The sequence below is a fragment of the Oncorhynchus masou genome, chromosome 4 (assembly GCF_036934945.1).
Source record: "Oncorhynchus masou masou isolate Uvic2021 chromosome 4, UVic_Omas_1.1, whole genome shotgun sequence".
NCBI classification, from domain to species: Eukaryota; Metazoa; Chordata; class Actinopteri; order Salmoniformes; family Salmonidae; genus Oncorhynchus; species Oncorhynchus masou.
In genome coordinates this window covers 4,625,885-4,696,660 of record NC_088215.1, presented here as the reverse complement: position 1 = coordinate 4,696,660, position 70,776 = coordinate 4,625,885, and the positions used below count along the sequence as shown (strand labels likewise).

The window sequence follows — 70,776 nt, the reverse complement described above, 5'->3', positions numbered from 1 at the left end:
GGTCATTATGGCCAAACAGTTCTATTTTTGTTTCATCAGACCAGAAGATATTTCTCCAAAATGTACAATCTTTGTCCCCATGTGCAGTTGAAAACCTTACTCTGGCTTTTTTATGGCTGTTTTGGAGCAGTGGCTTCTTCCTTGCTGAGCCGCCTTTCAGATTATGTCTATAGGACTTGTTTTACTGTGGATATAGATACTTTTGTACCTGTTTCCTCCGGCATCTTCACAAGGTCCTTTGCTGTTGTTCTGGGATTGATTTGCACTTTTTGTACCAAAGTATGTTCATCTCTAGGAGACAGAACGCGTCTCCCTCCTGAGCGGTATGACGGCTGCTTGGTCCCATGGTGTTTATATTTGCGTTCTATTGTTTGTACAATGTGGTACCTTCAGGCGTTTGGAAATTGCTCCCAAGGATGAACCAGACCAGACTACAATTTTTTTGTCTGAGGTCTTGGCTGATTTCTTAAGATTTCCCCATGATGTCAAGCAAAGAGGCACTGAGTTTGAAGGTAGGCCTTGAAATACATCCACAGGTACACCCCATTTGACTCAAATGATGTCAATTAGCTTATCAGAAGCTACTAAAGCCATGACATAATTTTCTGGACTTTTCCAAGCTGTTTAAAGGCACAGTCAACTTAGTGTAAACTTCTGACCCACTGGAATTGTGATACAGTGAATTATAAGTGAAATAATCTGTCTGTAAACAATTGTTGGAACAATTACAAAGTAGATGTCCTAACTGACTTGCCAAAACTATAATTTGTTAACAAGACATTTGTGGAGTTGTTGAAAAACGAGTTTTAATGACTCCAACCTAAGTGTATGTAAACTTCAACTGTATTTTCAAGACGATTTAAGTCAAAACTGTAACTACTCTCGTAAGCAACTTACCTGTGCTTAGCTCTCTGTTTATTTGTATCCTAAAAAAACTCCATAGTCCTTGCCAAAGACAAGCATACCCATAACATGATGCAACCCCCAACAAGGTCTAAATCATGTTTAATGCACTCTGTAAGTAAACATTTTTGCAGTACTGTTTAAACTAGATGATAGGAACACTGTGGCCATTTTTCAGCAAGTTGCAACCTTGAAATACAGAAATAAACACTTTTCTGTAAACAAGGTCTAAATCATGTTTGATGCACTCTGTATAAGCATTTTTTTTTGCAGGACTGTTTAAACAAGTAGGAACACTGTGCACAATTTTCAGCAAGTTCCTTCTGTGAAATACAAAAATAAATACTTTCAATAAACGTGGTCTAAATTATATTTGATGCACTCTGTAAGTAAACCTTTGAAGTACTGTTTTAAACTAGATGATAGGAACACTGGACAATTTTTAGTAAATTGCAAAGTTGAAATACAGACCTAAACACTTTTCCATCAACAAAGTCTAAATCACGTTTGAAGCACTCGCTAAGCATTTTTTTTTTTTTTTTTTTGCAGTACTGTTTAAACTAGATGATAGCAACACTGGGCAATTTTTAGCAAGTTGTAGTATTGAAATACAGAAATAACCACTTTTCCATGAACAAGCTCTAAATTATGTTTGATGCACTCTGTAAGTACATTTTTGAAGTAATGTTTTAAACTAGATGATAGGAGCACTGTGGACAATGTTCAGCAAGTTGCAACCTTGAAATACAGAAATAACCACTTTTCCATAAACAAGTTTTTTTTTTTAAATAAGCTCTAAATCATGTTTGATGCACTCTGGATGTAAAAAAAAATGTTCTGCTTATTCGAGATGTTATGAACACTGTGGACAATTTTCAGCAAGTTCCTACTGTGAAATACAAAAATAAATACTTTTCAATAAACATGGGCGAAATCATGTAAGTAAAACATTCTGAAGTACTGTTTTAAACTAGATGATAGGAACACTTGTGGACAATTTTTAGCAAGTTGCAGCGTTGAAATACAGAAATAACCACTTTTCCATGAACAAGCTCTAAATTATGTTTGATGCACTCTGTAAGTAAAACATTTTGAAGTACTGTTTTAAACTAGATTATAGGAACAATTTGGACAATTTTTAGCAATTTGCAACCTTGAAATACAGAAATAAACACTTTTCCATGAACAAGGTCTAAATCATATTTGATGCACTCTGCAATCAATTTTTTTGCAGGACTGTTGTTCCAATTCTATAAAATTATTTTGTATTTTTGCATGTTGAGAGCTCTAAATCCGGCGGAGAATATCACAGCGAGATTAAACTACGATTGCTGCATGCATCTGATGGACTCTCCCGTAGTACCCAGGACAGCTGTGAGTTTCACAGGCATGGGAAATAGTTCCTTTGACACGTCACACCCTATGTAAATCTTTGTCTGAAACCTGACACTTCAAGTCATTTCCGCTGAGAGAGTGAGAGTGGAGAGCAGAGGCATGGGGCTTCTTTGGCACTATAAGGCACTGCACCCTACAACATTCACAGAGCGCCAAAATGTCAGTCGGAACCAGTCCAGAAACTCCCAAATAAGGGACTTAACGTCTAAGAGAAAAACACTCAATCAATGACCAAAGACAATACTTAATTTTTCCACCTATGGCAGGTATGTAGTTGCCAGAGACACTAATAATGGGTTATTATTAAATGTAAATGTAAATGTGTTGCTGATATTGCACTCCACAAATACATTAATGACAAACAACAACAGGCCTCACACAGCTATAGAAAGCTATAGGAATCACAAATAAGACATTTAAGTAATTTAGATAGTTAGTTCCTGACTATTTAAGTGTCAAGCACATTTAAAGGTAAAGTCAGCTATATGACGTAGATGCAGAAGGTAAACAGTATAGTTGGTCAATTTCCACAACAACTAGGAGGAGCGTTAAAACGCGAAGCTCAACTTCTCTGTTTTTATCCTGTGGTCTAAATTACTTAAGTAAAAATACATTAAAGTACTACTTAAAGATACACTCCGGGATCTTAAGCACAACAAATTCTCACACATTGGATTTGTAACATATCACACTAATTGCAAAATTCATATGATATGTCATACGTAATTGGAAAATTCATATGATGTTATACAAATTGCAAAATTCTTAACATATCACGAAATGGATGATGTCGGACACAATTGGATGACATAGTACACAGAAAACGGGGACCAGTTTTGGCTTGTGAACACCACTTTCAAAACTACTGGCTGAAATTATACAAAAGTTCATCTTTAAGTTGTTTTTTTGAGGGTATCTGTATTTTACTATTTTATTTATTTATATTTTACTTCAGTCATTTTCTATTAAGTTATCTTGAGTACTTTTTCCACCACTGCCCATGTGGCCACCACATTGTAAAAGTGTAAAGAGAACCCGTGCACATGTGCAGATACTGTGTGTAACCATGTGGGAGCGAAGTCTTGCATCTTGCTCATAGCAATATCTGCTGGTTTCCTGGACACAGATAAACACAAATACGGGTCTAAAAAGCAGTGGAGATTCTCCTTTGAAACTCCAGGACTAAACTCTGTATACTGTAAATCTGAGCATAGACCTTATTGTCACTGGCCCCCCTAGCTGTATAATACTTTAAAAACAAATGTTTCTCGGAAGTCTGTAGCTTTGATGTCGCGTGTAGATTCTCATCTCCGTAACCAAAGATCCCATTTTCACATGAAAGAGACCTTATGAGCCATGACTGCCTGATGTATTTTCCCCTTCTTTCTGTTGATTTAACTGTAATACTTTCTATGGTGAAGATATACATTATTTTATAGTTTTTTTTCTAAATGTCCTTTGATTTCTCATCTAGTAGAAAATGAAACTTTTAGAACAGGTTTTATAATCTGAATCATACAACTGAATCATATTAAAATGGTCTAATTCACTACATGTACAGTGCCTTGCGAAAGTATTCGGCCCCCTTGAACTTTGCGACCTTTTGCCACATTTCAGGCTTCAAACATAAAGATATAAAACTGTATTTTTTTTTGTGAAGAATCAACAAGTGGGACACAATCATGAAGTGGAACGACATTTATTGGATATTTCAAACTTTTTTAACAAATCAAAAACGGAAAAATTGGGCGTGCCCCTTTACTTTCAGTGCAACAAACTCTCTCCAGAAGTTCAGTGAGGATCTCTGAATGATCCAATGTTGACCTAAATGACTAATGATGATAAATACAATCCACCTGTGTGTAATCAAGTCTCCGTATACATGCACCTGCACTGTGATAGTCTCAGAGGTCCGTTAAAAGCACAGAGAGCATCATGAAGAACAAGGAACACACCAGGCAGGTCCGAGATACTGTTGTGAAGAAGTTTAAAGCCGGATTTGGATACAAAAAGATTTCCCAAGCTTTAAACATCCCAAGGAGCACTGTGCAAGCGATAATATTGAAATGGAAGGAGTATCAGACCACTGCAAATCTACCAAGACCTGGCCGTCCCTCTAAACTTTCAGCTCATACAAGGAGAAGACTGATCAGAGATGCAGCCATGATCACTCTGGATGAACTGCAGAGATCTACAGCTGAGGTGGGAGACTCTGTCCACAGGACAACAATCAGTCGTATATTGCACAAATCTGGCCTTTATGGAAGAGTGGCAAGAAGAAAGCCATTTCTTAAAGATATTCATAAAAAGTGTCATTTAAAGTTTGCCACAAGCCACCTGGGAGACACACCAAACATGTGGAAGAAGGTGCTCTGGTCAGATGAAACCAAAATTGAACTTTTTGGCAACAATGCAAAACGTTATGTTTGGCGTAAAAGCAACACAGCTCATCACTCTGAACACACCATACCCTCTGTCAAACATGGTGGTGGCAGCATCATGGTTTGGACCTGCTTTTCTTCAGCAGAGACAGGGAATATGGTTAAAATTTATGGGAAGATGGATGGAGCCAAATATAGGACCATTCTGGAAGAAAACCTGATGGAGTCTGCAAAAGACCTGAGACTGGGACGGAGATTTGTCTTCCAACAAGACAATGATCCAAAACATAAAGCAAAATCTACAATGGAATGGTTAAAAAATAAACATATCCAGGTGTTAGAAAGGCCAAGTCAAAGTCCAGACCTGAATCCAATCGAGAATCTGTGGAAAGAACTGAAAACTGCTGTTCACAAATGCTCTCCATCCAACCTCACTGAGCTTGAGCTGTTTTGCAAGGAGGAATGTGAAAATAATTCAGTCTCTCGATGTGCAAAACTGATAGAGACATACCCCAAGCGACTTACAGCTGTAATCGCAGCAAAAGGTGGCGCTACAAAGTATTAACTTAAGGGGGCTGAATAATTTTGCACGCCCAATTTTTCAGTTTTTGATTTGTTAAAAAAGTTTGAAATATCCAATAAATGTCGTTCCACTTCATGATTGTGTCCCACTTGTTGTTGATTCTTCACAAAAAAATACAGTTTTATATCTTTATGTTTGAAGCCTGAAATGTGGCAAAAGGTCGCAAAGTTCAAGGGGGCCGAATACTTTCGCAAGGCACTGTATAAAAAACTGACCCTAGCCCCCCGACACATAAACTACTGCAGCATAAATACTGGAGGCTGAGACAGGAGGGGTCAGGAGACACTGTGGCCCCATCCGATGACACCCCCGGACAGGGCCAAACAGGAAGGATATTACCCTACCCACTTTGCCAAAGCACAGCCCCCCCACCACTAGAGGGATATCTTCAACCAACTTACCATCCTGAGACAAGGCCGAGTATATCCCACAAAGATCTATGCCACGGCACAACCCAAGGGGGGGCTAAGTCACTGGCTTACTGGTGCTCTTCCATGCCGTCCCTAGGAGGGGTACATCACTTGATTTGGTTGAGTCACAGACGTGATCTTCCTGTCTGTGTTGACGTCCCCCCTTGGGTTGTGCCGTGGCGAAGATTTGTCAGCATTTATAAAATTGTACCTAAACTTCCTGTTTCCATTACAGCTGTCTGATTTTTTTTATACGTTATGACTTTACTTGCATAAAAACTGTAGATGGAAATGTGGTTAATTCCATTTTATTTGTATTTTTTATTAATCTTTTAACTACAAAAACCTCAAATAAAATAAAATTGATAAACAAAAAGCCTGGCCTACTTCTACAACCTTTGATTTGTATAAAAAGTTAGTTGTTGATTTGATAGAAATAATCAAGTCCTATAAAATTACATTTAAATCTCTTATCAGCAATAACCTTTTCATGGATTGGTCAGAAACATCAAAGTAAATTTCAAATTATTCAAATTCAAACCAGACCCTCAACAGAACTGCAGCACGTAATCACTGCCTTAAGTGCCCTTATAGCGATTGCACTTTCACTTCTTTTTTTTTAAATGCCCGGTCCCTATCAGAAAACTTTGGCTCGTGAAAGATCCTTTGTAGTAATCAGAGAGGAATGGAAATTGTTGTCAACATTTAAATAGGTTAACGGCAAATTTCAGTTGAATGTCTGGTCTGTTGAATGTCTGAAACAAAACCTACTTTACCTCGGTGGGTTACCTCTGTGAGAAGCAAATGCTGTTGTGGCTATATTACCAACCTGGTCTCAGAGCATTTCATATTATTCTGTATGTAAATCCGGGGCTCTCCATTATAGTATGATATGTTTTGTATTGTATGTAATCATTTGTGGATGTCCATTGCCCATATAATACGAATTACAATTCGTAATATATGTTACGAAATTGCAAAACGTACAATATGTTACGAATTTGCAAAACGTATGATATATAACGAATTCTAGCTAGGTGGATAACGTTAGCTATCTGATTAAGGTTAGCTAGGCGAAGGGTTAGGGTTAAGTTTAGGAGTTAGGTTTAGGTCTAGGTTAGGGGAAGGGTTAGCTAAAAGGGTTAAGGTTGGGGATGGGTTAGCGAACATGTAAATTGCAAAAAAGTCATAGGTAGTTGAAAAGTTGCTAAAATGCTGAAGTTGTCCTTGATGAGATTCGAACTCACAAACTTTGAGTTATACGCCTAACCCTCAACCCCGACCAACCACCCTACTTTTGTTTTATCTTATGTAACCATACCTAACAAATCATACTAATTTAAGTGTCCCGGATTTGCTTTTACTACGTTAAGTCTATGAGACCAGGCTGACATTACATTACTTTAATCTGTCACAGAAACCTGAATCTGGTATACTCAATTACATGAGAAAATATGTTAAGATGCTCGTCATGACTGGCTTGACGATAAATTAGCTCCTTACATTTTGATCAGGACATCAAATTAAGTCACTTCTTAGCAATACTTTGACTGAGAAAAGAGTGGGCTTAAAGTTGTTGAAGGAAAATGCCTACTCATAAAGATACACACACACACACAACAACAACAACAACCACACCCCTCATAGAGCAGTCTGTGTTATGAAAACACCGTTGTGTGCATGTGCATGGATTCATGTGCGCAAGTATGTGTGCGCGCTTGTGCATGTACATACTGTATGACTCAGTCTGGGGCAGAGTGTGGGAACTGCAGGAGTTGGAGAGAGGAGAGACGCATGATGACAACTCTCCCTCTGGCTGGAACTCACCCAGAAAGAGAGGGAAGTAGAAAGAGAGGAGAGAGAAAGAGATCGAGGGAGTCATAAGTAACAGACAATGACCATCCTCGGTGCCAACGACTGCTTTCAAAGCATCATTTTTTTCAACAATCAGATAAACAGCTGATTTCACCAAAACACCTCCTGAATATTGCCCCACGGTGTTGTTGAATGGTAATACATATTGTAATTAAGATAAATAATTATAAACTGGGTGGTTTGAGCCCTGAATGCTGATTGGCTGACAGCCGTGGTATATCAGACCGTATACCATGGGTATGACGAAACATTTATTTTAAATTTTCTAATTACGTTGGTAACCAGTTTATAATAGCAATAAGGTACCTCTGGGGTTTGTGATATATGGCCAATAAACCATGACTAAGGGCTGTGTCCAGGCACTCCGCGTTGTGCATAAGAACAGCCCTTAGCCATTGTATATTGGCCATATACCACACACCCTCTTGTCTTATTGCTTAAATAAACCTCTTTCATGTAGAAGTCTCAAGGTATTGCTCGCCTGAGGTAGAGTACCTTATGATAAGCTGTAAACCACACTATCTACCAAGAGGGTTCTCATCTATATTATTCATAGCCATCTATTTACCACCACAGACCGATACTGGCATTAAGAGCGCACTCAACTAACTCTATAAAGCCAAAAAGCAAACAAGAAAATGCTAACCCAGAAGTGTCCTGGTAATCCATCTGGCACTGCTTTGTGAATGTTAATCACATTGGCTAGAGAGAGTGTTATCACACTGTCATCCAGAACAACTGGTGCTCTTGTGCATGTTTAAGTGTTGCTTGCCTCAAAGCAAGCATAAAAGGCATTTAGCTCGTCTGGTAGACTTGGTCACTGGGCAGCTCGCATCTGGGTTTCCCTTTGTAGTCCGTAATAGTTTTCAAGCCCTGCCACATCCGATGCGCATCAGAGCAGGTGTAGTAGGATTCAATCTTAATCCTGTAGTTGCCGGGGACTCTAAAGCCTCTTAAGGCTGCATCCCTTGTTCTCAATTTCTGCCTGAAGACACCCTAATCTAACTGCCTATAGCTCAGACCCAGAGGCAAGGATATGCATATTCTTGGTATCATTTGAATGGAAACATTCTGCAGTTTGTGGAAATGTTAATTGAATGTAGGAGAATATAACACAGTAGATCTGGTGGAAGAAAAGAGAAAGAAAGAGCATACATTTTCTGCATGAAGTCACCCAGGTGTCCCACACAAGTTGCCCAAATGTACCCAAGTGACCGAATTGATGAAATGACCTATCACTATATACAACAGTGCAAATAACTATATACAACATATCAAAAAGCAATTCTAACACACAAAAAAATATATATATTTTTTTAAATATAAGAAAACAAATATTTAAAAAAAAACAGTAGACCCTTTGGAAGTCCTCTACACAATATTTTGCTGCCTGTGCCATGTCCCATAGCAATCTATTTCTGATGTAAAGCAGAGGCAAACTGAACAAGTGGTGCAGGTCATGCAACACAGAACACAACGACGCCTCCATGCTGTGCCCTTTTGGCCCTGAGGCACAGTCTTGCCTGCAGTAATGAACTGTGGCATATGAACACCACTGGAGGCAGGAGTAGAGGGGGCAGAGGTAGAGCGGGCAGCTTGGCACCGGGGGCTCCCAGTCGGAGTCGCTATCACTGTGAAAGAAAACATGTAAAAAAATATTTGTATTGTATGAGCCTTTTATCATCACATAAAATAAACAGATATGTATTGTATAGAGCAGAGGGAACAGTTACTAAGGTGAAGTGCTGTTCCATTCAATTCCGGCCATTGTTGTGGACCTGCCCTCCCCCGAAAAGCACCCAATGGCTATTTCATATGGAAATGGTGAGGAGTAGCAGGCGCAGTGGCCATGTGTGTGTTTGCTGTTCTACTCCATTCCATTTGAATAAAAAAATGGAAAATATATATATCTGACATAAAACATATATATATATATATATATGCATACATATATACATATGTACACACACACACCAAAACAAAACAACAAACACACACACAAACAAGCCACACATTTCATCACACATTAAATTGCAAATTATTTTTTTTTGCAAAAAAATAAATATATATTTATATTTCATAAAACGGCATTAGCACTTACTTACTTTCGCCATGATGTCTTCAATGAAATGGTTGAAAATACTACTTTCCAAAATACTGCTGTGTGTAACAAGCATCACTGCAACTCCTCTGATAGTCAAGGCGAGAATGGAGTGCGTTACACGTGCGTTTACAAACAAAGAATGGTGGTCCAATCCATAACCATCACATACTGGCGTTTACCTCAGCTCATTGGCTATCTACCCAGCTATATTTCAAGAAGATCAGTGGTCATTGGGCAGAAATACAGTCAATCAACGAAGCTTCGCTAAAATAATTGGTGCGCAATGAAGTCATTGCTCGTTGTCTTCAAATCAGTTCACTTAGGTCAATACTCCCCGCAAAAAAAACAATCAAGTTTGGCTGTGTTGCAAACATTCAGAGGAATACACTGAAACCAACCATGACTAGATAAACGATTGTCTACTGTGTGTAATTATGTCGAATGCTTCGTAAAAAGAGATGGAATTCACGGCACAAACGGTTTACAAAATGTTTCGAGTTAGGCTATAAAAATGGATTTTATCAAGGAAAACGGCACTTCATTTGATCACTGGGACCCTCAGGAAGAGATATAAGAGAAAGACATCAGAATGTAAGTCATAATTTTACCTTCAGATGTGAATGTGTAAAAACTGTCATGGCGGAAAATGTTTTTGTTGTTGATTGCTCTTCTCAAACAAAAGCATGGTATTTGTTCTCTGTAATAGCTATTTTAAATCGGAAAACGTAGTTTAATTACCAAGATTCTAATCTTTTGAAGGATGTAAGACACTTGTATTTTCAAGAATGTTTAATGTTACGACGTTGTATTTTTAGTTGTCTCTCTGAAATGTCCCCTGATGTTGATCCCTGTACGGGGATCGCAGCCATAAGAGGTCAATGCAGGCAAACTTAAATCAGTTTGACCAAATATATACAGTATATATTTTTTGTCACATGTGCAACTAGAGGATTTTCTTTTTTAAAACTCTAGACCACCTTTACTCCACACACACAGAGATGCATACAAAGCTCTCTCCCGCCCTCCATTTGGCAAATCCGGCCATATTTCTATCCTTCTGATTCCGGCTTACAAGCAAAAACCAAAGCAGGAAGTACCAGTGACTCTCTCAATACGAAAGTGGTCAGATGGCGTGGATGCTACGCTACAGAACTGTTTTTCTAGCACAGACTGGAATATGTACCGGGATTCATCAAATGGCATTGAGGAGTATATCACCTCAGTCATCAGCTTCATCAATAAGTGCATCAACGATGTCAGGGATGACACTGTGGGGACACAGTGACCGTTCGTACATATCCCAACCAGAAGCCATGGATTACAGGCAACATCGGCATCGAGCTAAAGGCTAGAGCTGTCGCTTTTAAGGAGCAGGACACTAATCCGGACGCCTATAAGAAATCCCTGTTACGGATACAAGTATCCTGTGTGTGTATCCTGTGTGTGTGTTTCTTTTCTCTCCTTCTCCCCTCACAGGTGAAAATCATCACTCCCCAATCAGTCACCAATCATCAATCAGAAGACACACCTCCTCCTGTTTCCTACCCAATCACCGTTCCTTTCTCTTTGTTTAAAAACCCTGTCAGTTGTTTGCTGTGGAGCTCAATCTCTCTGTAAATGCCATGTCTGTAGGTCTCTCTGTTTCACTCTCTCTTTATGTATTGACCTCTCTTTTGTTTGAGCACCTCCATATCACTTTGTCCTCACCAAACAAGACAAGTCGCCCATGGGCATACACTACCCGTAGGTAAACTTTGTTAAATACACTAGTTAGAACTGGGCGGACCACCCACTGTATTTTTTGGTTAGTTAGTTAGCTGTTGTTGAAATAGGCAAGTCTAGCTTAGGTGTGTTTTTGAATACTTATTATTTCTTTCCTTGGGTCCAGCTCAGCCCCTTTTCCTGCTCCCCCCCCCCATTACCGTGTGTTTTCCAATAAACCCCAAGTTTGACGGTAGATTTCAGTTGTTGTGGTTTTTCCTTCTCACTTTTACTTTGTCATTATTATAATTTGCATGAGTTATGTTACGGGTCTCATTACCATCCCCCCCTAGACTGTCGGGCCAAAAGGGATTCGTAACATAAGTGGGGGCTCATCCGGGATATGTCTTTACTGACACCCATGCCGCTCATGCAGATTGTTGTAGTGGTATAGTTCAGTGTTGAACGTTATAGCTGAGGTAGCATTAGTGTTTGCTATTTCCGTTGGCTCTTGTGAAGTAGTTTAAGATGGCTACTTTTGAGTTGAAGTCCTTTTTGGATAACCCTTCGTGGGAGGTTTTTGATAAATGTCGTAGAGTTGATTTAATGACCTTGGCTGACCATTATTCAATATCGATTCTGCAGAGTTTAGTTAAGGCGGAGGTTAAAAAGCTGGTGTTAAATGTATTGTTGGAAGAGCAGGTGCTTGTGTTACCGCTGCCTGAGCCTACTACCCCCGCAGGGGATGTTGCTGCTCCTGTAAGCCCATTGGTGTCTGAGAATGAGGGCGAGGCTAAAGCGCCAGCCACATTGCCCCGTTTCGATCCACTCTCCCCACTGTCAACCGGTGATGCCAGGAGGGATGTCCGTTCAACACAGTTACAACTGGAGGCGGAAGGGAGAGCCCAAATTAGGCGAGAGACTCTCCAGTTGGAGATGTGTAAAATTGAGGCAGAAAGAGAACAACGGCATTTGGAGTTGTGTAAAATTGAGGCAGATAAAGAACAGCGGCAGATGACGTTTAAAATGCGCCAGAAGGAACTGGAGGCAGAGACAGCGAGGCTAGCCTCTGGTCCTGCTGTCACTGTTAGTGAGTCGTCCTCACCTGCTGTGTCCTCAAACACGTTTGACATTAGTAGGCAGATTGCCTTAGTACCTTTGTTCAGAGAGTCGGAGGTTGACTCCTATTTTTGTGTATTTGAACGAATAGCTGTTGCATTGAAATGGCCTGATGGTGCCTATTGTTTCAGTGTAAATTAACTGGTAAAGCCCAAGAGGTTTTGTCGGCGCTACCTCTGCAGGACAGTTTGAATTATGAAGTGGTCAAAGCTACTGTTCTTCGTGCCTATGAGCTTGTGCCTGAGGCATACCAACAGAGATTTAGGTCTCATAGAAAGTCTTCTAGTAATTTGCTAGAGACAAGGGAAATCTGTTTGATAAATGGCATGCTGCTAGTAAGGTAATTGATTTCAACTCTCTCCGGGAGTTAATCTTGTTGGAAGAGTTAAAAAATTGCTTACCCGAACGTATTGTAGTTTACCTAAACGAAAAGAAAGTATCCTCTCTGTCAGAAGCATCTGTGTTGGCAGGCGAGTTTGTGTTGACGCACAAGAGTGTATTTTCGGCTCAAACTGAGAGTAGAGCCACAGAGTTGCCTACTTTTAGCCCTAGTCGGCCAGCAATAGTATATCAAGCACGCCAGAAGAATGAGCGTTCCTGTTTCTATTGTCATAAAGTGGGACATATGATTAATGATTGCTTTCTGCTTAAACGCAAACAAGGGATGCCTCTTCGTGCCAAGCCGCCAACAGGTGTTGCTCTAATTCGTACGGTTGTGAGGTCTGCAACTAAACAGGTGCCTCAGGGTAACTGTAGTTTGAAAGTCTCAGTCCCCGACCGCAGTTATGAACCATTCATTTTTGAGGGGTTTGTGTCCCTAACGAATGACGACGCGTCTCAGCGTCTGGTTAAAATCCTTAGAGATACTGGTGCGGCGCAGTCGTTTATATTGTCTGATGTGTTTCCCTTATCTGACGATACATACTGTGGTTCCAGTGTGTTAGTGCAGGGTATTGAAATGGGTTTTGTCCCAGTGCCATTGCACTTTGTGAAAGTACACTCTGAGTTAATCAGTGGAATATTCAGAGTTGGGGTACGTCCTATGCTGCCAGTGAAAGGTGTGACCTTTATAATGGGTAACGATATTACCGGAGGAAAGGTAGTACCCATATTGGAAGTATTGGATAAAAGTGACCACTCTCTCTCGAATGAGCTGGCACAGAGTTATCCACATGTGTTCCCCGCTTGTGCTGTCACTCGTGCTCAGGCACGACAAGAGGGTGATGAGAGAGATTTGTCGCACACTGTTCTGTTCAAAGAGGATGATCAAGAGGATGGATTGTGTGATACCTCTGAGAAGCTGATAACCTCTGACAAACAGCTCAGGAAAGAATCAAAGAACGTTGAACTTCTTGCTGATGCAATACAGTTACCAGTCACTCGTGAGCAGCTGATTGCTAACCAAAAGGTTGACAACAAGCTTGCTAAATGTTTTTCTAGTGTTGTCTCATTGGAAGATGTGAAGAAGAAGAACGTGGCTTACTTCATTGATGGTAATCTCCTCATGCGGAAATGGAAATCCCATGTTGACGCGTGTGGAGATTGGAATGCTGTTTATCAAATAGTGATTCCTACAGCCTTTCGAAAAAAAATGTGTTATCCCTTGCTCATGATCACCAGTGGTCTGGTCATTTAGGAATCACAAAGACTTATGATCGGATCCTTCGGCATTTCTTTTAGCTGGGTTTAAAATAAGATGTGGCTCAGTTCGGTCGGACATGCCACACATGTCAGATAACAGGAAAACCAAATCAGGTTATTCCTCCCGCTCCTCTTTGTCCCATACCTGTCATAGGTGTACCATTTGAGCATGTGGTGGTTGATTGTTTCGGACCGTTACCGAAGACAAAATCGGGTAACCAGTTTGTGTTAACGATTATGTGTATGGCTACCAGATACTCCGAGGCCATTCCTCTGCGAAGGATTACAGCCCCGGTAGTGAGTAAAGCCTTAATAAAATGTTTCACAACATTTGGGTTACCTAAGGTGGTACAAAGCGATCAATGTACCAATTTCCTATCCAAGCTCTTCAAGCAGGTGTTAAAATCCTTGTCAATTACGCACCGTGTGTCAAGCGCCTATCACCCAGAGTCTCAGGGTGCGCTTGAAAGATGGCATCAGATACTGAAGTCTATGCTACGTAAATATTGTTTGGAATCTGAGAAAGATTGGGATGAGGGAGTTCCTCTAGTTTTGTTTGCTGCTCGTGAAACTGTGCAGGAGTCCCTAGGTTTCAGCCCGGCTGATCTAGTGTTTGGTCACACAGTGAGAGGACCAATGAAAGTCCTTAAAGAACAGTTCTTGTCCCAAGAGTTGTGTACAGGAGACGAGAATGTGTTGGACTACGTTAGTCGCTTTTGTGAGCGCCTACACCAAGCTTGCGCTCTCGCAAAGGAAGCTCTGTCTTCCTCGCAGAGGAGCATGAAAAGACACTATGATAAAGAGGCTGTTTCTCATCCACTACAGCCAGGTGACCAAGTACTGGTGTTATTACCTGTTCCAGGATCTTCACTGTCAGCTCGTTTCTCTGGTCCTTATTTAATTAAAAAGAAAATAAGTGAAACTGACTATGCGCTTCAAACTCCTGATAGACAACGCCAATCTCGTGTGTGTCACATTAACATGTTGAAAGCTTACCACACCCGACCCATCACACAGTTAGATAGTTCAAAAACAGAGTAAGGTACTGCTGTCTCCTCTGCTACTACTAGTAGTGGACTGATAGTGGACTGTCGTATTGATGATGTTGATGGATTGGAGTTGCGCAATACTCAACAGCAGTGTGTTAGATTGCCCAACTCAGAAATGCTGCTGTCTATCCAGTCAGGTCTGGTTCATTTAACGGATGGACAGGCCAATGATATTGTGAGGCTACTACGCCGTTTTCCATGTCTCTTTAATGACGTTCCTACTCGCACAAACGTGTTGGAAAATGACATTAATGTTGGAAATGCTACACCTATCAAGCAACACCCATACCGTATCAACGCTTCCAAGAGGAAGATAATGAGGGATGAGGTGAAATATTTGTTGGAGAATGACCTGGCTACGCCAAGTTCCAGCCTTTGGAGTTCTTCTTGCATTCTGGTTCCTAAACCTGATGGTACTTCCAGATTATGTACGGATTATCGAAAGGTAAATTCTGTCACAATGCCAAATTCGTTCCCGTTACCCTGACTGGACGACTGTATCGACACTATTGGTGCTGCTAAGTATGTAACTAAGTTGGACCTCTTAAAAGGTTACTGGCAGGTTCCGTTAACTTCACGTGCTTCTGAGATTTCTGCCTTTGTGACCCCAGACAACTTCCTACAGTTTTGGATGCGAAATGCACCAGACACTTTCCAACGACTGGTTAACTCCGTATTAGCTGGCATTCCTAATTGTAGTGCATAACTTGATGACCTAGTGATTTATTCGTCTGAGTGGTCAGATCATGCTGACTCTCTAAGGGTAGTATGTGAATGGTTGGCAGCTGCTTCTCTAACCCTGAACTTGGCAAAGTGCGAGTTTGGGAAGGATACTGTTACCTACAGTGCCTTGCGAAAATATTCGGCCCCCTTGAACTTTGCGACCTTTTGCCACATTTCAGGCTTCAAACATAAAGATATAAAACTGTATTTTTTTGTGAAGAATCAACAACAAGTGGGACACAATCATGAAGTGGAACGACATTTATTGGATATTTCAAACTTTTTTAACAAATCAAAAAATGAAAAATTGGGCGTGCAAAATTATTCAGCCCCCTTAAATTAATACTTTGTAGCGCCACCTTTTGCTGCGATTACAGCTGTAAGTCGCTTGGGGTATGTCTCTATCAGTTTTGCACATCGAGAGACTTTAGTGCACTAAATAAGGAATATGGTGCCATTTGGGACATAACTTGAGAGTTGGGAACAATGATCTCTGCATTTTTGCATCCCAAAATAATAAAAACAGGGGAGGCGAGGCCGCAATCCCAAAAAGACGACTAAACTCCCAAATCCTCTGATTATACCTCAATCACTAGATCATGAAGACTTTCACTACTACTTTTACATGAGAAGTAGGCTATCCTTCTCCTCCCAATGACAAAGTTTGTGTAATTTGTATAATTGCAATAAACTTGGTGGTTCAAAGCCCTGAATGCCGATTGGCTGTCAGCCGTGGTATCAGACCGTATACTACGGGTATGACAAAACAATTTTATAATAGTAATAAGGCACCTCTGGGTTTTTGGTATATGGCCAATGGCTGTATCCAGGCACTCTGCGTTGCTCATATGAACTTGGCCATATACCACACCCCTTTGTGCCTAAATCACACAAATGCTCGTCATTGTTCAAAACTCAACAGCAAATCCACCATGTCGTCTAGTCTACACCCGCCAACTTACGCCACCAGGCAGACCATTTGCCCCAGAAAGCAATGGAGAAAAAAGACTAAGCTGTTTTTGTACAAAATATTTTAATAAATATTACTTTCCAAAACAAAACAAAGACTTGCCAGGAACAACCTCCCCCCAAAAATACTTTAATTCTCAAGTTCTTAACACACTAAAGTGAAATGTACACATACTTATATCATGATTTTCAGGGCAAACAAAAAATAAATATGTTTACAGCCTTGTGGTCTCCGTCCGATCCAGAAAGGCTGTGTGTCACATGACAGTTCTACAGTGTTCTTATTGGATCTCCTCGTTTCAAGTATCTCAATGGTCGAGTTAGTTTTGCATGGCCCGGTGACGCGAATTTGCTCATTGAAGACCATTCCATTGGTCCTTAAGTGAAATCTCCACCCACCTGGGGCACCATGCCATTCAAAACAAATTCCACCATTTATTAGAGTTCATTACCATATATGCAAAGTAATCAGATACATCGAAAGTTTTTTTTTTTTTTTTTTACAAAGGATCTAAGGACATTTTTTCCTGTTCTTGACACTTGTTATGCTGTACATTCAAACATCAGGCTACAAAAAAAAAAAAAAGTTCCCTTAAAAGTATTTAATTGGCAAGCAATGTGTCTGCCACATTGCGTTGTTTCAAATGACCCGTGTTATTTTATCCTTTCCCCTGCCATTCCATTTACATTTAAGTACTTACAAAAGAGTCCTGGCAAATAAACCATAGAAATGGTATCAAACAGACATCGTACAAAAACATTTTTTTGTGTGTGTGTGGACAAAAATGACCATCTAATTGTTCAAAAATAAACTACTCTTTCAAGAACACTTTTGGCATTTATGAAACAAAGTGAGGTTCAAAAGTATTTGGACAGTGAAACATTGTTGTTTTGTTTCTGTAATCCAGCACTTTAGATTTGAAATTATACAATGACTGAAGTTAAATTGTTGACTGTCAGCTTTAATTTGAGGGTATTTTCATTGATTCATGTGGTGGCTAACATGATTACAGAAAAACATGAATAATTATGTGTGAGAAAGTTGAGGCATATCTCACACCCTCCACAAAATATGCTTTGCTCACTTTATTGGTAAGGGTGAGAGGTTAACATGTTCTTGGTATAATCTTTGTGCTTCCAACATTCTCACTCGTCATTCACAATTATATGTAATCATGGTAGCATCCACATTAATGTAGAAGTGTTCAGAAATATTATATTCATATTTACAATAAGTGACTCAAATGACAATATTTAGTTCACTTAGCAGACGCTATTAATCAGAGCGATTTACAGTAGTGAGTGCATACATTTTGTACTGGTTCATACTGCCCCCCCCCCCCCCCCGTGGGAATCAAAACCACAACCCTGGCGTTGCAAGCGCCATACACATGGGACATTATTTACCATTCCATTGGGCAGCAAATAATCTGAAACAATAAACAGAAACAGCATCCAACAAGTTTGTAGAGTCACAAGCTTGATGTAGTCATTGCGTGCCAGGAATATGGGACTAAATACTAAACTTAAAACAAACAGTGAATTTGTCCAAATGCTTTTGGTTCCTTGAAATGGGTAGACCATGCAGAAAAAGTTCATAAAAAAAAAAAAGTTTTCACGATATGGATGAAAATACCCTCAAAGTAAAGTTGACCATCTGCACTTTAACCTCAGTCATTGTATCATTTCTAATCCTAATTACTGTAGTACAGAGCCAAAACAACAAGAAATGGTCAATGTCTGTATATATTGAAACGATATTTTCAAAAATAAGGAAGTTGTAAGCTTACAAAGCTGTCAAACCTTCAAATCTAAACAATGCATATAAATAAAAGGAATGATATTAAGGCTCTTGATTATTAAGTTAATAAATCAAATATACACAATGATTAATAAAAAAAAATATTTACAGATCTATACATCATTCTACAATGACAATTCTTCATATCGACAGCAACTGCTGACAGACTCAACCTGCCCCAAACAAAAATAAATAATATATGTTTTGAAAGTTGCTGTGGTATGGTGCTGCGGAAGCGCGTACAAATACAAAACCAGTTAGGACGCCAAACCCACATTAATATTAAATTGTACAATTCGTATGACTACCGGGTAAAAGCCTGTAAAAAGCCTTTGACAGCAGCTTACCAAACAACGTAGAGATGTTCTTACACGTACATTGAAAATTTCCATTTACAGAAGTGCCGCCTCGAAGTTAACTGGTTTTTCAAAAAAAAAACAAAAAAAAAATGCAAACGCAGCACCAGGAAATCCAGCCAAACCACAGCCAACCGTTATTGCCAGTGTGAGCCAGCTTGTCGAAACATAAATTAAACACATGGAAATTTGTCTTCTTTGTGAAGGGTAAATCACAACTTTTTGATTCAAAAATATGACAACAGCATCAACAACTTTGGAGCGCCCCTCAGCTGACCTTCCAACGATGAGACACCAGTTGAAGTGGTCAGGCCAAGGTCACCAAGCTGTGCGCTATACAATGAATTCCATTCGGTTTAAGCTCTGCGCCGACTCCAAGTCTCTGTTGTCCTGTTTGTTAATCCAGTTGGAGTGTTTGCCGGCCGTGCGGAGCGGCTGTGGGCTCCGCTCCTCCCGGTCCACTAACGTATATGGCGTATGCCTTGGGAACCTAGCCTTCTGAAACCTCTTCTCAGACTCCTCGTCATCCGAATGGTGGCTACCCACGTCGGAGTTGTTTGTTCTAATTTTGGCGTTGATAAGAGAGTTCTTGTCCTCATAGTGATAGTGGTGGTGGTTGGGGTGTTCTTTAACTGGGGGTAGGCCATTGGTCAGACCGTGTTTATCGATGGGGTTCTTGATCTGGTTGAGCTGCTCGCGCACGTTGTTGACTGCATTGTTTGTGTCTTCGGCTGTCGTCGCTGGGGACGACGACTGGGTGTTGACACCCGTGTGGGTGCTGGGCTTTAGGCGCCGCTTGAGGCACCAGATAAAAGCAGAGACCACAGCCAGGAGCCAGATGACGATGACTACGGACACCAGCAGGGGGACCAGGTAGTCTGCTGGAAGGAGAAAGGGAGGGAAGGCGTTAGTTATCGAAGACTAGAACAAAGGAGGGAGACTCCGATATCAAAAACTATAGTTTAAGCAGAAGTTGACCGCAGCAGAAATATGATCTTCCCCCTCTTCCAATTAAAAAATTTGAACTGCAAAATACTTCAACCAGGATTTCTGGAAAACATGGGAAATGCTCAGGAATTTTTCAAACCTAGGTACATAAAACCATCCCACTACTAGTGAAGGTCCTTGCAGAAAAAAAATGGCTGCCTGTGCGCTCACCATTGGGGTTGTGGCTCTGCCTCCTCTGGACGCGGACCTCGATGACGGCTGTGGTGATAGTGCTGTTGCCGTTTCGCTTGCTGACCAGGTCTATGAACTTGTCCGTGATTTCCTTGATAGGGGCCTTGCCTCTTCTGGGGTCCTCTGTCGACTAAAAAAAAAAAAAAAAAAAAAAAAAACTAAGAGTTAAGTCTTCGTACAAGAAACTTGTAACTTCCATATATCGCATTTGAAAGAATATTGCGTATATTGTGAGAAACAGGATAAATGAATCCTTATGCGAATGTAGTTATTCTTAGGATAAGACTGTCTGCTAAATGACTAATGTATGTTTCAAAATGGTCATTTGCTTATTCTTGACAATCATGGAATTGAGGGCTACATTTTTACCAAGCGGTACTTACGATGGCTACATGGATCTCGTTGTTGGCTGTGGCCGATGGCTCGCATGTCATGGACACCGAGTACTCTGACGAGAGGTTCCTCACCACATACAGACTCCTTAGCTCGCTGCAGATGTTCTCAACAGTCAAGCCCTACCACACACAGAGGTCAAAAGGTTCAATGTATAAGTTCACAAGTATTAAAGTATCGGCGTCACAGTTAATTAAAAACTGCAAACTGCTACTAGTCTTACAAAGGAATATGAAATGCTGCCAAACTGGATGTGACAATGGTTTTGCCATTGGTTAAATTGACTTCCGAGTTTAAGTTTGAACAAATGGTTTTTATGATGTGGCTTGCACCAACTCACCTGTGGCATGGTGTCCTTGTTGAAGGTGAAGGTGACGTTGGCACAGTGGCTCTCGGGGTGGCACTTTGCATGGGGCTTGGGACTGTGGGAGGCCGACCAGCACTCGCCCTGGCTGGGGCATGGCTTGACAAAACAGCACTCGTCCCGGACGGGCACACACATCTGACCGACCGGGCACTCGCCACCGCTGTGGCTTTTACTGTGGACCCGGCAGGATTTGGGACCGCACCAGATCTGGAGGGGGACAGGAATGTGGTCAGTGGTGGTGATAATTTGTGGTCATTCAATGCATAGCTAGCTCACATCACTATGGGGATTGAATATAGTACAAACAAAACAAAAAAAAAAACAGATTGTCGGAAAACCTGTGGTTTCATACCATTGTACAGGTGACCTTCCCATTGTGGCACTGGCAGGTGTTGCAATCGTCGTCCCATTTGGTCCCGTCCACGGCCACCAGACCGCTGACAACACAGGGTCTCCCAGCAACTGCAAAGCGGGACAATTTTAGTCTCATCAAGATTGAACATTTGCTATAGATGCTGAAAATCCTAGATGTACTGTGTTTTATTCAGGTTGACTGTTTACACCAACAGTGACTCTTGTTAAGACTTAGGTTCTTGTGATGTTAATAAAGCTATTGTACCGTACACTTATACATTGTTAATCTGATGTCCTGTTTATAGTTTGGTAAAGACCACCTAAAGAGCTACAGCACAAGGAACAAACATTCAGACTAAGTTCCCAACTAAAATACAGTCCATTGTCATGTAATTATCCCTGTTGAATTTTGCCACTGCTGCTCATGATGGAAAATGTATTTATTGAAGCCAGTATGAGCCACCAAAGAAACACATGGAGGGGTATAGGTCTTACCTTCTTGGCATCTGAGGCCGGCCATCCCTGGTGGACACAGGCAGCGGTAGCCATTGATCTCGTCTACGCAGGTGGAGCCGAACGCACAAGGCGACGACTGGCACTCGTTGATGTCTGAGGGGACCAGATTGGTAACTGTTAGGGTACTACTCCATTTCTGTCACTTCATCAATCTATATGCATCAGTCCATCTAGCCTACTGACTAACAGACAGTGACTACAAGTCAGACTTCCAAATTAAACACGATACGTCTTGGAACCATTTTCCTTAGACTGATATTTTTCCCAGAGCCACAGACCAAACTGTGCTAATTACAAAGTAGTATAACTTCGTAACAAAAAAAAACATTTGAAGATCAAATACTTTCAAACTCTACCCTAGTTTCATTCCTAGTTAACAGTTGGACTAACTCTGGGTGGTCAAGTTATCATTGGGAATGAGTGCAGGTGATCAACTTCTCCATCTGAGCACTCTTTAACTGGATCAAAGGGTTAACAGCAGCGTGAACTTTTCTAGCCATCTCATAAGACTCGTCCTCCATTGTGTTGTCCTACAAGCACCACCAAATCCAAAAGACAAACCTGATTTAGCCCCGACTTAACTGACATTTGTCACAGCTTAAGAATAGTAAGTGGGGTGGGGGGAGAGGAACGCAAAGGGTTAACACTCACTAATCCTGCAGTCTGGTCCTGCGAATCCTGCGGCACACTCACACCGGTACCAGTTATCTCCGTCCACACAGGTTCCACTGTTATAGCTGCAGAGAACAGGAGAGAGACAGGTCAGGGGGTCATAGCTCTTAACCAATAAGAATTTACTAAACGGGTTGGAAATATAATTCCATGTTTTAGGAAGTATCTAAATAAGCATCACTCAAGAATTCCCTCTGCATTAAATGATTTCACCATAAAAACAGTTCAACAGATACATTTATATTATTCTTAAAAATGGCGTTGGGTCGAAGAGGAAGCGGATCAAGGTACAATGTCTGATTGTGAAGGCTTGAGCAAACAGGGTTACGTGAGTTGTTTGTGGCTCTTTGTTGACGATGAGTGTTATCAGCAACAGGACATTCCTGAGGGCAGATATGTTTACTGGGTCTAACTTGGCTTGGGATTGACTTACCAAGGGTGGGGATTGCAGTCGTTGGAATCTGTAAAATGAGAAAATTGTGTTAGACACAGTAGAGTTTGACTGATTTAAAAAAAAAAAAAAAATTAAAAAAAAAATATATATATAAAAAAAAAAAAAAAATGGGCCAATTAATTAGGGACGATTTCAAGTTCATATAACAAATCGGTAATCGGCCCGTTTGGACATTGCAATCCTCGAGGAGAATGGGTGGCAGGCTGACCAAATGTTACGGAAGTACAGCATCAAAAGGACCTTGTGGCTGCAAGGAGCCAAGGTAAGTTGCTCGCTAGCTTTAAACTTACCTTTTTTCTATCAAGCTTCACATACTCACCAGTTAACTACACATGGATGATATTACTAGGTTAACTAACTTGTTTTGCGGTGCCTGTTAAAATCATTGAATCACAGCCTACGTCAACTTTCCCAAAACAGGTGATGATGTAACGAAAGCACATTCGCGGAAAAAGCACAATCGTTGCACTAATGTACCTAACCATAAACATCAATGCCTTTCTTAAAATCAATACACAAGTATATTATGTTTTTACCTGTATATGTAGTTAAGAAATTAATGTTAGCAGGCAATATTAACTAGGGAACTTTGTAACTTTAGACCGTCCCCTCACCCATATCCGGGCACGAACCAGGGACCCTCTGCGCACATCGACAACAGTCACCCACGAAGGATCGTTACCCATCGCTCCACAAAAGCCACGGCCCTTGCAGAGCAAGGGGAACCACTACTTCAAGGTCTCAGAGCAAGTGATGCCACCGATTGAAACGCTATTTAGCTCGCACCACCGCTAACTAGCTAGTTATTTCACATCCGTTACACCAGCAGCTCTTAGCAATGCTTGAGACACAGAAATGTTTATGACTTCAAGCCAACAACTCCCGAGATAAGGCTGACAATACTAAAAAGGTATAAGGTACAAATGGTATAGAGAGAAATATTATGTTACTAACTACAACCTAAACTTGAAGACTCATGTTAAAAGGAACCAACAACTTTCATATATTCTCATGTTCTGAGCAATGAACTTAAAATGTTGGCTTTTTTACATGGTACATATTGCACTTTTACTTCTCCAACACTGTATTTTGCATTATTTAAACCAAATTGAACATGTTTCATTATTTATGTATTATATTAAATTCAAATAAGTGTTCATTGTTCATTCAGTATTGTTGCAGTTGTAATTGTCATTATTACAAATAAACTGCTCAAAAAAATAAAGGGAACACTTAAACACCACAATGTAACTCCAGGTCAATCACACTTCTGTGAAATCAAACTGTCCACTTCGGAAGCAACACTGATTGAATTTCACATGCTGTTGTGCAAATGAAATAGACAACAGGTGGAAATTATAGGCAATTAGCAAGACACCCCCAATAAAGGAGTGATTCTGCAGGTGATAACCACAGACCACTTCTCAGTTACTATGCTTCCTGGCTGATGTTTTGGTCACTTTTGAATGCTGGCGGTGCTTTCACTCTAGTGGTAGGATGAGACGGAGTCTACAACCCACACAAGTGGCTCAGGTAGTGCAGCTCATCCAGGATAACACATCAATGCGAGCTGTGGCAAGAAAGTTTGCTGTGTCTGTCAGCGTAGTGTCCAGAGCATGGAGGCACTACCAGGAGACAGGCCAGTACATCAGGAGACGTGGAGGAGGCTGTAGGAGGGCAACAACCCAGCAGCAGTACCGCTACCTCAGTCTTTGTGCAAGGAGGAGCAGGAGGAACACTGCCAGATCCCTGCAAAATGACCTCCAGCAGGCCACAAATGTGCATGTGTCTGTTTCTGACCGTTTGAGCAGACTCCATGAGGGTGGTATGAGGGCCCGACGTCCACAGGTGGGGGGTTGTGCTTACAGCCCAACACCGTGCAGGATGTTTGGCATTTGCCAGAGAACACCAAGATTGGCAAATTTGCCACTGGCGCACTGTGCTCTTCACAGATGAAAGGAGGTTCACACTGAGCACATGTGACAGACGTGACAGTCTGGAGACACCGTGGAGAACGTTCTGCTGCCTGCAACATCCTCCAGCATGACCGGTTTGGCGGTGGGTCAGTCATGGTGTGGGGTGGCATTTCTTTGGGGGGCCGCATAGCCCTCCATGTCCTCGCCAGAGGTAGCCTGACTGCCATTAGGTACCGAGATGAGATCCTCAGAGCCCTTGTGAGACCATATGCTGGTGCGGTTGGCCCTGGGTTCCTCCTAATGCAAGACAATGCAAGACCTCATGTGGCTGAAGTGTGTCAGCAGTAACTGCAAGAGGAAGGCATTGATGCCATGGACTGGCCCGCCCGTTCCCCAGACCTGAATCCAATTGAGCACATCATGTCCCGCTGACTTATGCACTACAGACTGTCCAGGAGTTGGCAGATGCTTTAGTCCAGGTCTGGGAGGATATCCCTCAGGAGACCATCCGCCACCTCATCAGGAGCATGCCCAGGCGTTGTAGGGAGGTCATACAGGCACGTGGAGGCCACACATACTACTGCGCCTAATTTTGACTTGTTTTAAGGACATTACATCAAAGTTGGATCAGCCTGTAGTGTGGTTTTCCACCTTAATTTTGAGTGTGACTCCAAATCCAGACCTCCATGGGTTGATAAATTTGATTTCCATTGATAATTTGTGTGATTTTGTTGTTAGCACATTCAACTATGTTAAGAAAAAAGTATTTAAGAATATTTAATTCATTCAGATCTAGGATATGTTATTTTAGTGTTCCCTTTATTTTTGAGCAGTATGTGTATATGTGATATATATGTGATATATATATCACATATATATATATCACATATATATCATATATATATATATATATACATGTGATATATATATATATATATATATATATGATATATACATATATATATATATATATATCATATATATATGATACATGTGATATATATATGATACATGTGATATATATATATATATATATATATATGATATGATATATATATGATATATGTGATATATATATGTGATATGATATATATGATATATATATGATATGATGTGATATATGATACATGTGATATATGATGATATGTGATATATGTGATATATGATGATATATATGATATATGTGATATATATATATGATATATATATGTGATATATGATATATATATCACATATGATCATGTGATATATATGTACATGTGATATATATATATATATATATACATGTGATATATATATGATACATGTGATATATGTATATATATATATCATATATATACATGTGATATATATATATATGTGATATATATATGATATGTGATATATGTATATATATATATGTGATATATATATATATGTGATATATGTATATATGATATGTGATATATATATGATATATGATATATATATGATATATATATATATGATATATGTGATATATATATATATGTGATATATATATGATACATGTGATATATATATGATACATGTGATATATATATGATATATGTGATATATATATCACATATATCATATATATATATATATCACATATATATATCACATATATCATATATGTGATATATATATATATGATATATGTGATATATATATATATGATATATATATATATATATATGATATATGTGATATATGTGATACATGATACATGTGATATATATGATATGTGATATGTGATATATATATGATACATGTGATATATATATGATGTGATATATATATGATATGTGATATATATATGATATATGTGATATATATATGATATATGTGATATATGTGATATATGTGATATATGTGATATATGTATATATATATTATTATATATATTATTTAAAAAATAAAAATAGTCAGATTAACCGACAGTCTTTTTTTAGTCCTCCAATAATCAGTATCGAAAAATGATAATCGCTCGACCTCTAACACAGTGAATGTTTGAATATTAACTCAAGATGTGTGTGGCTAGCTGAGGTCACATACCATTAATCTAAGAAATAAAATAAAAAGTATATAAAACGTTTCCTATTGTTAAGATTTAGCTAGATACATTTTTTACATAATGGACAAAGGCCAGACTGTACTCATCTACTATGGCAGATTAAAATGTAGTGCAACTGAATATTACACTATCAAGTTGTTATGAACTAATAGTGCAAAAAAAAAAAAAAAAAAAAAACTACAATTTTCTACTAAACAAGGGAGGACACACTCTGGGATCACTCACTTTGGTTGCAGGTCAGGCCCTCCCAGCCCTCTTTGCAGACACAGGTGAAAGAGTCTCCACTGACCACACAGGTGCCTCCGTTCTCACAAGGGCTAGGCAGACAGCTGCTGTTCTTAGCTGGAGAAGCAAACACAACCTTTAGCCAACATGCCAGCTATCTGGAAAATGCTACAGAGCTAGCTGCAATAATTTAGCACTGCTGGCTATGCTACATACCTATATTACAGGTGGAACCCTCCCATCCGGCAGCACACATGCATTTGAAGGTGTCCCCTTCATCGTAGCACGTTCCGCCATTGTTGCATGTCGCCTCGTCACACTGGCTCTCCCCTGGAAGCAAAAAAAGACGTTAGCAACCGTTCATAGTCAATGTCAGGAAACCATTAGGCCCCAACACATACCTGCATATATAGGTTTAATTTAGGCACAAACACACCCTTTCGAACACGTACAAGCATGCACACATGCTTACATCAAAACACACGGCCGCCCCAGGGCGGGAAAAAAATGTGCGATACTGTAGTAAGGGGGGGCTTACTTGAGTGACATGTCTTGCCCTTCCATCCGTTCTTACACTCACAGTAGAAGTCATTCACCAGGTCCCGGCACGTGCCACGGTTACGACAGGGGTTGGTGTTGCAGTCGTCAATGTCTGAGGAGACAAGAGAGACAAACATGAAATGCCAAAACTAAAAAAAACTGCCTGTTCGGCTTTCACGGAGAAAGAAAAAGATGGAGATTTTTCTGCCATTTTAATCCTTGTCGGGCTGCCTAAACTCTTTTTTTCCCCCCAGGTCGCATAAGTCAAATTTTCAGAATGGAAAAACACTAAGTGTAAAATTCAATGACAACATCTGGTTTTCAAGTATGTATAAAAGATAAATGGACCTATATAGTTTTTTCATACCGTTATCTTTGTTAGTTCTCAAATCACCAAAATAAAAGCTAGAGTGTCAGGGAGAATAGAACATTATTTTGGGAATTAACTCAGCAGTATTTCTTTTGTTATTATGTTTGAGCAAAAGAACACCGCATTATCCATGGCAAAATGCATAGAATTGCAGGAAACTAGCTTTAAAAGTGAAACATTTTCTCGCAACTGTATGGCAAAAAAATGTTATAATTCCAAGAAATTAGCTTTAAAAACGGCAACAAAAAAAAGAATCTCAGCTCCATGGAGAAATGTGTAGAATTGCAGCAAATTGTAGAGGCATTTTAGAATTTAAGCCAATTTTCTCTAAAATGTAGCTGCGCCGACAGCTGACGTCGCCACCCAACACCTAATCCTTTTTTTAAACCAGAAAAGTTTCAACATGGGCCTAATGATCATCCATATCCCCTGTCACTTGAAGGCTTGAAACAAGCAGGATTATTTGGTAGCACATTGGGTGTTGCCTATGCATTAGGAATGCAATATGGAAGTGTTATGTTTAGCCTACCAGACGTTATAATGCTGATAACAAGTCTTCAATATTAAGAGGCATGTCAATGCACTGTTCCACCTGCATGTAATGCATAAGCACATGTATAGACTTGTGTACCACTGTATGAATACCTTTGTAATAATACAAACAAAAGAACCATGAGCTTTTACGAACACTTGTACTACGTTGTGGGGTGACTGTAGGCAACTTGTATATAACTTCAATGTATTATCCACCGGTGGGTCAAAGAAAGTGAAATCCATTAATTCATATAAACAAATATGACTACATAACAGTGTGGAGAGAGGAAAATTAACTTACTATTGTCGCAGTTGGGTCCCTCCCAACCCTCGGCACAGATGCACTGGTACAGGCTGACTTTGTCAATACACGTTCCCCCGTTCTGGCACGGGCCGCTTTCACAGTCATTTATATCTGAGAGTGTGTGAAAGAAAGAGGAAACATGAGCAAAAGACTGCATATTCCTCACAATATCAAGCCACGCAATCAAGACGTGCACCATGAAATCCCTTCAAGGACTTATTTACCATTTCCGTTTTTAATACAGCTTCTTAGAACACATGAACAATTCACATTGTTTCCACATTACACATCCAACGGAGGCTTTGCCGTTTCCCTAGTGCCCCATTTATTTTAGCTGTCGTCTCCGGTCAAGTAACCTCCCACCAAAACCCCATTCCCAAAACTCCCTCTTCTGTCACCCAAAACCACAACAGAGAGCTTGGTGTTGGGTGTGTGAGTGCGTGGGAGAGACAAGGCCAGGCAAGAACAGGCAGACTTCCTGGCTTAAGAAAATGAGAGTTAGGGGTGGGGAGGCATGGAACCCCCCTCATTTAACAACTTCCCCACCCCTTGACAGGCTAGCGAAGGCTGGACAGGGTCATTAATCAAGGACTGTGTCTGAAAGACAGAATAGGCCTCATCTGGGGCCTCCAGTCCTCCATTAGAGCTGATAACCCAGTGACTGGCAGGGCCAGGTCTAGCCCGCCTGACCTCTCTGGGCTAGGGAGCTGGCAGCTAAAACGGCCATCCATCAAACAGGGAGCTAATAATTATTGTCAAGGGGGGGGGGGGGGTCACCACTCTCCCCTGAAAGAAGTGTTGGTGAGAACAAAGTCGCCAGGTTTGGCAGGAGTGAGAGCACGCTTTGTACCCAAGGATGTGTGTGTATTGACAGAGAGAGAGATCTTGACAAGCGCCAGGAACAATCGTTATAACGGGGAGGAAGATTCTTGTGGTCGGAACGAAGCAGGGTTTTTAAAGAAGATCCGCTTCTCAAGAAGGGCCCATCCTGTCCTCTACCACCCCTGCAATACCATTCTCCATCCATCTCCCTATCCACCTCATAATTCTGCCACATTTTCTCTTCTCTTCATGCCTCCTCCACACCCCCACATTGATCCCTTAATTCACACATTAGCCATCCACCATCTAGCCAAGGCTCTATCCATCCACCACCCTAGCCATCCTCCAGTCAGCCATTCATCCACCGTTCTTCACCCATTGGAACTGGGGGAGTCACTTACTCTCATGGCAGTATGTCCCAGTGAAGCCCTCCTGGCACTCGCAGCTGAACTGGCCCCCAGCCTGGCTCCGGCAGCGCCCGTGGGGCCCGCACACATTGGACGAAATCAGACGCATGCCCCCAGGGGTGCTGTTGGATGCCACGGCAACCGTGCAGCTGTCAATCACTGAGGGAGAGAGGGTGAGGTCAGGACAGTGTGCATATATGGCAATCACAAATGTTTATATGTATTGCACAGAACTGACATTGCCACACATCGTATAAACCTTCACAAGCACTTCAAGCACTTCGGGTGCTAAAGCTTCTAATAAATAAATAAATATTCAACACATGCCAAAGTCCTCCTAACTTCTTCAATCTGTGGTATGTGTTTAGATAAAAGTAGTCCAACTAAATACAAGCGTATAAACCCTTATCAGACTGTCTTAATTACTCTAAAAAATGTGCTCGAGCACACACACACACACACACACACACAGAGAGAGAGAGAAAATGGGGGTCTATTGTGTTTTTAAGCAGGAATAACACACACAGAGCACTTCAGTTTGCCAGATTTTTCTGGGGCGTTTTGGAGACAAACACAGTATAGAAGGGAGGAGAGGAATAATTTAAGAAGCAGAGGCAATTTGTCAGAAGGAGGAATGGGCGGGGGGGTTCTTAAAAGGGAGTGTCCTGTCAAAAAAGTAGTCTGGCAGCAGTAGCGGCTTGAAAACATGAAACCAAATCTTAACTCTTCCCATGGTAACGAGGCCCTGGGGGACCGGCGGAGAACGGGTTTGTGCCGCGCGGGCTTGCTCACCTTAGGTCTTCACACACTGGTGTGACACACACCCAGCACAATGGCCTCAAGTTAGTGGATTAGATTACAGGCTCTACAGGTTAAAAAGCCCCACTCTCAGAATTACAGTAAAAAAGCAAAGTGAGATGAGTGACCTAAATTTGTTTGGGTTAGCCTTCATTAGTATTAGCCAAGCTAGACAAAACTGGCTAGTCTAACACTGAAAACCAACAGACTTTTACAGCAATGTAAAAACTGCACAAGGCTGATCCAAAAAAGCAAATATGAACCTTTGCAGGGTGTGGTACGACAGTGGTCCTTCAAATGGGAACAGTTCTTGCCCTCATAGTCTTCGGGACATTTGCAGAAGTAGTCGGTAGCCAGGTTGAAACACTGGGCCCCGTTTTGACATGGGTTCGGCATGCAGTAGTCGATATCCAGCTGAGAAGGCGAGAACAAAAACAGAGAATGGTTTAGACATAAGCCATGTAAAGTAATACGTGCCATTTGACCTTTTCCATAATAACCCATTGTAGACTTCCCCACAGAAACCTGCTAAAGACCCATAAACAAACGCTTAGCGGTGGAGAGTTGGAGGAGGCGGGAAAAGAGAAGACAGACTTAGCCCAGACGGAAGGTTCACAAGTGTTAACAAGCGCGACAAAGCTCCGGTTTTGAGTTGCAAAGAGAAACGATTGCAGAGAGAAACGCAGGTGCGACTACAGTGGGGTGGATGGAAAGGTGGCACAAAAAAGAAAAACTATTGAAGAGGATATCAATGAAAACAGATCATGGTGAGAAGATTCATGCAGGAGAGAGGGAGGTAGTCAAGGAAAGTTGGCCCTAACCACCAATCTAGGATCTCCAATCCTAACCGTAATCATTAAAAGGTATGGGGAAATACAGTATCTGACTGTGGATCAGTGGTTTGAGGTGACTGCAACTTACTCTGGATTTATTCAAGATAAGTTGGCCCTAACCACAGATCTAGGATCAGCTTATGCTACCTCCAATCCTAACCATAAACCATTACCAGGATGCAGCAATATCTGCTCCTGGATCAGTGTTATGGTTTGAGGTGACTTGAACCAACTCTGGGTAGGCTTCTGGGCACAGTGAATCTCTGCTCACCTGACAGAAGTTGCCAGAGAAACCGGGCAGGCACAGGCACTGGAAGCCGTTGACGTCGTCCTTGCAACGGCCGCCGTTCAGGCACGGGCCACTGGCACACTCATCTACATCCTTCTCGCAGTGCTCACCGCCGAAGCCCGGCGAACAAACACAGCGGTACCCGTTCACCCTGTCCTAGGGAGGGGAAGAAAACGGAGAAAGGAAAAAAATTAAGTGATTGTGTGAGGTACAGAACGGTAAGGAAAACAAGCCATTGTGAAAGGGTTGGAAAATAATTAAGACATTTCTTTTTCCTGGCAGGGGACGAGAATGTTTATGGTAATCTGATCTATTGTAGTCATGAAGACCTTCAGCCTATTCCCTCCCTCCCATTCTGCCCTCCTCCACAAGCATTCATGTCTTCTGCCCCACTCTTTGTTAGCATTGCCCGAGCAACTCATGTCTGTGTTCTGAAAGCATGTCTCAGCAGTTTGCCATTTTTTAAACCTGCCATAAAGGAAAAAGGGGGGGAGAAAGAGGGGAAGGGAGAGAAAGCAGCCAAAAACAACTCCAATGTGCCAGGAATTATCCAAAATATGTCAATAGACCAGGACCGGTACATTCCAGAAAAATAGGAACACATCTGTCCCAAATGGCACCCTATTCCTCATGATAGGGTTCTGGTCAAAAGTAGTGCACTATATAGGGAATAGGATGCCATTTGGGAGAAACCCAATAAACCTACCTTGCAGGTTCCCCCATTTTGACACTGGTCCTGGCAGTCATTAATATCTGCGGAAACAATTTGTAACAATCAAATAAAAATAAATAAACGTATACAATTTGAGCTCCGCCGAGGAGAGGCCTTGATAAGGCTTTCTTCGTCAAGATTTCCCACAAGCTTTCCTCAAGATCAGCCTTGTTTGAGAATAGGTGGTAAAAAAAGGTGCGATTCGTGCGGGGCCTCGGTGCGCTGGGGCTTCACGCGATTGTTTGAGCGCCCATGTTATTTGGACGTTACCGGCTGTGCAAGCAGACAATGACTCTGTCGTCCAATTTCAGACAGACCACTCCAGAACTATTAGTCCAGGACCAAAAAAACAACAAAAAACACTGAGCCAGCCTCAGTCCTAAACTCACTTCCAAAACTGGCCCTAGAACAGTTGTTTAAAGTTGCTACTGGCACTTGACGTAACATTGCTTCATTTTAGAACAGGGGTGTGCAACTTTAGACTCTGGAGATTGAATGGCAGGGTGAGCAGGCTTTTGTTCTACCCTGGCATGAACACAATTCAACTATAATCAGGCTTTCAATTGCCAACCATGAATAGTTGAATTCCCCATGTTAGTGCTGGGCTGGAACAAAAGCCTGTTTCCCCTGCTGCTCCCTGGAACCAGACTTGCCCACCTCTGCATTAGAACAAGAGACAGGCCTTTTCATAGAGCGAGAAAAATAATAATAACTCACTGGTGTCGCAGTTCTGGCCCATCCAACCAGGGAGGCACTCGCAGAAGTACCCTCCAATTAGGTTCCGGCAGGAGTTGGCATTCAGGCAGGGGTCGCCTTCGCACTCATTGGCGTCTGAAACCCACAAAACATTTAATTCCTTCATTCCTCTTACAGGGCATTCGGCATGCAACTGCGAAGTGTCGGCAGCCATAGGAATAGAATCGTTTCCCCCGTCACCCACCCATTGACTTGGGGATGCCTATTCTAGGAATTATATTTCTATGGTCTTTTCTGGTGGTCCGCATTCAAACCGCATCAGAGCCGGTCCCCATGGTGAAAGGCAATTGGGGACAAACAAACACAAAATGTGCAAGGTGGGGTGAAGGATTGTGGATCAAGGCAGCAGTGAAGACACCCATCCACTCACTCCTCATTCTAAGCACTTTAAAAACACAAGGCCATTCCTCAAAGGATGATCCCCGGCTTAGGAAACCTCACATTATCTCTGCCCCCAGAGGAATCCCAAAAGCAGCCATGGAATGGCTCTAAATCTTCACACTAGAGCACCACCAAAAGACAAGGGTGGTATGATGAATTTCCACTTAGAAGCTTAACTAATGTCAGTTTGGAGATTCCCCCCCTAATGGTTAAGGTTCAGATTTGGAGAGTGTAAACTGGTCGTAGATCTGTGTCCTAAGGAAATCCTCTAATTGTAGCAAGGTGGTTAGAAGTTGCCCTCAATCACAGATCTAGGAAACTAACTTCAACCATTAGAGAAGAGATATTTGATCCTGTATCAGTGGGCCAAATAAAGTATATAATCTACCAACTCCGTAGTGGGCATAGAGATCAATACTCTCTCTATGGTAGTAGGATATATAGGTGGTAGTGGGATAGAGATTGTTGTTGTGAGATAGAAGGTTGAGGTTTGTAGGATATAAGAGTACAATTGTTTCTGTGATAGAAGGGACATAGGTAGAGGAGTTGCATGGGGATTATGGGATATAGGAGGTAAAACAAAAAAATTGGATAGAGGATGACAGCAAACCTGGTGGTTGTATGATAGAGGAGGTGCCGGAATTTGTGGGATAGAGGAGTTGTTTTTAAGGGAGGGGGGAATATAGAGGATGAATGAGAGCTCAGTGGTTATATGATAGGGTTCAAGCGAGATGGCCAAGAAGCAAAGTCAGACTTTGCAACTTGGCCAAATAGTGACGACCGTATGATAGAGGACTGACTGACCGATGAGGCAGGTCTTGCCGCTCCACTGGAAGGGACAGGTGCACTTGAAGCCGTTGACCTGGTCCTGGCAGGTGCCCCCATGGCCACAGGGGTTGGGGAAACACTCGTCCACATCTGGGGGGGGATTGGGGGTGTTATGACTAAAATGTGGAATGTCAAATCAAAAGTCCATGACAATGGCTAGGTCTCTTGCGCTTGAAAGGCTGATGGTGTCATAATGACACAAAATACAGTTAAGTTTTTAAAGTCATGTCCCCGCCATCCTTACCTATTCCTGAATAAGTCTATATAAAAACACACTGTGGTTGTTCAAATCTTATCCCCTATTAATATCATCAACACAACTGGAGTTATAACTAGTTTAACGAGGGCATGTCATTCATCTATTCAATTTATAATCTCAAAACGGTAGCGGAGAAATGTCAACATGGACAATTTCTTCACATCAGTCATTGGCGATCAAGTTGCTTGCAAAGAAAACAAGCCTGGTTGGCACCATTAACAAAGCGAGAATGGAGCTCCCTCCCTCTGTGCAAAATAAGGCACCTGCACATCAGCAGTACTCTACAACGGTGCTGAAGAATGAGTTGTCACACTTTACCAATGCATGGCAAGAAATACCGTTTGCATCATGAGCACCAGCGGCAAGGACACAAAGAGAAAACTATTATGAACTAATACCAAACAAAGATATTTCATCAGAATATGCATCCAGTGGTGTAAAGTTAAGCAAAACTACTTTGAAGTACTACTTAAACATTTTGGGATTACCACTACATTCTTAAAGAAAACATGTACTTTTTCACTCCCATACGTTTTGAATGCTTAGCAGGACAGCGACATGGTCTAATTCACACATTTATTAAGAGAACATGTGGTCTTCCCTACTGCCTCGGATCTGGTGGTTTCACTAAACACAAATGCTTTGTTTGTGAATTATGTCGGAGTGTTGGATTGTTCCCTGGGCTACCTCCCCTAAAAAGAATATCATGCCGTCCTGTTTGCTTTAACATAAGGAATTTGAGAGGATTTATAGCATTTACTTTTGATACTTAAATATATTAAATGTACTTTGAGACCTTAAAATAGATAATTACTCAAGTATGACAAGTGGTATTTTTTTCCCACCACTGTATGCGTCGCCATATATAGACAGGAAAACGCATTGTATAAGTTGATCTATGAGAAAAGAACCCGAATGTTGTCTACTTTATTCTATAGGTTGTGGATCTTTTGGATCAGATGGCACAGCTGTACAGTGAAAGGAGGAACTCGCCGCTGGCCTGTCACGGTTCTACAACCATGCTTGACTTGGCTGCTATCAACACACGTGTTGTTTACGCAGTGCATGAACCCTACGAGCAGGAGAGACTTCATCATGAGTCTAAGCACATGGGCTAAGTGAGAGACATACGAGGACCAAGGCAGCAAGCAAAGATTCCACGCAAGCCAAGTAGAAACTGCCAGGTGGGCAGATGTACTCGCAAAACAAGCAAAACAAAACACACAAAATCCGTTTCAGCTGCGAGCAAGCGACTTGTTTGTGCGAAGTGTTGCAAGCGACAAAAAATTGTGATGACTGTTAAGAACAAGGGATAACACCTAAATCAAAAGGTCCAACTGATGCCATTACGTGAAGATGCACAACAAACTGTAAGCACGAGCGGGGCCACAAATAATGTGTTTAATAACTGACAATGATGGACTATTTTTGACTGCGGTTTAAAAAAAAAAAATCGACACATTCATTATAATGCCATTCTGGCTTTTATGCTGATTTTCACCATTTATCAAGCACAAACGGTGCCAATACTGACACTTATGCAACTGAGATTCTCTTCAATTGACCGCGTGTCTTGCTGACAGCTCATGTGTCTTGTTGGTTTGGGTTACTTGTATTTGTTTTGTCATTATAAATAGAAGCAGTACCGTGTTCCAACACACATACTTTTTGTTTCATAGTTTTAACAAAGGCACTTCACAAATAAAGTCGATTTCTACACTTGAAAGTCTATGTTTAGTGATTTTTATATACAGTGCCATACACTAATAAAATATTTTCAGGGGGGGGGGGGGGGAGAGAACATAATATTTTCATTTTTAATGTTGCCTAAGACCTTCATAAAGACAACAAGATAATTATTTTTACGATAGCATATATGAAATATATTTGACTGTTAGAATGTTGACGTCCAAAAGATGCGTCAATTGGCACGAACAAGGCCAGGATAATATTGAATTTAAAATGACCTAAACCTCAGGTATTACATACTATAATGTATTACTTACTGATGCTGCAGGAGGGGCCACTCCAGCCGGGGGCACACTGGCACTCGAAGCCCTGACTGGTCTCCAAACAGCTCCCTCCGTTAAAACAGGGCTCCGACAGACAGGCATGCTCTGCTATGGACCGAGAGACAGAGCAAGAGGTAGATCGAGCAGGTAAAAGAGAGAGGGATGGGAGTGAGAAGGGAGAGAGGGGAAAGGTGGAGAACAGAGAGAGTTAGAGAGTTAAACTCCCAAACTCAGTTCTCACACTGCAGGAGGGTGGGGTGGGTTTTTCCCCTCGCTGCAGTCGGTTCCCAGCAGCTTTCTCTGGCCCAGCTAGGCTACAGCCAGTGGAGTGGAAAGCCCCTTTGACCTCTCACTAACCAGCTCTGGACCACACCGCAAGACGAGGAGCGAGAGGGGGAAGGAGAGATAGAGTGCTGAGTGCAAGAGAAATAAACAGAACAAGAGAAAGAACAACATTTCTCAATGAGAAAAAGACACAGAAAGAAAGCAAGAGACAGAAAGAGGGAGAGAAAGACAGAGGGTCCGATCTCCCACTAGGCCTACGTCGTTAGAAAAAAAACATCCCCTCTCCCATTTCACTCTCACTCGCCCCCCAAGGCCCTAGCCTTAGCGTTTACTCTAGCCAGCTAGCAGGAAATCGTCTGTCACGGCATGCTGACCCCGCCGAGCGACGCGCCGTGACTTCCACCCAAGCGTAAATCATTGTCCATCCCGTCGCGGGAGGACGAGAGAAGAGAATAGCAAACTCAAGTCACGACGGATTCCTCCGCTCAAATCAATTAATGCTCTGCATTCTTTGGCTGGCAGATCGAGGTAGTGTCCCAAATGGCACACTATTCTCTATATAATGCACTACGTCCCTGGTCAAAATTAGTGCACTGAATAGGGTGCCATTTGGGACTCCCACCCAAGGGGGGGGGGGCGAGAGGGAGATGACTTGGTGTCAGCGGGCTAGGGGTACGGGAGGCTAGGGTTACGGGAGGAATAGAGGGGGATATAGGGAGGGAGGGAGAGAAGGAGCACAGGAGGGGGTTTAATGTTGTTGGTCTGGCTGGGAGAGAAAAAGAAAAGGAGAATTCAGGCTTGGCTGGAAGCTGGAATCCCCTCTTCTTTTCCTCGTTCTCTCCCTTGTTCCCTCCCTCACTCTCAAGATGACCGGCGATAGTTTTCAAACCCTCGCAACAAACAGAGTGGCAACTGTCCCAGACAAACACAGAGCGGGCGTGTTTGACTGCCAACGCCTACAGGGAGCTTTCCCCTCAATTAGCTGAGTCATGCCTCCATTGACCCCCATACAAAACAAGGGCCATCTACTTATCCTAATGATCAAATTCGACCCAACTTCATTGAAACATTCTCAACTAAAGAAAAAGAAAGACATACAACTCTATGACATCCCTATGATCAAAACTCAAACTTTATAGGAACCAACCTTGATTCTAACAATTGACATATTTTAAACAACTTGAAGATGTGAGGTAACTGTTAGATTTGTTGATGAAGCTGGAATTACAATCCACCCTCAGAAAGGTTAGCTCTGTTACTGCGTCTCCTTCCGTTCCCGTTTCCCTTGATGATACCTTAATGAGGTCATCACCTCCTGGCCGGAGTGACGCGTGAGACTGCCCCACGAACGGAACCTCCCTGGATGGGGTTAAGCACGGGGCTGACCCCCCTAACCCTAAACCATGACCCCCTCGACTTCCCACCCCGTCGCACCACATGACTCAGATCTCACCGACCAGTCTTGAGAAAACAAATTCCCCTTTCTCTCAATCGTCACCAGAAAATGAAAAAAGTTGAGTGGGAGACAGGAGAGAGATTCTCCAACATAGTAGATTTGCTGCGCTTGAGTGTCCAAGACTAATTTCACTCTGGGACAATACAGTTAATCTTATCTTCTACTCCAATTTCACTCTCATAAGGAATAAACATTGAGTGGAACCAGACCCTAGACACTACAATCGACTTACCTATTTACACACACACGTATGTGTCTCGTCAGGTGACTCACCTTTCTCGCAGTTGACACCAGAGTAGCCGTCAGGACAGGCACAGTGGTACTTGTCAGGTCCAGTGTTGCTGCAGGTCCCCATGTTCAGACAGGGCTGGAATGTACCACATGTGTTCAGGTCTGGAAGACAAGGAGGGAAAAGTATGAGTGTTTGTATTTCACAGAAAATGGATGAGTGCGTTTGTGAGGGCACTAGTTATCAGCTGTACATCTACAGAGCAGAGGGGTATACCACTAAGCAGGATCAATGAGTTAGCCAGCTAACTTGCCTAAATATATCTATATATCTCTCACACACACACAAACTAATTGACTCAACAACCAAAAACATCTAAGTTTAGCATAAACCAGAAAATAAGTAGGCCTATTTTTGGTTGTTATCAAAGTTAGCTAGCCAACTCAATGACCATGCTTTGTAGTGTACCTCTCTGGTGTGTATTTGCATGCGTGCATGTGTATGCTTACCTTTATCGCAGAGCTGGCCGCCAAAGTTTGTGTCACAGAGGCACTGCCACGGTTCCACGCAGCTTCCATGCACACAGCCCGGGTGAGGGATGCACTTATCACAGTACTCGCCCTGCCAGCCGTACAGACACCTGCAGGACACACACTCACTCGATAATTATTCAATGCAGGGGACAACCGATCTTATCAAAGAAAATACGCATTCAGTGCTCGACACTATCCCGTTTAAAACACACACGAATGGGTTGGGCTGGGCCAAGACTGCTCCTTGAGTAAGTAAAATTGCTTGTCTGGACAGGACACTAGCAGGGTTAAACTTTTCATCCTAAAGTCATTTGGATAACAGAGCGAATCGTATACACCCCCCCACACATTAATTCCTGGTATCCATGCCCAGCCCACCTTTGCTACATGCATTGGATAACTATCCCAGATATCCAATATATACACCTACCTACTGAAAGCTGCAAAAAATATGAAGCCATCAAAAGTACCCATTTCACTGCAGCCTCCCGTAAGAATCAGATGCGTGTTTGAGTTCAGAAGAAGCCATAGAAGCTTCTCCAGAATCACCACAACATCCTAACTTCTCCTACCTCCACTTCCAATTGTTTCTTGGCTGCGAGACTTAAGGGCTAAATCAAAGCATTGTGCTGAAGGGAGGTGAAAAGAGGGTGTGGAAACAGACAGGTGAAAGAAAGGGAGAAAAAAAAAATCCTTTGAATTTGACAGCGGTCTTTGAGGCCAGATTCCACCACCGCCGCCATTAAGCTCTCACCATTCTGGGGGCCCCTTCCCAAAAAACATGCAAAGGTTCAGGCCCTTCACAGCTCTGGATGATGGGAGGGGGGATTCATTGGCTTGTGCTTATTAGGGCACGCAATGTAAAACAGTCACTGCCTGCTTCAGTCTGTTTTCTTCTGTTTGGTACCTAACGAACACGTCACAATCAAGGGTTGTGAGTTTGATTGCCACGTATAGTAACCTGTATAACGTATAGTGTCATCTAAGACACTGCCAGAAATGACTATGTCTCCTTCGAGTCTGATGCCAATCCAAAGTGGGCAGAACGCATGGTATTGGGAATTCCCCCTGCCAATGGTGTTATTTCCATGTGGAACAAGGGTGTTGCTGAGTGACAACAAGTCGGGAGTGAGATTTTGAGTCTGGCTCTTTTCAGAGTTTTTTTTTTTTTTTTTTACTAACTTAGGTTAGCTGAAAATGGTTGTGTTGGGAAAAGGGGTGCTTACTTGCAATCTCCGGGCAATTTACAGGAACCGTGTTCAGTGCTGCAGCCTTGCCTGCAAATAGCTGAGAGATAGAAAGAGAATGAGGGAGGAAGTAAAGGAGAGCGCGAGAGGGGGAGAGAAAGAAAGTCAAGTGTTGTGACGGTGAGAATCAGCAAGAAATTCACAGGGGGGGAAAAAAAAGTAAGAGTGACAGAAAAAAAACACAAAGAGTCAGCATGATGATGTCAGACAGCTCCCCCTCCCCCATCTCATCTCCAAACTCGTGGGAATGTCCTAAGCTCCAACCGGGGCAGTAATCCTACAAAATCCAAGACTTATCCCAGAGCCCTGCTATCGCTCCCCGCTAGGATACTAAGGCCTAGGGGTGCGCTGGTGCGTTGCAAACAGCCCAAATTCCAAACGGCAACGCTAACTATTTGTAAAAGCCTGCCGGGCCAGCCGTGGCCAAAGTCTGCTGCGTTAAGACAATATGCCCTCGTGTCAATGGTTGAAGAGGCCAGCTTGACCCCACCCCTAAATTATATAAATTTAGCCTAGTGTTCATTCTCTCTCTGGTCGGTTTCACCTCAACGCAATTGCTGTCAATTGTGGGCCAAGTCGCTAAAGCACAAGTTGCCCTTAAAGGCCCACTGTTATTAATATCATTTGAATTATATATTCCAATTGATTGTTGATGAATGTCACTTGATGAATGCCTTTTGAGCTTTGTTCAAATGTCTAACCTCATGGAAAAAAATAACTTTAGCTCGACTTCATGTTGCTGTAAAAAAAAAAAAAATTACAGACAACTACTTTGGTTAAATCCCTCCCGCTTACCAGTGCTGCATTCTGGTCCAGACCACCCCTCGAGGCAGGTCTTGTTGCCGTTGTGATCGCAGTTGTAGTGGCCAAAAAAGTCGTTGCGCGGACGGCAGAACTTGTTGCAGCCGAAACCATAGTAGTGCTCGTCGCAGCTGACCCGAATCTGGTACTCGAACTGGCCAACCGGCCCGTTATGCTTCAGGCTCTGCCACTGGCGGCTGGGGTTGATCATGCCCGACTGAACAGCCTTCTCGATCCTCTCGCCTCCCACGCCTGATGGAGGGAAACGGATTGCGGAGAGAGAGAGAGAGGAGTCAGAGGGACTGGTAGGAAACACATGTGCATAAGGTGGAGGCAAAGACAAATGCAGTCATACAATAAATACACAGAAGTCAACGCATGATGTGAATGCCCATTCAGCCAGACCAAGAGTCTTGCTTTGGGTCATTTTAATGCCACTTCTCGGACTTTACTAGTACAGGGTCTCCAAATATCACTGGGTAAATGCCCAAATATGAATTGCCATCCAAGGCTACAGCTGCCAACCGACATAAGAGGTGATTCCCTCTTCTGTCCCTGCCCACTTCGCCACCCTCTGCTACCCTTGCACCCAAACAAAGCGACTTCACCAGGGTCAGCCCTCGAGGGAAAGAGGACGGCATCCCTCCCATGCCAGCGCTGCCATGTCACTATGTTAGGGCAGTCACTGCCTCCTAATCCCATTTTCCATGAAGAAGTCCTCTGGTAGTCAAGAAATACAGAAAGGCAGTAATGCAAACGACACATTTATTTATTTATTTTAAAAACTGTCCAAAACAGTCTGCCCACTTAAATTCCGTTCAGCCTCTGCGAGCTTTGACAAGGGGGCGCGAAAATTAACAAAAACCTAAGCTTTGAGTTTGTTTACTCTTTTCTTGGAGGGAAAGCTGCTTTGTTTACGGCAGTGCTAGTAGTGGTGGGCCGTAGTAGTAATATTCCATGCTGTTCTAGAACCCAGAGCGCCAATGTGGTATTTCACCAGTGGAGTGCAAAGTGTGGTCGGGGTGAGGTGACGCCCTCTCACTACCTGAGGCCCGGGAATAGTTTGACGGCGAGGGGGTTGTGGTTTGGCAAAACGGACAAAATTAACCCAGGGTCCTCGAGAAAAAAAAAGACCTTGAAGCAAACTGTGACCCACCATATCAAACAGGAAAGCCCTGGGACGGTTGACGGTGTGAGAAACAGCCAACCCCAAGAAATTGTACTGTCCTGGTGATTTGACCAAACATTTAAACCTCTCAGTTCTGTGGTGAATACCGCTCGGGGCAATGAGTCGGCACCGACATGATAGTTACCACGGTAACTTGTAATTTAAGCTTATGTAAGCACAATTTAGAGACGCTAACTCTAGACTAAGGTTAGCCGTAGCAGTGTATCTGGATAGCATTAGCAGCACAACTGTGATAGGCTTTTAATGTGTCTGCTTATTGGAGGCTAACTGGCCACGTGCCCAGGGCACTTAGCTTGTTGACGCTAAGTGAGACGGCCAATATTTGGCCTGTCCTCACTTGGCCCTCTTCCTTGGCAGACGTTTTCATTGATATAGCTGGCTTGTTGTGTGTGCTTGTCGGCGGGAGGGCTTTCGAAAAATACAAGTCTTCAACCGCACACTAACCTTTTTGCATTTGGGCTTTATTGGCCCGAATGCGATGATTAGTTTCATGCTCGGTGTAGACTTGGTTGTGGTGGAACTACTGCCCTGCCCTCCTTCTGGGCCAAAGCACACCTGGACAGGGGTCAGCGTACCCTGGGGCCGATTTAACACTGGAACTATAATGGTTCCCTGAGGAATGCCAAATGCAACACACAGCCTTAACTCCCACTGACTGCCTAACGGTCGGGCTGAAAACAAACAACGCTCAAATCTGTAGTGTGATCTCTCTCCATCTCCTCCTCCCGCTCTCCCTTACCAGTCTATACTACAGTCACTGTTTTCTGAATGAGAGTATTGTGTAAAATGACAGTTGAGAGCTATATGGATGGTAGGGGAGTACGAGAGGCAGAAGGAACGACTCCAGGTTCTTTATGCTTGATAGTTTTCTGCCCAACGTTGGTCAGTAATGCCAACCAATGGCTTTTCAAATGGGGGAGGGGGGGTGAATGTGAGTATCATAAAGGCCAATGTGTGAGTGTGTACCCAACACACAGAATGGTGGCATGACCATGGCCTGCCATCAGCCTTTAAAAACATTTTTATAAGCACAAGTAAAATTTCCCTCCCCCAAAATGTCCCTTACCATGAAATTAAGCCCCCCACCCAATTTTGTCCCGGGATCACCACTTCCAGGTCACGGGGTCATGTTGCTTTTGTAATGTGAAACCGAATGGAGTAAAATAAAATAAAAATAAATATATATATAGTAACATAATGGTGGGGGATAATACTCACTGCCCGTAGAAGAGTCGTTGTTGAAGTCCAAGGCCTCCACGATCAACGTATAGGACCTCTGGAGAGAGAGAAGATTGATATGAGAGAGAGGTGCCAGATAAAATAAAGCCACAGCTGCGTTAATCCTTTCACCCCTGGCTGATACAGGTTTACTTTTAGATTCCTTTCTGCATAGTTCCTGTTAACAGAGTTGGCTAAATAAGAAGTAGCCTATAGCCAACTGTTTGAATGGACATAACATATTGGCAGAAATCTAAAAAATTGGGGAAGAGAAAGTCCCATCTGAGGTAATAACTGTTGGTAGAGATCTGGTATAACATTAATGCAGCGTGTACCTTTATCAATAAAATAAATTATTTCATTATAGGCACACATTCACAGGGAATAGCGTAAATACAGCCAAACTCCTTCCCATTCGTGAGCACACACACCAGAGAGCCGCAAGCGAGTGGGTATGGTGGCGTTTAACGCCGTGTCTGTCCATTGGCCGTTCTCCATATGTTGCAGATTAGAGAGAACGCAGCTATCCCCCCCCCCCGAGGCGCCAGCAGCCCTCTGATCCAGGCGGGCTAAGCCACTCTCCCTTCCAGCAACCCACCCCAAAATTAACCCACTGCTTTCTCCTCCCCGGATAGAGAGAGATCAAGAGTGGCGATAGAGCAAACCGCTGGCATTGTTTAAAAACCATCCTGGGTTCCTTTCCTTTATTTTCCCCTTCCAGTGCACTGTGAGTAGTTGTGTGGAGCGACTTGAGGGCGCTGTAATAGATAGAATGGTTGAGGTAGTGGGTTTGCATCTCTGCTGTGTGTGTGTGTGTGTGTGTGTGTGTGTGTGTGTGTGTGTGTGTGTGTGTGTGTGTGTGTGTGTGTAAAAGGCCATTTCAGTGGGTGTATACTTGTGTGCGTCATGGGGACGGGGGTCCATTATTTCGGCACCTCTTTGAAACTGTCTCTCTTAAGGCCCCCATCGCTCTCACCGGTATCGGATAACAGACAGCGGAGAGCAGTGGAGGGCTGGGCTGAGGGGGGAAGTATGTGTGCCAAGAGTGTGTGTATGCGGGCCTTCATTCATTTGAGACTGTTGTGTACAGTATCATGTGTTTTCATCTGGGTGCATCATATATCGGTTTGTGTGCACACGCAATTGTGTGTATGTGCAGGCTAATAAGTGTAAGTGTGTGCCGAATGTGTGTGTGTGTGTCCATACTTGGCTCCAGTCAGAGGGCGTCTCTCTACTCACAACACTCACTTGCCAACATTCACATGAGCACTCCTTGTATCACTTGTCAATGAAGCTCCAAAAAAATGAGAGGGGGGAGGAAAGAGTGTGTGGTGGTGGAAACAGGGGGTGATGAGGGGGTTGGGGTGGTCGGGCAGACAGCTTGTTCTTTCCCTCACTCTCCCTTGGAGGCATGCCCGGCCTCTTGTGTGGGGCTTATGGCCTTGCCACTTTGTCCCATTTAAACAAACACAACGCTGGTTCACGGGCACACATAGCCCTGCACAGCCTAGCAGCTAGCTACATTGTTCCATTGAATCACTGATCGTTCTCTTATATGGATGTCAGTCTAATTACTGGTTATTACTCCCATGAAATCCAGATGATGTCAAGATTTGGGGAAAACCACACAGCAGCGCCAACTGTGTGTGCAGCCATTTTGCATATCATGATTCGTGATCGTAACCATTGAAATGGAGAGACATGCTAAACAGTGGTAGCCAAGTCAACTCAACTTTCTTAAAACTATCCAAAGCTTGGGAATTTCACAATTTAAAAAGCACTGTCCTTCAATAAACTCCAGTCAAAACTGTTATTTCCTCACAAATATCAAAGAAAAATTATTTCAAAACATTTCCCCCTGCCAAACCCATTCGGTTAGTACATGCCACCGGTCGACTGTGCCAAAGTAATGTTTACCAAAACGGTAAATAGCAGCCAGGTAAGAAAGCAAAGCACACCATCCCTTCTTTCCCCAGACTAGTGGTGCCTTGCCCACTTTCTCCCCTACGTCACTCCCTCCTTCAATACATTGAGTAATATTGGAACGGTGCCCAACTACATGTTCCGTACCCAGTTTTGGTTGAGGACAGAGGCACGGCCGAGCGCTTTCGTTAGGCTGAGATAAGTGTGGGAAAAAGCAAGTGAAATGAGCAGACAAGCCTGGGCACGTCCAGGAAGGGAGTCGGCAGGGTGAATAAACGCCTGTGTTTTGCAGAGCAGTAGGAGCAAGGCTCACGCTATAGTGGCCTGATTGGCCTCTACCTATAAAGGGGAACTTTTGGGCGAAGGATAAAGTCGTCGCTGCCCACATTGAATGAAACCACAATTGTGATTTTTTTTAAATCATGCTCTATTCACCGCCCTTTATCAAAGGTCAACTGATACGGGGCCAGTTTCACAGACACAGATTAAGCCTAGTCCTGGACTAAAAACACATTTAATGGAAATTCTGCATTGCAATCTTTTTTGGGTCCAGGAAGTCGGTGTCTCGGAAGCCAGTGTTCTGACATTTGCAAGCTTTCAATGCTTCTCAAACATAAAAATGTCCAGTTTGACAAACACTAAAATGAAACTTCTATCTGGACGTGTTGTGCTGAAGATACAAGCAGGCTGTTCGGATTACCCTTACCTCATAAATCACTGTGTGCTCTTCAGTTTTGTACTGTCGCACCTCTCCCCCTTTATTAGGCATTCCCCCTGCCTCTCCTAAACACACACATACTAGGCCAGATGCAAGGTAGATGAGGCTTTTACGACAGTAAGGGAGATGGAGAGAGGGATGGAGAGAAACAGAAAGATGGGGAAACAGAGGCCGACAGATGGATTGGAGAGAGATAAGAGAACGAGAGATGAGCGAGACTAGTATAATAATCCTTGCTGAGAAGTGAGAATGAAAAAAACCCAAAATGAACAGAGAAAGAAAAGCCAAGCATCAATGTTGTCACTCTGGCTGAACTCCAGCCCGCTGTTTGACCATGGGTGGTGGGGGGGGGGGGGGGTCTATCCCCACCGGCCTCTATCCTTCTCTAGGCTTTGGCTCTGGGGGCTGCTGGCTGGTAGAATAATAGGCCTACCGGCATTACGCGAGTAAGGCAACCGATGGGCCATAGGGGCCGAACTTCAAAATAATGGCAACTTCAGCACAACGGTTTAGTCTGGGAGCCGCCGAACGAACCGCGGCACTGCTGAGTCTACTGCTGCATCCTGTTGCTTACCCCCAGCCACATTATTCCCATCCTGGCCTCCCATTATCTCCCATAATCCTCGCTGCCAGCCCGAGGCTATTGTTCAGCCCCCCCCCCCCCCGTTAATATAAGCTGTCACTGCTTCTGTCTGGCTAGGGCCGTCAAGCCAGGGGCCGAGAGAGAGGAGAGAGAGAGAGAGAGTAGAGAGCTCCTCTCTCCAAGCTCTAAAAAGAATGAGAGGAGAACAGTGGCCTGTGTCACATGTGAGAGTTCAAAAAGGAGAGGGGGAAAATAGGGGGAATGAAAGTTCAACAACCGCAAGTAAGATGTTGTTGGCGATACTTTTGCCCATGGCAAGAGGCTGCCATTTGAGGGCCCAATAAACAGACTGACGCAGAGTGAGGTTGTCTTGGTTCGCCAGTGCCAATTTGGGGTCGGGGTTGTGGACATATAAAACAGACCCAGGGCCATTCTAGCCTAGCCAAGCCTGGGGTGAATTTTTCACTAGGAACTAACAGAAGCAAACGGACCAACGTGGGGAGGGACGTACCTAAAATAATTCAATAAGAAACTAATTTTTGTTGCAAAATGTTTTCCGTAGCTAAATGTTTTTTTTTTTGGTGTGCACTAATGAATACGCCCCTGCTTCTTCGAAGTAAGGGGACGGTGACTGCTTCATTTAACACACCAGTTACTATAGGGTGGCAGGGTTAAAAAGATGGAATGTCTTGGGACCAGTCAAGCGCAACCGCCCAGGTTGACAAAGGGCGGTGGGGGAACAAGAGGCCTTTATACTGCCTGTGTTAAGGTCAGGGGCGAGGGTACACGCCCAGACCTTTGTGACTTAGGCAATGTCGACTGCCCCTATACAGTAATGGCATCGTGTCATAAACACTGGCTGACTGTTCAGTTTATGAAATATTTGGGAATATTCCATACTCGGGAATCTCAAGTGTCCACACCTGTGCGAAACAGAACCAAATGTTGGCATAGTTCCAAAAGCCCCCCATTTCTAGGAATATACTCTTTACAATCGACTTAACATTTTTTAAATTCTATCCAGACCCTGATTCTATATGAAAATCAATATAAATCCAACATCGCCCTTCCACAACACACATCATTTTTCACCCATTAGGTCTAGCCATGGAGAACACTGTAAGTAAAGGGTTTGAAGGGGGAAAAAAGCTGTCTCCGTCAACCATGCCCCCCTTGCAGATGCTCTCCTCCCTCTCTAGCACCCAGTTCCATTTCTCCCAGTGGGAGGCCTCGTTACCTAGCAACTCCCTCAAACATCCAATCACTTCATCCCATTGATGACCTGGCACCTCTTCATTGAATGCTGATGAGGCACAGATTTACAATTCATACAAAACAGGGGTTATTGTACGACCACGAATTTAAGTGTGAAAAAAAAGCCAATTCCCCAATTCAATATTTCATTAAGTTTCCCCCTGAGCTTGTCTGTTGTATTTCTGGGCAAACAATCTTGAGTAATCAACCAAATTGCTAGGTAGAAATTAGATGGAAAAGAAAATATGCAATAGGACAATGGCTTCTTAGCTAGGTCTTTTCATAGTGATATTGGAGCATGTCTAGAAAACCATTTGGGGGCCACATCCTTGTGTGTCCAAAACACATTTTGATGCTGCCAGGGCAACTTATCTGCATTGAAATAGCATCAGTCCACTTTGGTTGTCATGTTCTTAGGTCAACTATAGCCTAATCCTTGACAATAATTGCTGGGGACAACTGGGAGCGCACTGTGTGTAAACGCCGTGGCTAGATAACCCAGCTGTTTTATTGCCTATTCTTGCACAAGCCATTGTTTGAGGCTCGGCTACTGGTCGCGCTCTTTAGGAAAAGACAGTGGGGAATGAATCCCTTTTAGGCAGCGCGTCACTGGTAGAATGATGCGACGCTACAGCTCTTCGTAAACGATTAAACCTCTTTGGACTTGCCCATTTTGGTTTAACATTTCAGCCTATTCCCAATAACTATCGCATGAACACTAGTGATGAGTATTCAGACAGCGCAAGCTTATGGACCAACTCACTTTATTCTCTGCCAATATGACTGAACAATAATATACGGTTTTTGTAAGAATAAGGTTACCCCCTAAAAAACATTACCGTGTCTTGTGGCCCATGAACTTGCATTGTGTAGCCTTGCCTGCCTCACATGACATGCTGACATTGACATATCCAAAAGTTACTTAATTTGCCCATCGTTTTTTGTAGTCTATCCATCTAAATTGCACTTTGCTGAGACAAAATATTTGAGAGTTCAAGTTCTCAGCAAACTCGAGCGCCCGAGTGGGAGAACGTGTTATATAAACATAACGACACAATCAACTCACCGGCCAAGCGAAGCTGAAAGGTAACACAATCCTTGACTTGTCACTCCTCGTGTTCCGCAAAGAAAAAGTATTCCCTCCGACCACGGGTGTTGAAGCCGTCCCGAAACTGCATGGGCCCGCCGAAGAGACCTTCAACTGGTACTCCTTTAGACACACTTTAAAATAGGTATCACACTCGTCCCTCGTGCATCTGCGATCTACGGCATTCCGAGATCCATCGCAGCACACACCAGTTTGCAGTTCGCCATTCACGTTCTGCATCGACACAATTTGCAATTCGAAGTGTCCTGATGCCACAGCCACCTGTTTTTGGAAATAAATGTGCAACATTACTTCATTTGAATGGGTCTTGCCTTTTGATACCTTCCTTTCAAACTGTCAATCAACATGTATGCAAGCTTGAACATTTCCAACTGTAGAAGTAACGTTAGCTAACAGCTAAATAGAAGTAGATAGCTGCAACAAATCGTATCAAGCTAAAGTAGGTAGATAACGTTAAATGTTTGTTAGCAAGCTAATATCGACATTAGTTAAGTGTGTGATTTGTAGTTACTACTTGCAACAAACTATTGCAAATAAACCCCCTTACTGTTATTTTACAGAGGCACGCGTTACTGCTTATTTTGGAACTTTGGAAAATCAAATTGATGGTGACATGAAAACATGCTTAAGTTTTCTAGTGCATCCTCCTAAACACACAAACCAGTTTTTGAAAATGTGCATGTTGAAAACTGTACAATTAGAGCAATACTGTATGGGCAAAAGGTTAGAAATAGGCTTGAATATTCACGTACCTTAATCCACATGCATTGCAAGAAGACATGAATAGAAAAAGCAGCACAGCTTGAACTCGGTCTCAAAATCATGCCTTCTGTTTGATAGTGCCGTTTGCTGCGAAACTAAAAGTCCGGCCGACCTACGGCTCTATATACTCCTCAGATTTGAACATGCACGAGTGGAGAACAACACCTTTTGAAAAGAGCATAGATTTCCAATGCAAAATGACCTGCCCCCTTGTCTCACTTTTTTGTCCTTTCGACTATTGTTCTTTTTCTTCATATATTTCTGATCGCCTCTGATACAACAATACCAACGAGCTAAGAAAGCGCCGTCTGTGTCCGAATGACTGTCCCAGACTTTACAGCAAGTTCAGAGGAAGAGGGGGCGGGGCAAATCAAGTTGCTCTTTAATATTCATAAGTAGGAGAGATTCCCTGAGATCGAAGCCACACCTAATGTTGAATATGTATGTCTGTCGTGCATCATGCGTTTATTTCACAATCAACTGTGCAAGTGCGATCATACATCATATGTTCAAATAACTCCATAGAGCACACAGAAAAGTACTTAGCATTTGGTTCATTATTATACATTGAGAGTAAGCCTTGTGCAGTGGGCTTATTGATCTTGTGTAGTGTAAACCAATCTGGTGGTAATGAGCAAGATAGTTAATTATTCTGCTTTTATTGGTCAACATTTACATATTCTAATGGAGCTACTAAACCTGACCAAGATGATACAATGATGTGAAAATCCCTTGATATCTCTGACAAGTACATGAGATATGTCCAACAAAATTCATGCATATTTTCAGGAAAGCCATTTGATGATGTAACCATCATCATCATGTGTCTTATTGTCTTGTTTGACAAGGAACATGCCTGCCTCCTCATTCATCTACTGTCTATTTTCAGTGAGCTGAGATCCATATGATCCACATTAATATTGTATTATGTTGCAAATACCCCTATAGTTGACCCCACTGACACGGCCATTGTGGAGCCCAGTGACAAAGAAAGCCGAGCTATGTCTCCAAATCCCAAAACGGACAGCTGTGTGGTATAAGGAGATTTGCTGTTTTTCTGTGGTTGTCCCACAAATGATGATTGAAAAACCAGGAGGATACCCGTGAGGGTAAGGGGAGACTTACCGCCGGGTCCACCTATTGCGGTGACTGTGAAAGCCCTTTTTCTAACGAAGTCGCTCCCTGTTCAAAATTTCAGCATGAAAATAATCACATAATGGGGAGTGCACTGGAGAGTGATGGGAGGGTGAAGGGGTGTAGTAGGGGGGTCATTGTATGAAATAGAGACAAAGGTGGGACAGTCTTTATTCTCAAATTAGAGCAGCTGGGCTCTTCCCCTTAAAGAGCCCCATGAATAGATTATGGCCCCTTAACTCAATAGAGACAACCCCCTTTTTTCAAAAGAGAGACCCCCCCCCTCTTTGTATTGGGGAAAGTGTCGCCTGGATAACTGCGTGACATTTACCCGACTACAACAACAGAGAAGGAGGGTTTAATGAGGCAAAGATAGGCCCCCAAATGTTTTCAATGGATTAAGTCGATGGTTGTGGCCGAACGACGAACCTCTCTGCTCGTGCCTCGGTGATTCAGCTAAATCTGAAAAGGCAAGTGGGCTGCTACTGCCTGCCTGCCGCCCGCAGGGATCAAATCTCTGCGACGGTTGTCGTTCGTCCATTCACTCTGTTCTCAATCCTACTTAGGGAAAGGAGACAGCATGCGCTCTATGATCCTGATGAAAGCTTTGCTTCGCTCCTGGCAAAGAAGAAAGAGAAGCTCATTGGAGCAAAAGCCAGTGGTTAGGGGTTAAGCTGATATGGCGCCCACTTGCATCTGGTGTTTTGGGCCTTGCAGTGCCCCCTCGGTCTAGTCAATGTGCGAAAAAAAGCACAATGAGAAAATTGTATCCAACGCAAGCATGTGCTACAACCAGAAGTCTGAATATACTGTATGACATGTCCATTGATTCTTTTGTGTCTTCAGGATTCTTTTACAAACCAGATCATTTTGACCCATGATGTAGATAGAGTCCCTCAGAATTTTGGGGTGCATGACTCCTGGGGACCTCAAATCCTCAACCTCATGTGCAATAAGGTTGAGGATTTGAGGTCCCCAGGCGTCATACATCCCAAAAATCCGAGAGGCCACAAAGTATGGATGCTTGTGGGGTGGTACGGAGGTTTGAGAATTTAGCATTTTTCAAACACCTGAAACACCTTTTTTCCTGCAATCTAGAGCCATAATCATTATGCTTAATTCTATGTCAAAAAAATTGTTTAATATTCTGAGTATCTCAACATACCGCTTGAGCAATCTGTATCCTCCTGACTGGAACCTAACTATGCTTCTCTGCTAAAATCTAGGTAAAAGATTGAAGGAACGTGAGTCTTATACATGTAGGTATTGGTTGCTTTTCTAAAGTCTACCAACATTGACAGCAGGCATGCCAGCTAAGATAGTTTGACAAGCTAGCTACTCTAACTTCGTTGGGAGCTAGTTATGAGGTGGGAGATTGGGAACCTATCTGGGCTATCTAAAGTCAACTTCATAATATTGCCAGGTGGCTAGTAGTATTACAGAGATAAAATACATGAGCTGAGCACTTGTTGGCTGCTTTTCCTTCACTCTGCAGTCCAACTCATCCCAACCATCAAGGCAAATGGTGGCTACTTTGAAGAATCTCATATATTTTCATTTGTTTAACAATTATGATTCCATATGTGTTATTGATGTCTTTACTATTATTCTACAATGTAAAACATAGTAAAAATAAAGAAAACCCCTTGAATGAGTAGGTGTGTCCAAACCTTTGACTGGTACTGTATATATATATATATATATATATATATATATATATATATATATATATATACAGTACTGCTCCAGAGTACAATGGAGGCGAGCTTTACACCACTCCAGCCGACGCTTGGCATGGCGCATGGTGATCTTAGGCTTGTGTGCGGCTGCCCGGCTATGGAAACCCATTCCATGGAGCTCACAACTAACAGTTGTTGTGCTGAAGTTGCTTCCAGAGACAGTTTAGAACTCGGTAGTGAGTTCCCCTTAGTGATGATGAAAGAAAGGAGATGAGGAGAGGATGCCACTTCAGACTATTGAGATGCATGCAGCCAGTGTGTAGCACAGGGGGGAGCGGAAGGTAGTTGTGGTTGCTTTTAGATGGCTCCGTTACGTGTGTGGCTTTACGAGTTGAGAGAGAGACTAAGGCAGGATGGTGTAGGAGGAGATTTTTTTCTGAGCAGTTGTTAAACAAGTTGTGTAACCCTTTGTTACCGTACTTATGCTTCTCCGGTCAAGGTTTCTCATCATAACATTGTACAGGATTGTGCAAAAAGGTTTGCCAATTCCAAATATACCAACCAATAAGCTTCAGAAATGGCTTGGGCTACTTCCCACATGACATGTACGTATTTTAGCTGACACTCTTATCCAGAGCGACTTACAGGAGCAACTAGGGTTAAGTGACTTGCTCAAGGGCACATAGACACATTTTTCACCTCGCCGGCTCAGGGATTCTAGCCAGAGATCTTTTGTTTACTGGCCCAACATTCTTAACTGCTAGGCTACCTGCCACCCACAGCACACTAATTCCAGACCTACGAAATGTTCGGGTTTCATGTGTTGTCTGTTCAATATAGAGCTCACCAGTTTGTAGTCGTAAAAAACGGAAATGAGTTACCTCTGGTTTGTTCAGCCATTTCTATGGGGAAAATGAATGGGGAAAGAATAGTGTTTGGTATAAATGCCGAAAATAAGGTCTGAGGTTAACAGAGGTTTAGGAGATATGTTTTGTTCTATGAGATAATATCAGTGGGTTATGAAGCCTTTATGTGCTTTATGTCCTTTTTCTGCAGACATAAATGCTTCAGAATTCACAAAAAGGGAAGTTAGCTGAATAAGATGATCTCATAGAACAACATGTATAAGATCTCTTAAGACTGTGTTTACCAAAGACCTGGTTTTTGGCATTTTTCCAAAAACCCTCCAAAAACTCTATTCATATCCACATAGGTTTTGTCCAACGAACGATGGTGGAGTTAGAGCATACAAAAATTCACCATTACTATTGCTCTCTATTCACCTTCCTTACCCCACGGTTCAAATAACCAGGGGGCTAGGCACCCCCATAGCAAATCACCCCCCCCCCCATAATAATTCAAATATCATTGTTGGCCACCTCCCAAATTGTCAAAGATATCTACCTCCCCAAGAGAAGTACTCTCAAGAGAGGGAGCACACCCTCAAGTCTATTTTTAACTATTCTCCTTACTTACACCACCCCTGGTGGTGGTGTGTAAAGATACCTTATTGTCATACATCGCTAGATGGACAATATCATTGATGGGCTTTCTTCTTTTGCAAACGACTAAAGCCTTGCCACTGCTGGCTTTAATGCTCAAATCAGTTTTGTCTTCAAATCTGTTTGGGACTACTGACTGTCCAAACAGCAGTTACAAGTGGCCAAATCGGATTTGTGTGTGTTCAGACAGCAGTCATTTGCTGACACGGATACGCTAGTTGTCATATAAATGACAGGTGTTTGTGCAGTGGAGTAGGCTGATTGGTGGTGGTGCTTCCTATCACTCAGAAGTTATGTGGCAAGCTAAGATGACAAAAATGCCTGTCATGGACGTTTCCTAGTTGCTTTGAATGTTCAAAATCATAGGGTAAGAACACTTTGAAAGCCTTAAAGGATAAAATGATCCAACTTTCAAAACAAGTAATTTTCAGCTAGCCACAGCAGTCAACTAGCTAGCTAGGTAAATGTTTAGCTTTCTAGCACATTCACTAATTTGTTTGTAAACAATTAACAAGCTAGTTAGCTACAATGTCATGTTCTTTTCAAACTGTCAACAGAGGAGCGAGCAAGCAAGCAACAAGATATGCCGAATAACAGTATAAAAACCACTTGAGGGTAAATAAATCAGATTTGACCGTCACATGGTCAGGAATCAGATTTCTATCTGACTTCAAACCGCCTTTATAGGTGGTTTGAAATGTGGCTTGAAATATCAGAATCCATGTGCTTTTTGGATGCTCAGACTGCAGGAAAAGTAACAGATTTGAATCAGATATACAAATAGGATTTGTGTCACTTCAAACTGCCTGATGTGAACACAGAGTCTCACTCCCATAACTCAAGTCTCCTACTGATGACTCACACTCTTTGCAGCAACTGCCTGTCCTATTGGTCAACTTCCTCTTTTTTTAGTCATCCCTCTCTCCCACCCTTCCTTACAAACTTTAGGGTGGATTAACAAGTGTTGTTTTACTGTATTTGAAAGGTCACGAATTCGCCATTGCTGACTCTTAATATATCCGTGTGTGTCTGGTCTCATTTTTACGAACAGTCAATAAGAATGCTCTCCTTTTTGTCTCTTCCACTAGGCATTAGGCCTGCCAATTTCATGATTTAGTTTGTTGTCATTGCTGTTGCCCTTGTTGCAACAGAGTGGACATTTTCTGTAAATCTGCAGTGAAGTGGGCCACCACACATTTTTGAAGTTTGGACATCAGGTCTATTACTTTCAATTCTCTGCTGCCCAGTGCTTTCTGTATTTTGGCCCAGTTTTCCACACTGTATTTTTTTTCTCTCTCTATCTCCTCCCTCCGTCCCCACCCCCAGATGAGACAGCGCTTACGTTCTAAGAACTGAGCAGCGCAGCCGGCTCTGTCCATAAATAAATGACTGATTCTCTCTACACTAAGGTCAAACACTTTGGCTGTGTGAAAAGTTCCCACGCTTTCCCACTTCACTTCTCTGCCTACACTTCCCTCCCGTAGGGAGGTGGCTGTTGTTTGCGAAACGGCGGCTCTACAGGTGGGTTAATCAGCTACCAATGTAATGTTCCAGCCTGCACCGCATCAATGATTCATTCGGTTACTAGTTCACGAAGCCAACACACTTTCTCAGGATAGCCAGACAGATTGTCCAATAGAAAGCCAGGGGTGATGGCTGAATGGCTGACTTCATTGGGAAATCATTGTGTAGTCTTAATGTGGTCTGTCGTCAGTACTGTAGTATGTAGGTTGTGCATCACATGCAAGTCAAACAAATGCATTCCTCAAGTAGTCATTCAAGTAGTCATGTATTGACCAGAGGGTGTATAGTAGTCAAACAACTTTTGATACGCTACTATGGTCAATAATGTGTATCTTTAGATAATGCTTGAAGGGGGTTATGTTAGTTTAGCTAGCATTGGCATTCAGAGTATCCCCCATCTGCTACATGTTGTGAGTCGTGCGTTTACTGACAGGGACACTGGCTGCTCATCTGGATTGACCATTAGGTACTTTGTTGGAACTGCACAGGTTAACCTCTGCCTGTTGCGGGATGAAAGGTGTCTCTTTGTGCACAGGACTTTGGGTCATTGGCTTTTTCAGATGTTCCCTGAACATCAGTCCACTCTCAATGTGTTGATAAAGGTCACATAATTCTGCCATTTCTCAGACAAGCCTACTATACAATATAACAGGAATTTAGGCAACCCAGGCTTAATTTCCCATATAAAAACAGTATTACTGTGTATTTGCAATGCTAAAATGAGACCCCAAAATGTTTCAGTTCAGATAGTGTGTTCTAAGTTAATCTAGCCAGCCCACCTTTAGAAGAACACTTCAAGCTCTGTCTTTTTTGGCAGGGCTAACCAATATGCCAGTGTTTACTGACAAATGCAGAGAGAGCCCTCGAGTCTGTTTGAAAGGAATGCAATTAAATTAAGCTCCTTCTTTGTTTTGTCAAATTAAGTTGCTTGGCAGGAGCACCCATCGGTAAATAGCATTCTTATGACAAAGGGTTTCCCTTTTTGGTTCACTCTAGATCTATCGTATTAATTTGAGGAATCATAGTGGGTAGCTAAAGAATGGTGCCAGGGCATTCCAGGACTTCAATAATAACGAGGTGTCAACTACCTGGCTCAATGTAACGCAAAGAATGTATATAAAATTGCCTGTTTAATGACAGAACTTTGTATAACATAGTACTCCGGTTTCGTGGTTGTATTGGTGCAAGTATGAATAGACAACACTGGTGCAGTATGTTTACTGACAACACTCCATATAAAAGAACACTATGCGTCTCAAATGGCACTCTATTCCATATATAGTGCACTACTTTTGACCAGGGCCCAAAGGGCTTTAGTCGAAAGTAGTGCACTATATAGTTTGGGGAATAGGGTGCTATTTGGGACGCCGTCTCTCCTTTTCTGGTTGTATTGGTACAGTATAAAAAGAGGCAAGGGGGGGGGGGGTTCTTGGTATGCATTCTTATGAATTGACTAATTATTTAAACAAATGAATTATAAACATGAATAAAAACATGGTCATTATAGATAAACCACACAATATACACCTCTGTTATTGACTCCATTCCAGGCATTACTATGAGCTGTCCTCCCCTCAGCAGCCTCCACTGGTATGAGTGCACATGAGCCATATCTCTTCATTAACGATCACCCAGCCCCGTATGAATGAATTACGTTTAATGAGTTACAAAGTCATTACAGGCCTTGGAAGACATCCCTTTTGATGCTTTGTTCCCGCAGCTCTGAGAGATGACACAGTCATTAACATGCTCCTTGTTTGGATCTCTACCTCATTAGGCTCCAATACATAACTAATGAGGGCGTGTACGGGGGGAGGCCCCATCTGGCATTCCGAGCACTGTTGTCTTACTCTGCTTTGGTCCAGATAGACCATTTACCAACAAGGAAGGGGACTCAGAACATTTTTTGAATTGAAATCCAGTGTTAGTTGCTCTATCCATCCCCCAAAAATGTAAGATAAAACCAAATCCACCCCAAAGGACATTTGGTGGGGACCCACTCCACCCCCAATCTAAATTTGCATATAACCAGATACCTCAAATCTCAGGTATTAGGCATTGGAGTCCAATCTCCCACTGCCCTGCTCAACTCAGTTTATAATTCCACACATTTTTGACAAACCTGCCATTGCATAATGTTGAGCTAAGCATCAACCATTTTGCATTGTGGCAAAGTGATCAGGTGATTCAATTGGTTGGTTTGAAGAGTAGTTTATTGAAGGTATTCTTTAGCTTTCTGTTCTCATTGTAATGAACATGAAGGTAGACAGAGAGCTGATTTCAAGCGTGGGGGTGCAGCAGGTGTTTATTGCAAAGGACCACAGGTGGAGGCAGGCGGCTGGGTCCAGGGGCAGGCAGAAGGTCGTACACAGGGGGTCCAAAAGGGTAACAGTACAGGCAGGGAAAAGGCTAGTAACGTAGTCCGGGAGATCAGGCAATAGGTAGATAACAGGAAAACCAATAGGCTAAAGTACAGGCAGGGAATAGGCATCATTAGTGAGGCAGGCAAAAACTATCATACACGGGAGGAGTAAATCACAGGAACCCCAGCGCGCTGAAAGCCGTGTGTCACAAAACAAAAAATACCTCACATTGATGTGGTGCAAATGAACTGAACTAAATAGTGTGTGATAATAACATACAGGTGTGTGAACAGGTGATTAGAATTCAGGTGACTGGGATCTGGAGAGTGAGTTGTGTTCAAGAGATCTAGGTGTTTGAGAGTGTGAGCTGGAAAGTGGGCTGGAAAGTGAGCTGCGTTCAGGGGATCTACATGTTTGAGGGTGTGAGTTGGAAGCAGACGTTACACTCATTGTGCAAAGAAGTTTACCTCACATTGTGTTATTTTCTCTCATCTTACAAAAGGAGATCCAAATGAGATAATTAATATTAATTAGTCATATGCAAATTTCACAACACTGAAATTGCTACTAAGCTGCTGTATGACTGTTTGCCGCTGGCATGTAAAAGCCTTATTTGTGCATGGAGCACAATTCATGACACACAGAGGAATACATCTCTGAATATTGATGAGTAATTATGTGAATGTTTATGTTGTCAAAAGGGTTTATTCGCTGGAAGTTTTCTGTCAAATCAAATCAAAGTTTATTTGTCACGTGCGCCGAATACAACAGGTGTAAACCTTACAGTGAAATGCTTACTTACAGGCTTACAGGTTAGGAGACCGTAAAACGGCGGCCATCTCCTCCAGCGCCATCTTGTCCCAAGCATGTGTGTTTCATAGTGTGTGACATCAGTCCCTCTTGGTTTAGCTTGCTCATTAACAGAGGGAGATTGTTTGAATGTCTGGTGACAAATGTGCCTGGGGCCACTTGAATTAGCTACAATGTCTTCAGAAAGTATTCTTACCGTTTAACTTATTCCACATTTTGTTTTGTTACAGCTTGAATTCAAAATAGATTAAGTTGATCTTCGGCTTGCAAAAAAAAACCTTTTTCAGGGAACATTTCTCCAAAAAGTGCGATCTTTGTCCCTATGTGCAGTTGCAAACCGTAGTCTGACTTTTTATGGTGGTTTTGGAGCAGTGGCTTCTTTCTTGCTGAGCGGCCTTTCAGGTTATGTCGATATAGGACTGATTTTACTGTGGATATAGATACTTTTGTACCGATTTCCTCCAGCATCTTCACAAGGTCCTTTGCCATTGTTCTGGGATTGATTTGCACTTTTCGCACCAAAGTACGTTCATCTCTAGGAGACAGAATGTGTCTCCTTCCTGAGCAGTATTGTGGCTGTGTGGTCCCATGGTGTTTATACTTGCGTACTATTGTTTTTACAGATGAATGTGGTACCTTCAGGCATTTGTAAATTGCTCCCATGGATGAACCAGACTAGTAGAGGTCTACAATTTTCTTTCTGAGGTCTTGATTAATTTCTTTTGATTTTCCCATGATGTCAAGGAAAGCTGAGTTTGAAGGTAGGACTTGAAATACATCCACAGGTACGCCTCCAATTGACTCAAATGCTGTCAATAAGCTTATCAGAAACTTCTAAAGCCATGACATCTTTTTCTGGAATTTTCCAAGCATTTAAAGGCACAGTCAACTTAGTGTATATATACTTATGACCCACTGGAATTGTGATACAGTGAATTATAAGTTAAATAATCTGTCTGTAAACAATTGTTGGAAAAATTACTTGTGTCATGCACAAAGTAGTCCTAACCAACTTGCCAAAAGTACAGTTTGTTAGCAATACATTTATGAAGTGGTTGAACATAAGTGTATGTAAACTTCTGACTTCAACTATAGGTCCTGGATGTCATGAAGCTTGACCCCAGTGATGTACTGGGCCATACGCACTACCCTCTGTAGCACATTACGGTCAGATGCAGTTGCCATACCAGGCGATGATGCAACTGGTCAGGATGCTCTCGATGGTGCAGCTGTAGAAGTTTTTGAGGATCTGGGGACCCGTGCCAAATCTTTTCAGTCTTCTGAGGGGGAAAAGATATTGTAGTGCCCTCTTCCCACTATCTTGGTGTGTTTGGACCTTGATAGTTTGTTGGTGACGTGGACACCAAGGAACTTGAAACTCTCGACCCGTTCCACTTCAATCCCATCCATGTTAATGAGGGCCTGTTCGGCCGTCCTTTTCCTATAGTCCACGATCAGCTCCTTTGTCTTGCTCACATTGAGATAGCGGTTGTTTTCTCATTGTTGTCGGTGATCAGGCCTACCACTGTTGTGTCGTCAGCAAACTTAATTATGGTGTTGGATTCGTGCTTGGCCATGCAGTTGTGGGTGAACAGGGAGTACAGGAGGGGACTAACTACACACTCCTGAGGGGCCCCAGTGTTGAGGATCAGTGTGTCAGATGTGTTGTTGCCTACCCTTACCACCTGGGGATGGACCGTCAGGAAGTCCACAATCCAGTTGCAGAGGGAGTTGTTTAGTCCCAAGGTCCTTAGTTTAGAGATGAGCTTTGTGGGCACTATGGTGTTGAACGCTGAGCTGTAATCAATGAACAGCATTCTCACATAGGTGCTCCTTTTGTCCAGGTGGGAAAGGGCAGTGTGGAGTGCGATTGAGATTCCGTCATCTGTAGATCTTTTGGAGCGGTATGCGAATTGGAGTGGGTCTAAGGTTTCTGGCATGATGGTGTTGATGTGAGCCATGACCAGCACTACCGACATGAGTGCTATGGGGTGGTAATCATTTAGTCAGGTTACCTTCACTTTCTTGGGTACAGGGACTATGGTGGTCTGTTTGAAACATTTACACTACCATTCAAAAGTTTGGGTTCATTTGGAAATGTCCTTGTTTTTGAAAGAAAAGCACCTTTTTTGTCCATTAAAATAATAATCAGATTGATCAGAAATACAGTGTAGACATTGTGAATGTTGTAAACTCCAGGACCTTAATGTGCTTCTTCTTGAGCCACTCCTTGTTGCCTTGACCATGTGTTTTGGGTCATTGTCATGCTGGACTTGAAGGTACATGGCCCCGTCCATCGTCCCTTTGATGCAGTGAAGTTGTTCTGTCTCCTTAGCAGAAAAACCCCCAAAGCATAATGTTTCCACCTCCATGTTTGACTTTGGGGATGGTGTTCTTGGGGTCATAGGCAGCATTCCTCTTCCTCCAAACACAGCGAGTTGAGTTGATGCAAAATAGCTCCATTTTGGTCTCATCTGACCACAACACTTTAACCCAGTTGTCCTCTGAATCATTCAGATGTTCAGACCGGCAAGTATATTGGGGCGGCAGGGTAGCCTAGTGGTTAGAGTGATGGACTAGTAACTGAAAGGTTCCAAGTTCAAATCCCCGAGCTGACAAGGTACAAGGTACATCTGTTGTTCTGTCCCTGAACAGGCAGTTAACCCACTGTTCCTAGGCTGTCATTGAAAATAAGAATTTGTTCTTAACTGACTTGCCTAGTTAAATAAAGATAGAAAATAAATGTGCTTTCTTGAGCAGGGGGACATTGCGGGTGCTGCAGGATTTCAGTCCTTCATGGCGTAGTGTGTTACCAAGTGTTTTCTTGGTGACTATGGTCCCAGCTACCTTGAAATCATTGACAAGATCCTCCTGTGTAGTTCTGGGCTGATTCCTCACCGTTCTCATGATCATTGCAACTCCACGAGGTGAGATCTTGCATGGAGCCCCAGGCCGAGGGAGAATGACAGTTCATTTGTGTTTTGTGGACCCAAAATACACAGGCAGTTGGGAAAGCAAAGGCCAGCTTTTTCAAACAGAAATTTGCATCCTATAGCACAAACTCTAAAAAGTTCTGATACACTGTAAATTCCATGGAGAATAAGAGCACCTCCTCCCAGCTGCCCACTGCACCGAGGCTAGGAAACACTGTCACCATCGATAAATCTACGATAATTGAGAATTTCCATAAGAATTATTCTAAGGCTGGCCATGCTTTCCGCCTGGCTGCCCCTGCCCCGGTCAACAGCTCTGCACCCCCCACAGCAACTTGCCCAAGCCTCACCATTTCTCCTTTTCCCAAATCCAGATAGCTGATGTTCTGAAAGAGCTGCAAAATCTGGACCCCTTATAAATCTGCTGGGCTAGACAATCTGGACCCTCCCTTTCTAAAATTATCCGCCGCAATTGTTGCAACCCCTATGACTAGCCTGTCCAACCTCTCTTTCGTATCGTGTGAAATCCCCAAAGATTGGAATGCTGCCGCGGTCATCCCCCTCTTCAAAGGGGGAGACACTCAGACCCAAACTGTTGCAGACCTAAACTCAGGAAGAAAAAAAAAGAAACGGCCCTTTATCAGGACCCTGTCTTTCAAAGATAATTCGTAAAAATCCTAATAACTTCACAGATTTTCATTGTAAGGGGTTTAAACACTGTTTCCCATGCTTGTTCAAAGAACCCTAAACAATTCATGAATATGCACCAGTGGAACGGTCATTAAGACACTAACAGCTAACACAATTAGGGTCACAGTTATGAAAACTAGGACACTAAGAGGCCGGGAACTTGCAGGTGCCTTGGTGGAAGAATGAGGTAATATCTCACAGCAAGAACTGGCAAATCTGGTGCAATCCATGAGGAGGAGATGCACTGCAGTACTTAGTATCGGGTGTGGCCACCAGCTGCATTAACTGTTACTTTTGATTCCCCCCCCCCCCCTTTGTTCAGGGACACATTATTCCATTTCTGTTAGTCACAAGTTTGTGGAACTTGTTGTTGAATCTTGTAATGTTCATACAAATATTTACACATGTTAAGTTTCCTGAAAACCAACGCAAGTTGACAGTGAGAGGACATGTATTTTTTTGCTGAGTTTATATCTTTCCTACTTTGCCTTTCTAAAATGTTCGAAAGCAAAGTTAACAAACAGATCACCGACCATTTTGAATCCCACCGGACCTTCTCCGCTATGCAATCTGGTTCCCGAGCTGGTCATGGGTGCACCTCAGCCACGCTAAACAATATCATAACTGCCATCGATAAAAGACAGCACTGTGGAGCCGTCTTCATCGACCTGGCCAAGGTTTTCGACTCTGGCAATCACCACATTCTTATCGGCAGACTCAACAGCCTTGGTTTCTCAAATGACTGCCTCGCCTGGTTCACCAACTACTTCTCAGATAGAGTTCAAATCGGAGGGCCTGTTGTCCGGACCTCTGGCAGTCTCTATGGGGGTGCCACATGGTTCAATTCTTGGGCCGACTCTTTTCTATGTATACATCAATGATGTTGCACTTTCTGCTGGTGATTCTCTGATCCACCTCTACGCAGACGACACCATTCTGTATACATTTGGCCCTTCTTTGGACACTGTGTTAACAAACCTCCAGACGAGCTTTAATGCCATACAACACTCCTTCCGTGGCCTCCAACTGCTCTTAAATGCAAGTAAAACTAAATGTATGCTCTTCAACCGATCGCTGCCCGCACCCGCCCGCCCGTCTAGCATCACTACTCTGGACGGTCCTGACTTATGTGGAAAACTATAAATAACCTAGGTGTCTGGTTAGACTGTAAACTCTCATACTAGATTCACATTAAGCTCTCCAATCCAAAATTAAATCTAGAATCAGCATCCTATTTCGCAGCAAAGCATCCTTCACTTATGCTGCCAAACATACCCTCGTAAAACTGACTATCCTAGCGATCCTTGACTTCGGCGATGTCATTTACAAAATAGCCTCCAACACTCTACTCAGCAAATTGGATGTAGTCTATCACATTGCCATCCGTGTTGTCATCAAAGCCCCATATACTACCCACCACTGCAACCTGTATGCTTCATATTCATTGCCAAACCCACTGCATCCAGGTCATCTATAAGTCTTTGCTAGGTAAAGCCCCACATTATCTCAGCTCACTGGTCACCATAGCATCACCCACCCATAGCATGCTCTCCAGCAGGTATATTTCACTGGTCATCCCCAAAGCCAACTCCTCCTTTGGCTCTCCTTTCCTTCCAGTTCTCTGCCTCCAATGACTGGAATGAATTGCAAAAATCACTGAAGCTGGAGTCTTATTTGTCCCTCACTAACTTTAAGCATCAGCTGTCAGAGCAGCTTACCGATCATTGCACCTGTACCTAGCCCATCTATAAATAGCCCTCTCAACTTCCTCATCCCCATATTTATTTTTTGCTCCTCTTTGCACCCCAGTATTTCTACTTGCACATTCATCTTCTGCACATCTATCACTCCAGTGTTTAATTGCTAATTGTAATTATTTCACCACTATGGCTATTTATTGCCTTACTTCCCTAATCTTATTACATTTGCACACACTATATAGACTTTTCTATTGTGTAATTGACTGTATGTTTATCCCATGTGTAACCCATGTGTTGTTTGTGTCGCACTGCTTTGCTTTATCTTGGCCAGGTCGCAGTTGTAAATGAGAACTTGTTCTCGACTGGCCTACCTGGTTAAATACATGTGAAATAAATAAATAAAAAGATCCAACGTCTGTAATACTTGAATGAAATGGAGCTTAATCCAGTTTGTTGAGGTTATCTTTCTCTCGTGGCAGTGTCTCTCAAATCGGCCTTGTCAATGTATTTCAATCAACAATCTCATGTGGGTGACTGAGTCTTCCCATAATATACGCCCTGGATGTGGTGGCATTGCCTAATAGAGTTGCAATCGACTGTAAATGTCCTAAGGGTCTTTAAGGTGTGCCAGTGTGAGATAGAGAGATAAAGGTAGAGAGCAATATTCTTAGCCAACATGTGGCTTCTCATTTCAAGAGATAAGGAAGCCCTCAAGGAGTGCCGTTCTCTGATATACTCTTTCCCCTACCAACCTCTCTCCTCGCCTCATGCCACCATTACGGGTTTTCCTATTCTATAGTCGATTACGGAGAGGCATTGGGGGGGGGGGGGGTCATGAAACAACATGCCCCCTCTCTGCTTCCCCGTTCTGCACCGTGAAGAATCACATTATCAACCATCCACTTGTATAGGAACCTGGTACGGCTACACATTACCACGGCTTGGTCATTCCAGCAAAGGTGGAGAAAGGAAGAGAGTTGAGTGGAGAGTCAATGAAAAATATGCAGGGTTTTAATGTGATGTCGTATTATCGGAACTGATTCAAAGTTGTTCATTGTCTTGAGCCAATAAAATAACAAGATCAGGGAATCTCTTGAATTTGACTCCCCGGAAATACTTGATAAAATTCCCATATGAGTGGTGGAGCATTACTAGTTCAGACTTGAATAGGGATGGTCGACCTTGTTTCTCCATTCGTACAAACTGGAGAGCTGCATGGATAGACGGAAAACCACCAGTGTTGTCGTGCTATGTTTTTAGGTGAAGGAGCGCATTTAAAAAAAATGTTTATGTTATAATTTCTCAATCAACGTTTGTACTGATGGCTGTAGCCTATTGAATATCATTGTAGGATAGGCCCATGTATAACATTCCAAGAAAATTTTATATTTTTAATATCCTCAAACGACAAATTAGGCATACCTAATTTCTAAATAGGCCATCTTCACTGTCAACCGTGAATGATAATTCTTCATGTTTTACTGGTGAAATGTCCAAACTGCAAGCCTGCCAATCATTTGATCTCAATCAGTTTTATGGGAATATGCCTTTAGATCTTCTTGAATTACTGTTTCGTGACCAGATGGTCTTAACAAACTATTAGCCTTTCTTATAGGCTTCTTTTGTTTCAATCTTTTTGTTTCAATCTAAGCATATATCCTGCCTATTGGCATGCGGTGTTGAGTTTTGGTGCAGGATTTTTGTTGTTGTTGACTATTCAGCTTCAGATAAGAAATGACTGAGGAGGTGTCTTTGGTGTAACATATTATAGGCCTACTACGCTACCATATACGCTGTTATATTCGGTTCTGTTAGGCTATGTAAAATACTAATGAATCATTATGTGATCTTGCGAGATATTGATTCAGTTTTGATCTAACATTAGGCCTACTAAATGAGCACCATTGTGAGTAGTGATAATATTCTATTTGTAATATAATCATAAGTGGTGAATATGACTATTAGGCGTAGGCAACAGATCTTGACGAGGGTTATTTTAAGCAAATTGAGCACCCTTCGCATAGTGGTGCTGAATGGACAGCACCGTAACCAAGTGGTCACACTATCGTTCTGGGTTCCACTGCGCAAGACGGGGCCCCTGGAGTTTTATGAACTACAAGGCAGACACGCAGTGAATTTGGATCCTAGATCTCGTTGGGGTGATGATAAGGTTCATGCAGTGGATCAGTTTGTCTGCATACGCAATAGAGGTGGTGCGTTTCTATAAGCTAAACACTCAGACAGTAGGGCGAGTTGAAGTGCGTCGTACGTGAGCCCTAAATTCATAACAAACTGTTTTGAGGACAGACATTTTTGCAACTCTTCGTAGAGTTTTCTGTCTGTGGCTGTTCTTGTTACATCAGATTTGGCCTGCTCAAAGTGGTCAAGACTCCAACCGATGGGCCTCTGCAGTCTGCACATATGTCTTCAGCTATTTATCGTATGCGCCACCGCCAGAGAGAGAGAGAAGACAAGGAAGAACCCACCATTTACTTACCTATAGGTTGCTATAGCCTACATATTTCATTTGTTTGTAATTTTCATTGAATTTTTGTGGTAATTAGATATTGTTTATTTATAATTTATCTAAATTAATTTCTCAGAGATATTTTTACCAGCTCTGTGTAGTCTCAAATTGAAAAAGGTGAGGGGAGCACCGCTCCCCCAAGCTATGGCAGCACTACATCTCTGAAAACCACATTGACCGTTTGATTGCATATGACAAACATAAGAGGCGGGGATGTGTGTATAGTTGAGAAACATCTGGGTCCTCAAGTTCGTCAGAATTATTTGACTAGTGAAAAAGTCATGTTTCAATCATCTTGGGGTGATCAGGTTTTACTATAACCAGGTGTTTTGAGGTTGATTTTCCATAACTTTCGCTAAATATTCTCACATGTGAAGCACCGTGTCTATAAAATGTGCTTCTGGTTGTTGGAGATATGGCATATAAGCCAACCATGTTAGACACAGAGTCTGACAGTTATTAAACTTAACTTCTCTATAAAGAATTACATTCCACAGACAAGTTAGAGACTGTTTAATTCAGAGCTGGCTTTACATCAGTTGTAAAAAAATACACAAAAAACATACACCGACACACACGAACACACACACACACACAAACGCTTTTGTATGACTTCTATAATTAAAGACTCACAAATCATACATCCATTTGGTGTTGGTCTAAGGAAAAAGCCTGGTGTGGCAAAATGTTAAATCTGGGTGCAAAATTAGAACAAGGGTGGGATAAAAGAAACAAAAGTTCCTCAGGGGTCAAAGTGAAAAACAACTCTGAGAACACATCACTCCCCTTCATTGTTCACCCTCCAAGAAGTAAACAAAGCGTTTTTGCAACATCGTTGTTTGTTGTGTCTGCTGGCAAAATATAGTCTGGTCCTTAAGTCCACCCTCCAGGCCATCGATAATATTCGAAGGAGGAAATGTAATTCTCTGTATATTTTTGGTACAGAATTAAGTATTGCAACTGGGGAGTGGGTGGAGCAGTGGAGTAATCCATGTGCATTCATGTCTGGCCATCTGGACTGGACACACAAACACACACACACGCACACACACACACACACACACACACACACACACACACACAAACACACACACAGAACCACATTTGGGGCTGGGCTAACCCTCAATAGAACTAGTTCTACAGGCCCAGACCCACCTCACACCAGATCACTCCAGTCCAGACGGGTGTGGGAAAGAAGGGGGAGGGGAATGTGTAAGAAAACAAAATAGTAAGTTATACCTTTGAAACACAAGAAGGAGGAAAATTAACGTTTCATCTTGTAATGTGTGTTTCATCAGAACCTGCTGACTGCTATAAATCCATGTCACACCAAGCATGTCAACTCTAAGAGATAAATGTGTATGTCTATAGATCGAGTCCCAAATGGCACTCTATTCCGTATTTAGTGCATGACTTTTGACAAGGACCCATAGGCCTCTGGTGAAAGTACACTATATAGGGAATAGGGTGCCATTTGAGACAGACCCTCTGTGTCTGTGCAGGTGGCCTACATTCATGAGAGGAGGGCACATCCGAAAATCAACCTGACAACACACATATTTTTATTATTTGTTTAACCCTTATTTAACCAGGCAAGTCAGTTAAGAACAAATTCTTATTTATAATGACGGCCTACCCAGCCAAATCCTGATGACGCTGGGCCAATTGTGCACCAGCCTATAGGACTCCCAATCATGGCCGGATGTGAAGTATTCATTAATGTGTTTGTATGTTATTACAAATAGTTTAACTGTACGTGCTTATGTATGATCATGCATAGTATGTATGATTAAACTTTTTTGCCAACGGGGCAAACTCAAACTGGCCTGTTCTCCTTAAAGGCTCAACCCTGTAAGTAGTAAGAAACACCACTTTCCATTTGTTTTGTCCAAGGGTGGAGTCCTAGACGTGTAATTTAAACTTCCACAGAGACAATTCATTGATGTCAATGAGAAATTCACGGTAAAGTTTGAGTGAACCTCACATGTATCTTAAACAAGGACTTGTCTCTATTCCAGTGTGGGGTGTGGGTAACTCCTGTCCTGGGAGGGGCCACACTGTGTGCAGGTTTAGTACAGCTTAGCTCAGCACAGTTCAGCTTGGCACAGCTCGGCTCAGCACAGGTTAGCTCGGCTTAACCCAGTGCGGCTCAACCCAACACTGTTCAACCCAGCACAGTTCAGTTTTGCCCGGTTTAGCACATTTTGTCACAGTTCAGCTCGGCACAAAAGCACCCTGTTGTGGCCATGCGACAGCCATCTGATTTATGCAGCCCTGCTGACAAAGAGAGAGAGGATGAGAAGAAAAGCAGCTAATGCCAGCTAACCCACAACAGCTGCCTTCCCTGTCTGCTTTCCTGTCGGCAAATGGAGGGCTGAGTTGAGGAGCCGACTTCAGAAGGTACACATTTTCGCTCTCATGTGTTCTTTGTACACATACAAGTCCACATGTGTACATACGCACGGTGACATTTCAGACGTGCTAAGTGACGACCGTGGGGCGTTAAATTTCCCCACCACTTGCACATTCCCAAAGAAAGAGTAAGTGAATTTCGAGCAGCACGGTATCACACTGCTTCTCAGAGATACATGACTGTCAGGACCCGGTTACGAACCTGGGTCTCCGGAGTGAGAAACAGTCACTTAACCAACTGAGCCACGAATAGTCAGCAGAACCCAGAAGATGAGGCAGACACAGCAGTACTTAAGATGGTGTATTTAAGTAAAAAAGGAGAAGTCCTTAAATACAAAAATGGCAAATCCAAAAGGTGGTAGGAATAGCACAAAAAAGCCTCAAGAGATACTCAAAAACAAAAAACAGAATTCCACAAGAGCATCCACCGGAATCGACAAGAATACACAGAACACTAGGGCTGGGTGCTAACATACAAACACAGAGCACAGAACTGAGGGAAACTAAGGGTTTAAATACAATCAGGGAAAAAGAGGGACAGGTGCATATAATAATGGGGAACAAGGGAAAAAACACAAGGTCAAAAAGCACAATGGGGGCATCTAGTGACCAAAACCCGGAACAACCCTGGCCAAATCCTGACAGAATCCCCCCCCCTAGGAACGGCTCCTGACGTTCCTACCAGCTCTCTCAGGGTGGAGGGCCCTGAACTGACGAATGAGGTCAGGGTCCAGGATGTCTTTGGCAGGAACCCAGGAGTGCTCCTCGGGACCGTAGCCTTCCCAGTCCACCAGATACTGCCAGGACCGCTGCACCCGGCGGGAATCCAGTATCCGATGGACGGTATAAGCCGGCTGGCCTCCAATGACACGAGGCGGAGGGGGAGGTCTGTCTGCCGGGACAAGGGGAGAAAAAACAACAGGTTTTAACAATGAAATGTGAAATGTGGGATTAATCTTAAGGGATCTGGGTAAGTGTAGGCGATAAGAAACTGGGTTAACTCTCCTGGCAACCTTGAAGGGACCGATGTATTTTTGGGACAGCTTGCGAGACTCCACCCGTAGAGGTAAGTCTCTTGTGGAGAGCCAGACTCTCTGGCCGGGCGCAGGGTAGGCCCGGGACGGCGACGTCTGTTGGCTTGTTGTTGATACCTCTGTGAGGAACGCATAAGATTAAGACGGGTCTTCC

General features: G+C 42.7%; 1 protein-coding gene across 3 annotated transcripts; it reads right to left on the bottom strand.

Annotated features, from left to right (window-relative positions):
- Positions 1–16,900: 16,900 nt before the first annotated feature.
- LOC135521931 (protein jagged-1b-like) lies at positions 16,901–50,638 on the bottom strand. Of its 3 annotated transcripts, none has more exons than XM_064947753.1 (26): positions 50,305–50,638; positions 49,511–49,813; positions 43,967–44,024; positions 41,554–41,811; positions 40,738–40,798; positions 39,488–39,618; positions 39,023–39,142; positions 37,003–37,116; positions 34,714–34,827; positions 33,490–33,603; positions 32,767–32,813; positions 32,043–32,216; positions 31,202–31,352; positions 30,135–30,299; positions 28,909–29,022; positions 27,702–27,815; positions 27,380–27,493; positions 27,164–27,280; positions 22,925–22,952; positions 22,471–22,556; positions 21,799–21,912; positions 21,302–21,411; positions 20,923–21,156; positions 20,573–20,704; positions 20,169–20,319; positions 16,901–19,891 (listed from the first exon to the last, which is right to left on the bottom strand). In XM_064947753.1, exons 1-26 carry the CDS (start codon positions 50,374–50,376, stop codon positions 19,344–19,346), a joined length of 3,744 nt encoding a protein of 1,247 aa, XP_064803825.1. In that variant the 5' UTR covers positions 50,377–50,638; the 3' UTR covers positions 16,901–19,343. The 3 variants fall into 3 exon arrangements, with proteins under 3 accessions (XP_064803825.1, XP_064803831.1, XP_064803838.1); XM_064947759.1 differs by having other exon boundaries at positions 16,901–19,888; XM_064947766.1 differs by having other exon boundaries at positions 37,003–37,113.
- Positions 50,639–70,776: the final 20,138 nt, after the last annotated feature.

What these genes read in the sequence shown, in the direction of transcription:
- LOC135521931 (XM_064947753.1), bottom strand. Translation starts at nt 50,376, where the DNA reads ATGATTTTGAGACCGAGTTCAAGCTGTGCTGCTTTTTCTATTCATGTC. An exon ending in GGGCAAGACATGTCACTCAA is followed by an intron (nt 27,494 to 27,701) that starts GTAAGCCCCCCC and finishes TTTTGCTTCCAG; the next exon opens with GGGAGAGCCAGTGTGACGAG. An exon ending in CGGCCTCAGATGCCAAGAAG is followed by an intron (nt 21,412 to 21,798) that starts GTAAGACCTATA and finishes CCCGCTTTGCAG; the next exon opens with TTGCTGGGAGACCCTGTGTT.